The following is a 64,757-nucleotide window of genomic DNA, read 5'->3' on the forward strand; positions in this document are numbered from 1 at the left end:
TTTTGAACACTTGTTATCTCTGTGAAATCATTTGGTTTACATTTTGTGGGTTTCTTATTGTATTTGATGTCAAGCTGTTTGCCCTTTGAGTTCAAGAACAAACTTTGGCAATTTAAGCTAGATTAAAGTAAAATAAAACGTTAAATAAACCATTAAAAGTAAAAATACAAAAACTTAATGAAATTAAATACAAATTCTTATTAAATACTAATTATCTTTTCACCTTTCCAGTTCTAAACTATTTTTGGCGAAACGAAAATTAAAAGGTTTACATTCATTTATTTTACAGTATGTTTTTAGATGTTTTTCTTCAAATGGATATATTTTGCTAATTTTAGTTTTTAGTAAACCTATTTAAATGTGATGAATATATAGAATATTAAACATATTTATAATTGTCTAACTGTAACCAATGTAATTGATATTTATTTACAATTTATTTACATAAATTGATGAATTTTTATATGCAAATCTCATTTAAGTACGGCATTGAATTACTGATTAGCATGCAATTCTTTCTACCCATTTCGAACGACTACCAAACAAACCTTTTTACCATTATAACGACTATGTAGGTTAGCTTCTTATGCATACATACAGATGCATACATAAGAGGTAATACCAAAAAAAAAAAAAAAACAGAAATAAAATATTATAATCAAGAACATAAATTTCAAAGCAATTTAAAAACAAATTGAATAGTATCAAGAAATTTCGCGAATCAGACTGTTTTTTATTATATCTACAGGTTACAAAGCAAAACAAAGATCTTTCTTACAATTTTATTCTAAAAATCCAAAAAAAGGTGCTCAAAAAAATTATTAAACCTTTTGAAAACTTTTCTTGTGTTTAATATGTGTAAAGTTGTTTTAGTAATATAATTAATGTGCTCATTCGGGTAAACAATTTGTTAATAGAAGTTATTCTTGTTAAGAGTTATTATTATTCTTAATCTATATGGTTTACTTATAATGTAAAATTATTAGTAAACTTAGCTTAGTGGCTGCTAAGGTCTTATAACATATTTATATTGCGGAAAAAAGGAAAATTACAAATAAGTCTGTATATATTTACAATGTGAGATAATATATGTATATATAGTTAACTATTTAGATGAGCTCGTAAATGTTAGATGATTTTAAAAATTGAACGACTTTGGATAGGTTTTCTAAGGTTGGGTTAAATATGGCTGAGAGTGGGAAAACGAATACTAAAAAAATGGAAATATAAAAATTTGCTTATAACAACTTGGAAGAACAAAGCTAAGCTAAGGCAGCAACAATAAACCACAAGCATGCACAGTGAATGCGAAAAATTATTAAAAAAAATATTGTTTTTTTTTTATCAGCATTAGATACAAGAATCAATTTTCACATCGAATCAAGAAATTCAAATTATATGATTAGAATCAATATTATCATAAGAATTGTGGCTTAAAATAAAATAACAATAACAATGGCCTGTGAGTCATTCAAGCCAAGTTTAGAAGATAAAGAGAGCGAGGGAGAGCTTTGAACTTTTAGACTTTGATCAACGCCAACAACAAGATAGCGAACAAACTGCGAGTTGACATTTTCATTACATCAGATTACAAGGAAATGGGTATATGTACTTTAATAATTAATATGAAACGCATTGGAATAAATATTATAATCTATTATATAATATCCATCAATAAATCGGTTAAAATAGTCTAAGAAGCTTAAGAAATGTTCCATTAAAAAAATTTGCAAGAGTATTGAAACATAGGCATAGTTTATCATTGGGGCTGTACTTTCTGGTTATTGTTTTTTTTTTGCCACTGACAATATCTATTAGGAAAAGGAGGCGGGTCGAGGCGGGGCGGAGTTAACAACTTTCAATGCGTCGTTGACAGTTTCAGGTTGTCAATCGTTTTATGTTCTTTTGTCTTTCTGTCTGCCTGTTGGCATCATGTAGGTGTTAAGAGTTGTAACCTGGTTGTAAGCATTTGTAAGATTAAGCTATATGAAGTGGAGCCTCCACACCTCCGTCGACCTCTATCTACCTCCACCTCCTTTTTTTGCCATCGTTCAAATTGTCTCAAGATTAACATAAACAATAAAATTCAATGGCCTGGCAAATAATGTTGAAAAAAAGAAAATTTGTTCAAACATTACACACCTCCTGGCATAGCGAAGAAAAAAAAAGCAAAAAAATACAAAAGAAGGAAACATCAAACATCAAATTTCAATTAATGCAACATTCAGAAGGAAGCCAATACGTAGAGGGCTTAAGTGACCTCTACCAAAAAAAAAATAGGCAAACACAAAAATTGCTTGCCAATTTTATGGCAATAATAGGAAACCGAAATACTGAAAACCAACAACAAGTGTTGCGGTCAGGGCAGGTTTAAGATATTTAAAGTTATTTGGAAAAGCTACCAGAGAAAAATTTGTCTGCAATTTTAATAGTTGTTTGTAAAAAACTAAATAAACTTTAACTTGTTAAGACCCGTTATTATTCAAAGTTGCAATGACTAAGGACTAAGTATTGAACTAGAAAAAATTTTCAGCAATTTTAATAGTTCTTTGTAAAAAACAACTATGTATTTTCTAGTTTTACTTTTAGGCTAATATATGAATACATACAAATATGTATTAAAATGAATAAAGAATAATTAAAACAATTTCCATATTTATAATACCCTTTCTTTATCTTACGTTAATAAAAATTTCACTTCACACCATACATTTCATTAATTTTTGGTTGTTGAAAAATTCAGAAATATACACGTCGTTAGAGATATATGTTTATATGCAAGATTCTAAAACAACTGAGAAATACTTCAAAAAACTAATTTGATACAATAACTGATTTTTTCTAAAAATAGTATCTAACAATATATACCTTTAATTGACGTTAAAGTCTACAAATATAATTTTTTTACACACCGTTGTATCTTTTACTGATCCGAAGTGATACTTTCTGAAAAATTGTGATTAAATTTGTGATCAAATTAAGATAAATTAGGATTTTTAAATTCTAAACAAAATGACCGACAAAATACATTAAACGAAATTTAGCGTAGATCCAAAAATATTGGATTTTTAGTCCATTTTTTGTTTATTTATAAACTAGATGATATTTAAAGTTTTACAATGTCCTTACTCTATTTCAAGATAGTCCGACACTGATTTCTGAATTAAGTAGAGTATGTAGTAGAAAAATAGGTTTCAAAACATTAAGGTATATTCATTTTGACTAGAGTTTTGCATCATATAAAAGTGTGCATAAAATAAAGTAATGTATACATATTTATATATTATATTTCAAGACCTAAACTGATGTCTTAAAATTGGTTTTAAATACCTCAGATATATATATTTTGTTATTGCCATTCGAAAACATTTTCTATGTTGTAATAAAACTGATTTCGAAACTAAGAAATTTCATAAAGTTGTTTTTGAATATTGGAAGATTCTCAATACTTTACATAAGGCATATTTAAAAAACTAATTCTAAAAATATTGTAAAGTTTAATTTTATATATACATATGTAGATTGACTATAGGGAAAGGGTGTATCAGAAGTAAGGTTTGAATAGATGTTCAGTTTTTGCATTTCAGACCAAGAGGCAAAGTCTGTTAAACTGAATTTCACATTGGGCAATTAATGTTTCAATAAACGGTTTATACAACCCTGCCTCCCCCGCTCTGCAACCATTTGGCTATGGTTAGGCAAATTTGTAAGTTGCCACTGCCGCCTCATGTTGCACACATACACACACTTGGACGCTTAATGCCTAAAAAGAAGCTAGTAGAGGGGAGGAGTCGGGGTAAATGTTATTGAAATTGGCTTTTTATGTTTGGGAATGGATTGAGCGTACGGAATTAGAGGAAATGGGCAGAGAAGATCAGCACTTTGTTTTGTGTTTTTGGCTTCAGTTTACATTCAACTCTATGTTAATTGCTGGCCATTTTCAATCGTATTTATGCTCACGCCTTGCTCACGTTTTGGCCATCAAGTAAACAACATCAGCCGGGCTAGAATATCCCCTTTTGGCTAGAGTGCGTGGAAAATATGTGGAAATTGTAATTGCTAATTGCCAATTTTATGGTCAATTCTTAACACAAAATTATGCTCGAGTTCTTGAAAAGTCTGGTAAGATGACACCAAAATCAAATACAATAAACATCCAAAAGGAAGCTACACTATGAGGATTAAAAGCCATTTGGATAAACATAATAAGTATAACCTTGAAATAGAACAATTCAGGCATGGAATATTACTTGTAATTATATTAAATATTAGTCATCCATAATCGATTTTTTACTCCACTTGTTAAATTATATAATGCGATGAAAAACGTCTAATTTTAGCAGTTATTAATATGTCTTTATCGGTTCCTGCTAGAGATTGTACTGTAAATGGAACTGTAGTTCCATGTGCTACAGTTTGCCCCGAGACATGTTTTGTGAAATCTCAAAATTGTGATTTTCAATGCTGGAAAAATGGTTGTGAGTGTTTGCTGGGATACATTGTCGATGAGACACTTGTGGCATGTGTACTTCGCAAGGATTGTCCAGCGGAAACAGAACAAGTAACTAAGAGTTTCTATCAAATTAAAAAATTACCCTGGTTTCGACGTTAGGACGGAATGGTGTTTATGTCTTGACCAAAAAACAAAATGAATAAAAAATAATAATTTAATCCAGTTGAATTCAATATCAAAGATCATCGTGACATTTCCTTTCACTAGATGCCAGTTTTATGTCTCTAAAATGAAGTTCATGTTGACTTTTAATTATGCAATTTTTGGTCTCTAGTTTATCAAAATATTCAATAAATTTGAAGTCAACAAACAACTTATGATGATGAAACAATTGGACCGAGTTATTTGATCAAAAGATATGTCAAAATAGCGTGACTAATTCGGTAATGTCAAACCCGATACGCCTTAATAAGGGAATTTGTCTTTTCGAATCAATTTACATTTATTATAAATTTTAATTTACAATGCCCTTAACACTTCTTTAAGGGTATAACTAGATGATACAAACCCCCCTTCTTCATCTATGTATGTCGACGCCCATGTCACAAAACCTAAACCCATTTTAAGTGTAAAAGCATTTTTCGATTAAAATAAGATAACAAAAATATTATGACCAAAATTTTTGCGACCGAAGGCACGCCCACCATCAGCAAAGCCAACTCCAAGCCCCACCACAAGTCAATTTTGAGTATTTAATAAATATTTGCAAAATGCAAGAATTTTGTTAAATGCTTTGGTTGTTGTTGTTTGTGTTAAGTCAGCCCTGGCTTATCATTTCCAACAGCTGGTGCCTATGAAAAAGAAGGTCAAAGGTGAGAGCCACTGGCCAACTGCCCCTGCCTGTATCTCTACCTCTTATTCTCTGGCTGATCTGCACGTTTCGCTCATTTGGCTAACGTGATAATAAAGTGCAAATAATATGCCTTACACACACACACATACACAGAGACACACTCACACACAACAAGTTAGAGTTGAAAATGAAAATTTCAGCTTATGCCAAAAAGACAATTGTTGGGTCTACAACTGCAATGCCGATGCCGACGCCAACGCCGACGCCAACTCCGACCAAAAACTGTGATCACCAAGCTGTGATAGCTTCCACAAAATGTTGGCAGCCCCAGCCAAGTTTTCCGCAATCGATGCAACAACAGCAACAACATGGCATTATCTACGATGGAAATGCACCTGACGCTAGATTTCATGAGGTTTTTTCCCTGTCCTTATACCCTCAACCAAGCGAGAGTAAGTTGATTTACTCAAGAAGTTTAACTCTATAATTTATATATATTTTTAAACTAGAAACCTTAAGGTGGAGAAAAGATTTCATTGAAACAAACGTTAAGAATATCTATTCAGATATAACAGTCTGGTTTTTTAAATTTTTAATAATTGATTCTTAAAAATTTTAACAAAAAGAGTATTGTGATTTTCGTATATTTCAAATGGCATTGAAACCTAGCTTCGCTTTTTTCTTTTTACTCATTTTAGTTGGGATATTTGCACGATTTTTGTGCTTCGGTTTGGGGCGTTGGTTACCAATTTTATGGTTATATGCATTAACCCACTGAAAGCTAGCAAAAAATTCTCTACAAATATGTCGTCTAAAAATATTGAAACTATATTTTATTATTAAACGTATCAAAATTCTTAATGTTTTATTATAATTGCAACTTCGAAAATAATATACATATATTTAAAAAAATTAAACTAAATGTTTGTTTTTTTAATGTTAAACATTCTTACTTTTGTTCTGTTCTGAACCACTTGGAAAACATTTACATCAGATTGAAATAATTCTGACTGGAAATAGGATTAGCATTTCGTCGGGTTAAATATTTGCTGGTAAAATTTTAAGCGCTTTGCTGGATTCTAACGCACATAAAGTTGTGGGCAGCAATAGTAACAGCAGCGAGTCAAATCCCACTACAGTTCCAGCTTGAAACTTTAGCAAGAAATCCAACTTCAACTGCAACGCCAACTTATTTACCCTGCAGGCTCGACATTTGCAGTTGCTTTTGACTAGCTTGCTGGTTTATTTTTTTTCTTTTGTGTTTTTGTCTGCTTAGCTCGTTATACGGCAATTACTCGACAAACAATTTTTACCTTTAGCCTCAAGTTCAAATTTCAAAATCAAAATCAGGCAGAGACCCACTGCCAGCTAGCTAGCTAGCCAGCCTGCTGAAGACTGAAGGGGATTTGGGTAATTGCTTGAAGATTTCCCATGGGTAACCTGTTCCATGGCGACGACCGACTTCCAACTCAACTGTAATCACTCACTCACTCACAGGTAAAGTCTGGTCTGTCGGTTTGGTTTGGTCCACAAGGTGTTAGGGCCAAGCAAGTTTCGCATAGAGGGACACGAACTTCAAATCAAAGCCAAGTTAAGTGCTAGTTGTGGGTCTAGGAGTAGGGCCAGCAAAAAGAAAAAAACAACACTAACAAAAAAAGTGAACTCTTTTAAGCCAGATTTGCATGTGGCAAGAAAACATTTTGGAATGTGGCCAAATTATACATAAGAGCTCAAGTAGGATGAACCACTTGCTTAGCCTTGCAAGTTGCCTCCAATCCCACATCACAGGTTGCACCATCATCATCATCATCATCATTATCATGGGCATACCAGCATCGCATCATCAGAAGGCCACCGACAACTTAATTGTAATTTACCCAGATACACTAAATTCTTGCTTCCATATTAAAAGTTAATTCCTAAGCTGCTGTTTACATTTAAATTGTTTATTAAATCGATTACTAATAGGTTTTTATACCCTTGCAGAGGGTATTATAAAATTGGTCAGATGTTTGTAACGCACAGAAGGAGACGTTTCCGACCCCATAAAGTATATATATTCTTGATCAGCATGAGAAGCTAAGTCGATATAGCCATGTCCGTCTGTCCGTCTGTCCGTCGGTGCGTACGCGTTTTACTCAGCCATCTTAAGAGCTATCGGGATGAAATTTTTTTTGGGAGCTTTTTTTTACTCGGGTGAGATAAAGTATGAAAATCTTTGGGATCGGACCACTATATCATATAGCTCTAGAAGAAACATTTTTGCAAAAATTGGAGTATCCCCATGAAATATGATAGTAATAGATATATACCAATATACCAATATGATAGTAATAGATATAAAATCTCAGATCCCAAAATTTGAATCTGATCCGATAAATAGAACACAAGTTACAGTCAATATAAATCGGTTCAAACGCTGCCGGCAGCGCTGCTTGCTGCCTACTACTGCCATCATCAAATCAACAGAGCACACGCATACACACACAGACGCAACGCTACATGAACTGTATGTGTATGCGTGCCGTGCTTTGCTTAGAAAATGATGGAAGAAGAAAAACTTGTGGTAAAAAGAGAAATAATATTTTGTTTGTGTATTGATGAATTGAGTTGCAGGGAAAGAAATTTCAAAAAGGAAAAATATTATTGCCAAGTATACTGCAAGGGTATATAAACTTCGGCATAGCCGAAGTTAGCTTCTTTGATATTTAGTCTATTAGAACTAAACTAAAAGAAGTATACGCATGCTAGGACTCAAAATGAATGCTTAGATTTCGTCTTGTCACTATTTTGTATTTATAAAACGCTATATGTATACTTAAATAAATATTTGTAAAACAAAAAATTCGATTTAATTGTGGTTTCCTGTTATGATCTAAGAATAATCTTAAAATGATAAATTTGTACAATATAAAAAAAAAAAAATAGATGCGCCCTAACTAATTCGAATAAGCTGATTCTAAATATGAAATCAGTTTGGGGCCATCATCCGTCCGTCCAGATTTTGTAAAATCAGGGGATGTGGTATTGGAAAGTAGACACGCAAAAGTATACTATAGAAAGTTTCCTGCATTATCACATTTTAGAATATCCTTTTTAAGAAAAATTGCCTTTGTGTTCAAAAAAACAAACTCTTCGAATCACTATAGCACACTTTTCGGTACAAATCTAACTCATTTTAGAACCAAATCCAAAGTGTACAATATTATGCATTATAGCAAAGAAGTTGCTTTTTGATACTTTGTAAATTGCATTAAAATATATTAATTCTTTAAAATATTTAAGGTTTAGTATAATATTATGTTTTATACAATAAAAAACACAAATCCGGTCACTTTTTTTAAAAACCTAAAGTGATGGATAAAAATTTAATACAGAGTCGAGCTCACACAAAACACTTCTTCATGGACTTAAACATGTCGGCCTATGAAATTAATCCACTAACCTTTAAATTTTCAAATTCGCATTATAAGTTTAAACATTTTTTGAAATCAATTTAAAAGAATTGAAATTTCTATACGTCCGGTTTGTACAAAGCAAAGCCGGCTTTATCCCAAAGTTTGATATATAAAGCGTGCTAACAACAATTCCCACTTATATAGAGTTGGTGACCCACTTTCGTATGACCTTCTTAACCTACTTACATATGTAGTTTGTTGACCTCTTTTCTCTTTTAGCCGTGGTAATGCTCTTATCCTATATTCCGTTGTTTACTCAGCTGATTTTGGCTTCCTTTTTCACTACACACAAAAAACTCACACATTTTGTCACGCAATTTGTGTGTAGAAATTTTTGCCATAGCAACCGCTGCCATCAATCATTATATTTGTCCCAGAAATCAAACGCAAAAAGCATCCTCCGAGCCAGGCAAACAGAACGAGCCAGTTAGAGGCACTTCCGGAAGGACAAGAATTTTTCGCAATTGCCACACAATTTACACATAAAATGTGGTACAGATATAGTGAGAAAGAGAGAGAGAGAGAGATAATATGATAACAGTAAGGGAGAACCAAAAGTGTGTCAAAGGTCACATCAACAGAGTGACGGAGAAAGATGTACCGAAAGAGAGAGAAAGGGAGAAAGAGAGACAATTGAGCGCGCAGCTGCTAGTGTCATGGTTACGCATTGGTCCTCTCTTTCTCTCTCTCTCACTCTGTGTCTCTTTGCAACAGAATAATAGTCCTCTTTACTGTCTTTCGATGCTGTTCGCCTGGTCGGCGAAGGCGCCAAAATTCAACATTTTCAGTTGTGTGCGTGTGAAATCATCATCATCAGTGGTAATCACGGGAGCTGGAGCAGCAGGTGAGGTACTACCCAACAAAACAGGGAAAAACTTTTGAGTGGTGGATTCTTTTTTCCCTTAGTGAGTTGCCGGTCCCACTCACTTGAGGGCACACACACACACACACACACACACACGCACACACACAATCAAGTGGAGTAACTTTTGAAGGATAATCCCCTTTTCGTTTTTTTTTTTGCCGGCTAAATTCTGCGTGGATTTAAAATGTGTATAGATAGATATATTTTTACACATTTGTATATGCTGGCACAACAACTTATTTCACTGCGAGAGAGAAAGAGAAAAGATTGAACTCAAGTTGTATGAACATAGCGTAGATTTTACTTCTCAAATGTAATGGGCACACAGAATCACACAGAAGGTATCCGGGAGAGCTGTAAAGAGCACGTGGGTGTTTCAGAGTCCTTGTCGGATATTAGGATGAAAGAGTCCCGCTGCACACATTATCACAACGTTACGCATTTTAGGCGAACAGGCTAGCAAAGCAACGAACAGCATTACGCATACTAAAACTAGTGAATGAACCACTGAGACTTCCTACAGAATACACAGCATCCTAGTGAAGGACACAAAACAAAAAAAAAAACGAAATACGGGAAATATATATATAGGGGGTACGCACACACATGTTGTGTTCCTTCTTCCAGAGAAAGCAGAGGGACTTCTATACCCACACTCACTCACAGTATACTCACTCACCCTCTCACTCACTTACTCACTCACTCATTCAACCACCCATTTAGTTATCAATTCCCACCTTCCCCTGTTTTTCTCTTTACGGTCTTGCTCTATGTTTTACGCCACGACAGCTATCCTGACCGTGGTCTTACACGCACACACAGGGAGACAAACTTGCGGATGGTGTAGAGATGGTAACAGAGTCACAGCTTCCAAAAGAAAGTAAATCAGACAGCACGGATTTTATCTGAATATAACAAGTGCATCGACTTGTTAGTTACCCTTTATTCGTAATATGTATTTCTATAAGGTCTTTTCAAAACTTTCCAGAGAGTTCAGTAAGAAATCAACGTCAGCTGTGTTGGAGTTTGAAACCCAGAACAGAATTATAGACTGTTCTATTGGGGGATGAGGAAAAATGTAGTAGAACTAAGTATTATCTTTGCATGATTTTCGCGTTCGTCATGCAATTCGAGCATACTTTGAATTGGTTCTTATAATGAGTATGACAAATAGTGGGAGGAAACGCGAGTGCTTTTGACTTTGGTCTGAGAGAACTTTATTCACAACAGTGCGCCATAATTTTGCCCACCCTCGCACATCTCGATGAGAAGAACTTTCAGTTAAGTGAGGGCAGCATTCAGGTTGCTTCTACTGGGCACTCAGGCTTAATGTGGAGGAGCTTGAATTTTAGTGTTTGCCTCCTGCCACAAGGGAAAAACCATATCATTCCATTTAAAATTTAAGCAACTGTTCCTGCTGCTCCTGCTCCTGTTCCTGGTCGTTGACGTCATCAACATGCGTCGCTTGTTTTTGGTAGCCATCGATTTTCACACGCCTCTTGGGAAATGATAAGAATGCCAAAAGTTTCAGGCAAACATAAAAATGCGAATGTGCCGCTCGGGATGCTGGAATATGCGATACATACATAAAGCCATTTGGTTCGCAAAAAGGTAGGGCCGACTACAGTCGATCGATAGAAATTTCTATATACTATTTACAACTTTTACGCTGTGATAAGAGTGCGTTCAAGTGAGATTGAGGGAAAACAACAAAAAAAAAAAAACAAAAAAAAATAAAACAACAAATATAATAAAGCATTATTTCTTTCATAAGATTTTATTCGATTATTTACCTCTTGAACATGTCTTAAGACGGTTTGTTTGACAATTCGTTTTTGATTACACTTATTCAAAATATATATTTTTGTTTGCCTAATGAAAAAATGGCGATCTCTTTGATTTGCAATTTAAAAATGTAAAAATTTTAGTTTCACTTGCTATACCATAAAGTTGATTTACACATAATGGAAGAGCGAATTTTTTATTGGAAGCTGTCATGGCCCTACTTAAGATTACTCATTGAACTTTGACTGGACTTAACCTTAAGCAGAAATGGATTTTTTTTTATTTTAACCTTAACCAAAGTAAACGGTTCCTTGTTAGAATTTGTTTGGATAATCGGAGCTTTTTGCTTTTGTAGTTTCTTTGTTTTTCTGATAAGTTTTTCGCGTTTTTCTTGAACATTAATTTAATTTAAACGCCGTCAAATCACTGCAAAATTATTCACTGTCAGGCAAAATGCAAATTTAAGACCAAGATCTCAAAAGCGAACAGACAATAATAAAATAAAAAAAAAAGAAAAACTAAAAACGAAATATTATTACCAAATGCTTTGATTAGTTAAGACTGATAACAACCAGAAAATCGAAAACAAATCGAGAGGCAATTGGAGGCAAACATTTTGCATTGTTGTTTTGTGTCTTTGTCGATTTAAGTATTTATTGCAATTTTCAAGGCAAGTAGCTTCAGGTCCTAACTGAGAGACTTTAATTTGTTTTATTGAACGAACTAAAATGAAGTTGAAACCGATGCCGATGATAAGAATACAGTCAGAGCAAGAGACATTACTACATACTAAGCAGGTCAGGGCTGAGGTCTGAAAAATCTCTGGCCTTATGTGTATACACGTTGTATACTTAATCTGAGAGAGTTTTTTTTTCATTTGTATTTTTTGTGTCTAGTGTCGTTTTTTTTTTTTTTGGTTTTTTGCATAACAATTGAACGTATTCAACGACAAGTAGCTCGTAGAAAGTCAGATGTATTTTATACTACATAATACCTTTAGGAAGTCACTGAGGGCATTCCTCGGACATAGGACAGACAATGGCCAAGTGGATTGGATAACAAAAGATAGGGAAACCAAATAATAACAAACAAAAAAAAAGCAAGGAAGATCAGATCAACATTTTTACTCATCTTCCTTTCCCCCCTTTCTCATACCTTTTCGCAGCACTGTCTCTTCTCTAATGTAAATTACCTGCCATAATCATGCCAAAGTCGGTCGTCGTCTTCTGTTACAATAACTGCTAGAAAATTATAAACATAAAAAAAAAGAAAAACGAGAGGAATGAAAAGAGAGAAGAAAAAAATTACTTATTATTATTATTGTCGAAATGTTTTAATGACAAACTGTTGATGTCATGTCACGAACTTTTACCAGTTTGCCAGATTCTCCACCAGACTACTCAAACAAATAAAAGGCAAAAAGAGAGAGAGAGACAGGATAGACAGTTCACGAGTTTGTAACAGATATCACCAAAAGGTTCATGTTATAGTTAAGTTTTTCATCTTTTTTTTTTTTTTTGATTGTTTGCATTTGAAATGTATACGGTTTATTTTTTTTTTAAATTTTTTGAAGAAAGTGCAACTCGGTGATGATTAATGTTTGCCGACACTTGAGTCTAGATTAAAAATCACATAAGACACTTATAAGTGAGCACATCGAGGGCAAGGCGACTTTAAACTTAGAAGTGTTGTCCTAATGGTTAGAAGCCTATTTTCTGACCATTTTTAACAAATTAGTATTCGAAAACGGAAAGGATTATTACAATTCTATTACATTTTCTTCATTCTACTAGACTTTTACAAAATGTTTTCGGTCAAACGTAAGCACAAAAGAGGCATTCTGCTGGCGTAAGAATAACTTGACGTATGTTCATCTGAAATTTGAAGTCGGTGTTAGATTCAGCATGGTTGTAATTCTGTTCCTGACTATGAGTTTACAATTTGACATTTCCTTTTGAAAACAAAATGGTAAAAAAAATCCTTAAATTCTGAATGATGGCATAATCACCATGGTATAAATTTTGCTTCGATTGCGAAAATTTACGAAAATTTTGCCTCACCAAAATCGTCACAACTCCTTAAAAAATTCGAGTTTCAAAAAAAAAAAGCACATTTTAGGTTGATTTTTTAATAGTCCAATGCATAATTTAACGTAAAAAAAATGCGATAAAAATTGTCCAAATCCCTTAAGTAAAACTTAAAATTTTTAAGTATAAACTTATATTTTACTTTAAAATATGGTATTTCGATTTCATAAAATTTTAATATAATCGAGGTGGTGGGATAGGAACAAATTTGTAAATGATTTATGGAACAACTTTTAGTGATAAAAGTTTCTTATAGGCATTTTATAGGTACAAGTTTTAATGGTAAGTTTTTAACCTCCAAGTAAAGTAAATTTTCTATGTCAATTTCAAAACTAAATCGAAATGAATTCCGCACAGTTTCTGAGTGTAACGTCAATCGTTTCGCTAAGTTCGCAACACTTTTGTTTTGCCTACTATATCAGGTATAAATTTATTGTTTATTACAATATATGTGAAAAAATAACTCTGGTTTCATATTTGAATTGGTTTTTAAAATAGTTTGATCCTGGCCAAGGAATGAGAATAGGTCGATTCGATTTCTAAAGTCGTCATAACTTTCAATTCAATTCTTTAGTTGTCTGCTAAAAATAATTCTTGCCGAGTAAAATGAGTTGTAGTTCATGCAATGCTCTAGTAATTTCGAGTAACCTATTGATATCAAGTAACCTTTGTATTTATATTCAAACATTTAAATTTTTATAGGACATCAATCAAGACGTTTGCTCACACACACACATATTTAAAAAGTTGTATAACCAAGAGTTATTGTGAAACAGTAGAAGAAAAAAATTCAGACAGAAAAAAATTCAGTATTTTTAAATTTCGGCATATTAAAACCTAAATAATATTTGTTGTTTGGCCAAAAAAAAAAACGGATTCATTAATAATCACCGAATAATAATCACCTGAAGTTTTAAGAATGGAGGAATATTCACGAGAGCCATGCCCATTTCGCATTGTGGATGACTGCGGTGGAGCTTTCGCCATGGGTTGTATTGGTGGTGGAATCTTTCAGGCACTCAAGGGTTTCCGCAACGCGCCCCAAGGCATGAAACGTCGCATGATTGGCGGCATGATGTCGGTTAAGGCACGTTCCCCCTATATAGCAGGCAATTTTGCGGCCTGGGGTGGCGTCTTTAGCGTTATCGATTGTACTCTGGTGCATTTAAGGAAAAAAGAGGATCCATGGAATTCAATTATAAGCGGTGCAGCCACCGGCGGAGTGTTAGCCGCACGAAATGGCGTTGCCGCCATGGCGGGTAGTGCCATAATTGGGGGTATTCTACTCTCACTGATTGAAGGCGTTGGCATTATCTTTACACGCATTTCGGCCGAATCATTTCGTAATCCAGCACCAGTCTTTGATCCCCGATACGCTCGAACACCGGGTGCTGGTTCCGGTGATTTTATAGATGTGGATACCATGAGTTCGGCTTCAACGGGTGGCCAATATCAATAGCTGAATTCGATATATTATTTCATTAAATATACCAAATTTCGCACGATGCGATGACAAATTATTGAAATAAATTCCCTAATAACATCGTATTTAAATGCAGCAACAGGTAGCAAGCAATTCACACTTTTACATCCTTTTCACAGACATACACACACTTAGAATGAAAGAACCACAACAAACACCTGACACGCGTCTCAACCATTGGCGAATAATAATGCTTGCGTGTTTGTGTTTACCTGTTCTCACCTTGCATGCTTACCTGCCACCTCTCTCTCTCGCAGAGAGCCTGCGCCGGCGCATAGAGTCAAGTGGCATGGAGTTACTACCTTTGTCTGCACCACTCACTTGTCCACTTCAGATACAACACAGTTGACTGCCAAGTAAAGATGGGCTAATGATGATCGAGATGATGCCAGGAGTTGGGCTACTGACCAACCGCGACCACGTGTTGAAGCTGAGTGGGAAAATTTCACATCTCTAGGAGTCATAAGTATTTTCCCCTTAGGTATGGTAGGTAGTGTGGGAAATAAGGATCCAGCCCAGTTATAAAATTGACGTGGGAAAAAATGTGTTAGGGAAATTTCCTTGAATAACCATAGCCAGGAATCTGGAAAAATGCCAAAAACATATGCAACTTTGGCTCGTGTGTTTTTTTGTTTTGATATTGTATAGAGCGCCGGGTATATATGTATGTATGTACATATATGAGAATTTCCTATTTTAATATATTTTCACGCCTGGCGCTACGGGAAAATCACAGCAAAAAGAAGCATTATCATGTGTGTGTGTGTTTGTGATTGGAACCTCCTACGTAAATGGGCAAAGGTGCGAGAAGCAATACTGCGCACATACGTTTAGTACGTGCTAGTGGCACATATGTGTCCAGTGTCCTTGCCCAGCGCCATGCCGCATTTCCGATCAGTTTGTTTTTCCAAAATCCAATTTTAGTCACACACTGCTAAATACAAAAAGGTAAAGGCGCTAAAAATTTTCTTCTAAAGGCTGTTGGAAAATTGCTAACTCTCACATATTGCCGCCTCACATGTTTGTCCTGAGCCTAAGAGAAGTCGAAGGTGGAAAAATGACGAGCGGAAAGTTGTTAGCAAAAGCCAGGGCTGTTGTTTAGGCTATAAAAAGGCAGGCCGGCCCTGTGCCTAATTTAATATTCTAACCCAATTAGGTGTATGCAATTTTAAGCAGGCCAAACCGGGAATTATATAAGACTTTGTGCTTTTGGAATACTTTAGGTAACTGAAACGGAAAAAAATACCACGTGAAGTTCAAAGTTCATAGTTTCCTTTGTTGCATACTTTAGGCACAGGGTTTTATCTAAACCTTGATCTTTTATCAACGCTACAAGACTGCGCTTGTCTTTGTCAGTCAATCGTTGCATACTTTAGGGAACTTGTTAAACTGTAATTAGCTGCAGATCTTGGTAGAAATATCACATATTAGCCATTAAGGTTAAAAGTCCCTTCTCCTCAACTAAACGATCCTAAACTTTGGAACGAAACATATTACATATTTTAGTATGACAGCATGGTGATACATTCACGGTATCGATAAATTTTGGATCGTCATAAATTGTAAATCTACCCAAACTTTTTGTATTAGTCAACCAATGTCCCAATGTCGCATGTTTTAGTGGGCTTATTGCTGCATACTTTACTGAAATAACTGCCATGGACTTAACGACATGGAATAAACGACTGCGTTATAAGTAGTAAACTTTTTCCGGTTTATTGCCGTCCTTTTTCTTCAATATCATTATCAAGCTAGACTAAATCAATTTTCTTCATTCATTCATTAACCCTTTTTTGACAATTGAACATAATCGAAATTATAATATCGTGCTGAACACTTGGCACACACCCAAGGCACAATACACATAGAAAGATTAACATAAAAGCCAAACAACATCAGTAAAACGCACGTGAAGGCAAAACTAAAGTATCTAGATCAAAAGATTGGGCAAGAGCAGACCATACGTGTGGAGCTGGTGGAAGGGGTGAGAGGGATCTATTGGCACAGGGCAGAAGCTTCATTGGTCACAAAAGGTTAAATAGCACACAAAACCCATAAAATTGTACTGTCATGACGCGCAGCTGTGGACAAAACTTTTTTCCCTAAAGACGCAAAAAAAAAAGACTAAACGAATAAACGAAAGAATACTGAAATCGAGCAAACGGTGGGAAACGGAAACAATGAGACCGATTGTCGTCGTAGTCAGACCAAGATATGTATGTATGTATATATATATATATATATATATATTGAGATAGAGTAGATTGCATGCATAATTATCAAACGAGCATAATCGTAGGCATCGAGAAACACACACACAACTGTGTTTGCTTTGCCTTTAAAAATAAAAATTGAAGGGAGTGAATAAATGAGGCAAGGTGAGAGGAGGTGTCAACTATCCAATTGACAAATGAAAGTGAAACTCTTCAACCACCTGGACACACACATCGATGGAGCGCCACTGTATGCTACTCCACTACTTCATACCGATTGATCCCGCATTGTCTTTGGATGTCTTGTCAAGTTGACATGTAAATCGTTAGAACGTGTTGGATTGATTGTTCTCACTTGAAGTGATATAAAGTGATGGGGCTTTTCATTACGATTCCATCTGAGATTCGATCATTTGTCAATGGCAAATTGTATAATTTGTAATTGTAAATACTTGACGGAGATTGCCCAAAAACAAATAAAAAAAAAGGATTTCCTATGAAATCTTTATTTAGTCTTCTATAGGGGGAGTTTGTTGTATTTGATCTGGTGTTAATGTGGGCACATTATGTTTATACAACAAAAGGATTGGCAATTTCCAATGAAGGATTTTTTTTGATTCTGTAGGTTCTCACGAATTGGGTGGAGTTTTTCATTGGATTCTAGAGAACGTCATTTGTATTAATAGATAAAAAAAAAACACAAAGTGTCATCTGATTGTCAGCTTTGTTGTTTTTTGTATCATATAAATTTTCTCAGGGAATTTGCTATGAAATCCTCACTAAAATCCTTAATATGAAAAAAATAATTATATATATATATAATATTACTGATGATTAATTTATGTTACTTTTTTTGTATAGTCTACATAAGAAATTATACTTTATCCATTAAATGTTTAAGCTAAAAATCATTCAAGGGTAAAAATAAATTCAACAGCGTTGCATTATATCAATGCGTTTTGCATTTTTATTTAATTTTTTTTTTTCTTCATCGACATTTTTCTCAAGAAATTTGGTTTCTTTTCTTAAGAAATTCTGTCAATTTCAATTCTGCATTTTATCACCTGAGTATTGTAAAAGTCTACCAATCTGTAGTCCCTTCTACTCTTCTCCTTTTCTTTTGTTTGCAGACAGATTTCAAAGTAAAGACAATTTGCATTCGCTTTCAGTTTCATTTCATTATTAATGAGCAAGGCAGAGAATGATTGTATGTGTATGTAGGTTCAATAAAATTGTTATCAGAAATATATTTCTGGGCTAAGGCCAATGGATGATGAAATGATTTAAAGTGTCACATAGGACGAGATCAAAAAAAAAGTTAAAATGATGTCATTCATCTAGCATATAGTGATATGCAGATGGGAAATGTAGTATATAGAAAAAGTCATTAAACTATTGCAAAATCCATCAACCAGACCAGAGAGCAATGCACTAAAAGCTATTTCAAGGATGCAAATATCGAGAGAAAACAAAACATCCAGAAGGTACAGTCGTGTTTAGGTTTTTTTTTTCTTTTGTTTTTGACTACCTTGAACTTCCACTGACCGTTACGCCTTTTGATTGGTTTTATTTGAAATCAATAATTTATACACTAAGCACTTTTTTTTGTATATTTCGATGGTGTTGTCTTCGATTAACATATATTCTATTCTACAAAGATAATCAAATGCAATTTGTCGTATGTTTTGTCTGTTTTGTGTTCACTTCAGATGGGCTGCAGGCTGACAAAAAATAAAAATTGTGTGGATATATGCATAAGATATTTGGCGCCAATTCAAAATTCATCGAAATGCAGAAACTTTAAAAATCTAAACAGAAACTAGAATCGAAAATAAAATAAAGGTGCCACGAAGTCCGCGGAATTCCTTAAATGCGTTTCGACGTTCTATGTGAAGTGTGTTTATATATATATATATTTATATATATTTGCTGATGTTATTGTTGTTGTTGTTTTAGACAAAAGAGGGGTTCAATGTTTGACATTGACATGTGCCAAGGTTTAGTGCCGGTTTTGGGTTAACAGGAGAATCGAACGAATCGAGAATTCTCTCATGTCCACACAACATTTGCCAAATGGGCTGGCTTTTTAGCGCCATGCGGGCTCAGCAGCATGCAAAATTCACAACAATTCCAGCATCTTCCTTCTCTCCATATGCTGGACACATGTGTGTGTGCCTGTGTTTTAGAGGTGTGAGATAGACAAAGGATTGCGAGTGTGAGAAGTAAATAACAGTTATCATATATTAGCTATAGAAAGTCGAGGGAAAAATGTGTATTTATTTGATTAACAATCTCACCCATTTGGCTGAGAATTTTAACAACTTTACATTATATGGAATAAAAAAAAACTCTCCCAGGCGTGGAGAGTGAGTCCTTGCAGACTCCGTCTTTTTTAGGCTCGGTTTAAGCTTTTGCAGCAGATTTCCATTTCCTTTCCAATCAAAGAAAAACATTGTTTTAGGTTTTAAGCTCTTCGATTTAACCATACAATAAAAAGAGAATTCATCAGCTGAATTTATATTGAAGCCCTAACTGTATACCCAGATATCCTTAAGGATACTCCTTTCAAAAAATGTTTTCAAAATGTCTGTTTAGTGTGACTTATATATTAATAAACTTATGACAATGAAAATTGTACAAATTAATTATAGATATAAAAATATAGAGTATTTTATTTGTTTTACTTATGTAATTAAAATAATAAATAAATGCATTTTTATGGATAATCAATTCGTCGCTCAAATTTGCTATTAGTCTAAGACTAACACCCAGGGGATACCACGTGGAGGCCACCGATATTGGCGGGACATTTTGGTCTATGAGTCGACTTGACTGATGGCTTAGAAAATAAAGGCATCAGTCCATTCATCCCCCATACGATCGGACAGACAATTTTTAATTACGGTTTTAATACACAATTTATCTGATCTAATATAGGAAATATTCTCTATCTGCCCCAGATTTAGCTACGGTAGCATCTTGAAACCACACACAAAGTTAGCCCGCCTTTCTAACAGCATTTTTAACACCTTTTTGGGCTCGAAGCAAGAGCAAAAAGAAAAAATCAAGAAATACCAATAACAATAGAAGGACTGCAATAGACCGAGAGATAGAGGAAGGAAAAGAAAAAACTGCATTGCATTGCACCGGGCGGACAGCGGCGTTGGCGGGTTGACAATGCAATGGAAAACCAAAAAGGATCCTGGGCATCTGCAACAACCGACAGGACAAATCAGTTTTGGAAATATTGTCAAAGCATGGCAAGGAGAAGGACAGAATCGATGTGTGCAAGAGGGACAGATGCAGAAAGAACCGCCAGAACTGAGGGTGGCGCATTCCTTGGCAGCTGCTGCTGCAGCTCCTTCATTGCTCCGTCTTCGGCGACGTTTTGGCTCTTGGTTTTTGGGATTTCAGTGTTTTGGCATGCATCTGTTTATCCAACGGACATTGACTTGCATCTGCGGGCCATAAACAATGGCAAGGATCCTGATCGTCATCATCATCAGCATCATGATCATCAGCAGCGAGCATAACAATAGTGCACTATGCCGAGATTTCTTTATTCTTTTGATTATATTTGGCGGCGGCAAGCCCTGCCCCTCGTCTTGTCTCTTACCTGGCAAATCATCATTTCGCTCTTTTGTCTCCGATCCTTTTATTTGACTGTGAGTTTCAGTTTTCCTGTTGGAGCTAAACCGCAATTGTTCGCCTTGAATTTCGGACTGGCGTTTTGGCATGTGCACAGTACGGAACAGAAAAGAATTTAGGTAAATTAGAAAGAATTTCGTTATGTTCCGTTTTGATTATTATGCAGATGCAGACACATGGAAATATAGGAAAATATTACATCACATGGAGATATAGGAAAATATTACATCAAACACAGCTGTTCTTCAAGCAAATGTAGGAAGTCCAGTTCACTTTGCATGTTAAAATATGCAAGTCTAACAGATATTTGATTGAATCGTAATATCCTTAACTCAATGTACGATAAAGTTAATCAAAAATTTATCTTTGATTCTTGATTCATGTATTTAACAAATTATAGTAATTCGTTCGATGGGATAAGTATTTTTGCAGGTACTACCAATCTTTTTGCAGTCAATAGAGAATTAAAATACTCAGAATTAAATCATCTTATATATTTTGTATTCATTTAAATTAATTCAATTGTTTTCACTGCTTAAGCAATAGTTTTCAAAATCATTTCAAGCGTGCCACTGCATTAGAGTCTAACCAAATGATCAATAGAAAATTTATGATATTGAAATTGATTATCCTTTTGATACACCAGCATAATAATTTATTTATAATATGAATATTTAATACGCTTTTAGCATTAGGAATATTATTAAAGTAAATGGTGACTTCTTCTCATCGAGTTTACCACATAAAGACAAGTTTTTGTTAAGTGTTTAGTATTAAATTTATATATATTTATAAATTTTAAATTCCCGCCGAATTTTTGACTCACCTGGCGCACACCTTTTGGCAAAACCAACAAGAAATGAAGAAAGATTTTTTGTAGAGAAAGATATATCGAAAAAGAACTAGGGGGAGATAGAAAAACCAAACTGTGTATTGAACCCAAAAAAAAAAAAGATATACGATGTGTGATCTCGTTGACAATGAATGGTTTTTGGTTGATTATTATTACTACCATCAATGTCCACCCTCCTTCTATAGGACACGTTTCGTTTCGATCTTCTTTTATCAATATTGCCAACAAAAGAAAAAAGTAGAAGAAAAATCACTGCCACGGGCCGGGTGCAGACGTAGCAGGGCAACAAAACAATCGATTGCACAATCGAGGGATAAGACGAACAAACACAAGAGGAGACAAGCGAGAGAACATTGGAGTAAATGTTTTGAAAAGCCAGCAAAAGGAATTGCTTCCAGGAATCCGCTACCACCATGGATGGATATCAATGTCCTTTAGCCCGAAAGAAATCAAAAAGTTGGATCACCTGGCCATATTTGACGATTATGTGCGGGTGCTGTTGTTGTTACCTCTACCTGTGTGTGTATATGTATGTGTATATGTTCCATTGTTTTGTGCCAAAAAAAGAGAGAACACGTAGACTTCTGAATGACCTCCTCTCCCCACACTTTCTTTGGATAAATAGAGACCATGCCGACATCCCCCACAAGAAGAAGGACAAGCTCTTTTCTTTTGTATTACACTTGTGCCAGCTGCCTTGACTTTGATTCGCGCAGGTTTTTCATGAGCCTATTCATGCTTCGTTATCCTGTCAATAGCCAGGAGCATTGTGTGTCAACGTGTTGTCATCGGCATCGTCCTTGTCCTTGTCCTTCCTCTCTCTCTTCTCTGGTTTTTAAGCTGATTAGGCTACCCGAATGCGTGTGTCCTGTATGGCTTTCATTTAAACGCTGTGTTTAGCCTATTAAAAAGATGTCTTCGTCTAAATGAAGTGTGTAAATATTTTATAATTTTGTTGCGGCGATTAGAGGCTGTGTTTCACAAGAGAGAAAATAGGTCCTACGGAAGGGACCAGACAGGATTTCCCTTAAGAAGTATAAATGTTGGATTAACCATTTGAAGAAGAAGGATAAATGTTCGAGTAACCATTTGATTATTATTTTTAAAGTAACATATTTGGCATGTGTAGAAAGATTAAGCCATAAAAACGAACTAGAGTTTTAGAAAACCACATATAGACGACTAGGAAGCAATTATCAATTTTGGTTAGTTTGGTTAGTTAGTATTACATCAAGCAGTAAATAGTAAGGAGTTTTAGTTAATTTAATAAATTTTATCATAGGCAGGATGTTCAATATAGTTTGCACTTTGCCTGGAGATAACTTCCTAAATCTAGGTAAGAATACCTTATTTGATATCAAACATCATTCGGGTGCATCATACCTGGGTGCAGATGCTAGAAACAACTAAAGTTAGAAAAAGTATATTACATAAAAAGAAGGTGCAATTTTACTTCTATTCAGGTTCATTTTTAAGAATCAACTGATCAGCTGACCTAGATTTCTTACGTCTTCCCTATATATTACAATCAGTCTTCGGTTCTGTCCTCTATTTTCTATGTACCAAACAACAATACAGTTCAGTTCGGGTTGAGTTTAGATTCGTTCAGTTCAAAATTCTATACAAAACATTATTGTCAAAAATCTAACAAACAAGGTAGCACAAGGTGCAAAAATGGGATGGTCCCATTGTTTGCCAAAAAAGGGAAAAAGATCTTGTTCTTGGGATGATCATGATCATGATGATGATGAGAATGAGGATGGAAAATCATTTCTGCCGGCACCTGCAAATATCCTAAACATAACAAAAATACCTAAGAGAAATAGAAGGGGTTTTTCCCCTTCTTCCTTGCGTAGAGGGGCAAAAAGGATGAATGAATTGCAAATGATTTTTCCCCTAATGCTAATGAGCGTGGGCCAAAACCCGCAGATCAGGTACTCGAAAATCAAATTTACCTATATTGGCGACAAGTGCTTAGGTGGGTTTTTTTCTACCCGTCGATGAATGAATGGTCCCTGGGAAGGGAAAGGTTAAGCGGCGCGCTGGTTTTTATATATATTCCGGGCCATTCCATTAGCATGGATGCTGCTGCTTATGATGATTAGGTAGAGAGTACCATGGTCATGGTGCGTTAATTGTGCGGAATATCAGACGTAATAACCAAGGATGTACGTGAATTTCCCCCATAACATCGATCAGGTAGGTAGCTGGTATTGCGATCGTGAGATTTTCCGCGATATGTTGTTATTTTGGCTATGACTCGCGTAATTGGATAATCTGGGAAATTACTTTAAATCCAAATATTGTGATCCACATCCGGAGATGCCTGAAAAAAAAGGGAAATCCTCTTGTATAGGAAAAACACGAGATGGGAAAAATTGGAAATGCGGGTTTTCGTCTTGGCGAGTTCGGAGTCGTTGCTCGTCTCACACCCAGTTGGTCAGTCAGTTTTGTGTATATTGGAATTTTACATTTGGGAATTCATCTTTTTAGGTTTGGGTTTATCAAAACTTTTCGGCCGTCGACGGTTTTTTTCTCTTCTATTTCAAGCTGCATTTGGTTGTCTTTCGTCCTGGGAAATATGATTTTTCGATGTGGTTTTTTTGCTTTCGATAGTTGGGAAAATATTGATATAGAAACAAGAACTTGCAATGCCAGAAAGTCTGTTAACAGGACAAATTATAAACCTTCCGGTATGGGTTAATATTTGGTAAGTTGGAGGCGATCAGTCATGGGTTAGATATGGGTGGAATATGTGTGCTATAAGGCTCAAGATAAATATTTAAAAGACTGAAAAATTGAAAAGAGAATACAATGATACAAAAATAAGTTGGACTTTGGCTGAAAATGTTTGTACTATTTAAATACTTTTATTTGTTCTGCAGTTTTCATTTCTTATTGTAATTATTGAAATTTAGTTTATGAATTTGAAATAATGTTTTGTTTGTGATTCGGTAATGGAAAACTATAATGTTAGAAATAATAAATAAGGAGAGAGAAATAAAATGCCTTATATATAATAATTTAACCTTAAGCCTAATGAAAATAAACTTATACCATAAAATGTTTCTGATAAAAACCTTCACATCACAAATAAATGCAATTTATCCTCATATCCTTATCCTTTGTCTAGAATTTTATACTTTTGCTTTATGCTAAACTATAGTCTATCGTTGTGTCCAAAAATAAACAGCATCAAAACCAAATTTTTTGTTAGTCATTTTACAAAATATAACTTCAGATATTTATGTTTAAGCAGTATATCGTTTATAATTCGCTTTAGAGATTATACATTACATATGACTTCGCATTTCATATCCATAATCTAATCTGTCTTTCCAATACCATAGTCGCAGACGACTAACTAATTTTATTTATTAAATGTCTGTGTTACATTCAGGACATTCAGAAAAACAATCACAACAGCATTGTGGGATTATTTATTCTAAAGTTAAAGAGGAATCCGTACAATAAAAATGAGTTTCAATGATGATTTCTTTTAAAAAAAAATACACAAGCCAATTGTTTTTATAATCTCTAGAGAGATCTACAATTTCTCAGCTTAATGCAGAATTCGACAATATTCGATATTGTGGGAAATGTTTGAAAAAGTTTCAACGAAATGTGAAACGACAAGAACAATGCACTTTTGGGCCTCATAACTTTTGGTCCAAAACTGAATTGAAGTGTACCCCATAGAGTTTTGCTAGTGATACCAACTGGCTATGCATTCTTCTCGTCACTTATTTATGGATCATAGAAAAGGTGTCATTTTTAAAGCTACTCAGGTTCGAGGATCGTCTTCCTTGCCAAAGAACACCTCCATGACATAAGAGTCGGAGATGTGCTACGACTCCAAAAACCAACCCCAAATAAAAACTAAGTACGCACTCTATGAAAAATGCCAATAGTTAAAAATAGAAAACATAGTGCGTGGTAGAGAGGAAAGACCTATGGGGAAACACTTTTGACGAGTTATTACAGGAGGGATGTGTGGAAATTGAACCGAGGGAGAGAGCGAGTACAGAGAGGGAGAGGTCAACATAAGGTGCCTTAAGTTATGTTGGCAGAGTGTTTCCTATGTATGTGTGAGTGTATGCATGTTGGTTGAGGGGAGCTTGGGATCATTACCTGCTTATAGGGAGGGTAAGCGCCTGCGTTGGATGCTTAACAAAATACAGACAGAAAGTGAGAGAGAGAGGATGGCAACAAAGAGAGAGAGAGAGAGAGCGCGGGTATAAACGAGGGCAGGTAGAGCCCTTTAAACGAATGGGAAACACGCCGCGTGCAGAGCAATAAGGGTATGGGAAAATGTTTTGTGTTGGTGGTAGTGTTAGGTATACCGTACACCAGGCACACGTGCGCACCTCAGCTCACATACTTTTCCCATTCGTGTGTGTGTGTGTGTGTTTTTGTTTATGTGTGCGTGCCTGTGAAATGTAGTGAAGAAGAACCAAAAACCACCACCGAAAAAATGGTATAAAAGCGAGTGCCCTGAAACTACGACCTGTCACACACATCTCAGCGTTCGTTGAGTAAGCAACACTATCAACTCCAATATATATATACAAATATACTCGTCGTTCTTGTCGTCTCGTGCCGATCGTTTCGAATCGATCTTTAGAAAAACGGGATATTTTGAAAACCGAAAAATTAAAACAACAAAAATATACAATCATGGCTGCCAATTATAAGAGCTGCCCCCTGAAGAAACGTCCCATAGTTTTTGTCAACGAAGAGGCAGAACAAACTGAAGCCTTGGCTCTAACTAAAGGTGCCTTGGTATGTGAAAAAGTCGAGATTGCAGAGGAATTGCAGCCTCAGGATCTATCATTGAAACGTAAAGCCAACTTTGAAGAGGATTATGTGATACCCAGCAAGCGGGAATATGTATTAAATCTATCCAAAACTCCCGAGGAGATGCCATTTAGCTCGGCTTTGCTATCACCCCCCATGGATATACACTTAAGGGGCATGACAGCAGCAACTATGGGCTATACCACCAATAGCAACACCAGCACCAGCAATTCGAGCCCCAGTGATAATCCCTATCAGTCTGCCTTCGTGATGGCAGCCGGTTGCAATCCGATCTCAGCCCTATGGAGCAACTATCAGCCACATTTGAGTAGCTCAGCATTTCCATCACCAGCATCCAGCATCAGTAGTGGCAGCAGCAGCTGCAGTGGATCACCACGTTCGATCTACAACTATCAGCAATCAATGATGACACCGCCATCGAGTCCTGGCTCCGATATTTGTCTATCGGAACCCGAGGATCTCTCAGTGCGTAATGATATACCATTGCCAGCTTTATTCCACCTCTTCGATGAGGCGAGGACTAACAGCAGCAACAACAGCCACATTAGCAACTCCAGCAGCATTAAGTCCAACGGTATCACCATCAACTCCACACACTCATCATCATCATCAGCATCTCATCATAACATAGCGAAAAACTATCGCTACAAATGTGATAAGTGCCAAAAAATGTACTCAACCTCGATGGGCCTGTCGAAGCATCGGCAATTCCATTGCCCGGCAGCGGAATGCAATCAGGAGAAGAAGACACATTCGTGTGAGGAATGCGGTAAGCTCTACACCTCAATTGGAGCCCTCAAGATGCACATACGCACCCACACTCTGCCCTGTAAGTGCCCCATTTGCGGCAAGGCCTTCTCTCGACCATGGCTACTTCAAGGACACATTCGCACCCATACTGGAGAGAAGCCGTTCCAGTGCCCCGATTGTCCACGCTCATTTGCTGATCGCTCGAATTTGCGTGCTCATCAGCAGACTCATGTCGAAGTGAAAAAATATGCCTGCCAAGTTTGTCACAAATCTTTCTCAAGAATGTCACTGCTCAATAAGCACACCAGCTCCAATTGTACCATAACCATTGTGTGAATAACGTTGACGTTCTTCTCTGAGCTAATATATATCAGCCACTACTACATTCCGCAGGACAGACGACAATATCTAGAAAATCATTTGCCCCCAAAAACTCAAACCCTCCCTCCTCGCCTGTAATTATCCATAAGTCGATTCGGTTTTGGTGCTAATTTATTTGTGTAATTTTTAATATATTTTAAGAGTTCATGTATATTTCCTCTAATCATCCACACAGCATTTGACCAAATTTAAATATTCATATAATTTATAAACATTTATCCACAATGATATCGCTCTCTCAATCTCTTAACTTATTTTCTAGTACAAAAGTAATAATTAAGTTGTTGTTAAGAGTTTTGTTAGTTATAGTTCACATAAGTATTACAATAAATATATTTTTTATACAAATAAAATATTATACAAAACTATTGAAACATAATTTTAAAACCATTTACAATTGGAAGGAAAACGGGGGAGCCATCTGAACAATCTAAAGGAATACGAATTCAAAAATACTTAAGGTCCTCTAAGCTAAGTGGATTTTGTGTTTACACAATGGCTACAAATTCTTAAACAAGGTACAATGAAGTTAGTATATTGTCTAGCCAGATGAGTATTATGGACACAAAATGCAAGATAAATATTTGTAATGATCGCTTGAGATAAAATTTACGATTTCACTAGGTAGATGGATAAATTATTAAGACCTTTTCAAGGATTCCAAGTGGAATACTTCTAAATGATTTTATCAAGTTGATTAAATGCTAATAAATTATTTTATTATAGTTATTAATATATTCTATAGACTGATCATATGGATTTCACTTCTACTTCAACAATTTTAATTTTTAAACAAAACTAAACCAATATGAGATGATTTCTCAAATTCATCTTTATATTTTTAAGATTTAGTAGCCACTTTTTGGTTGCATTAAATGGTCTTAGAAACGGATAAAAAGATTGAGAGAGAAAAATGTAGTTTCAGAAACCGGAAACAATATAAACTCCTTTTCCTATGACAACTTCCTTCTCTGCCCTTCCTGCCTTCAAAAAAGAAGAGAGATCAAATTTTTCAACAAATGGGACAAAACACCTTTCGGAAACTCGGGAAAAAAAACGAAAATTGTCATTTCATTCAAAACACTTTCCATTTTCGAGGATCCGCCCCCCTTTAGCAATAATATTTCATCAAACCATATCGAATGGATTGTATTTTGCACCTTTTGTCAATGTAAATATTTAATTAGCTGCAGATGACAGAGTTGTAGAGATTTTGTATCCTGCCCCTTTATTGTGGCACAATCCTTTGCCAAACATATTTGCTGAAAGGATCCAAAACAGTGCAGGTGATAAACGTAGACGAGACGACAAGGACGACAAACGGCTGCTTATCGACGACAGGATACAAATTTGTTTAACTAACAGCAGACGGCGCTGATGATTGAGTTGAGTTTTTGTAGGTCATTGATTGGAGTTTATCTTTATCTTTCATTTCGGGATGAGTTGGTTCAGGTTTTGCTTGCGACCCTAGACTAGACAGGTACCTAAGCACTTATTATATTTACCCATAGCTCAGTCACGTAATATTTCTTAAAAAGTAAAGGACATCGATTAGTGAGATTTCTGAAACACCTTTAGGCCACAACAACCACCTACATAGGCACACTGTAACAATAAAAGACCGCATAGTTTTTAAGCAGCAAAAATGAGAGCATTTTGCAAAATGAAAAGTGGAAAAACACCTTGCTACCTTTTCTACTTTGAAAATTTCTACTTTTTTTTTTTTTTTGTTTGAAACTGAATAAAAGTCACAATACAATGTCGTCAGAAAGTCTACCCAGTGACCTAGTCTACTCACTACTCACTCTTCTCTGATCTTACCGACCCTTTGTATTCTTCATTCTTTTCAACAGAAGCGGCGGCATCTCTTTTGCCAAAGATTTCGTTTGGTTTTGCAACCACATAAAGTCAGGACTAGATTTAAATCCTTTTTGATTGACCGTAGGACAGACTCATCCCATTAGTGGAGATAACAAATTGCAATTGACAAAATGCTAAAAGCTCGCAATGAACTGAATGCACTGAATGCATCGAAAAGAGTCAACGAGATGCCAAACGATTTGCGTTTCGAATTCCAAATGCTATTGCTTTCCATACAAATCGATGGCGATAGCTGATCATGATACAAGTCTTAGCATTTGTAATTGCCGACAGCAAAACGACAAAAGGAAACTATTTACCGTGGTTTTGGTGTATATGATAAAAACAATTAATTTAATTTTATTTTAATTCAAAATAATTATCAAGTAGACTACATAGTAAATAGTTAATTAAATGAATAGGATTAATTTTAACAAATAATTTACCTCATATATGGGCCGCCTAACATGTGCTTTGAATCCCATAATTTAAAGTTTTCTAAGGTACTCGTATTAGAGAATTAAGTAAGATTTGAATTAGAGTAAAATTCGCTTTAGTGACGACAAAATATCTGCCTTTTTTATTTAGCACGTGGATGTTTATAGTTAATATATATTACAACTAAAACTAGATTGACAGAAGCTACATTTTTAGAACTTACTTTTTACAACGAGTGAGCCGCAAAAAATTCCAAATCTACTTCCAAAAGGATTCCCGTCAATTGGTCTTTTAACACTATAAAAAGGCTAGAAATTTTCTCAAAGATCTTTCATATCACTGTGGTTCCTTTGAGCGAAATTTTAAGATACCGCAGAAAACTTTGTAGCTTTTGTCACCAGGAAACACCACGGTGCACTTTGTCACTCAAGGCGGCCGAGGCAATCAGCAAGCGGCGCATGTCACACAACAAACAAACCAAAAAAAAAAAAAGAAAAAAGCTCATGCAAAACAAACATTTGGAAATCCAATACCAAGTGCTCCTCAGAGTAGCAGGCTTAACTTCTGCAGCAGCAACACTAGCCACTTAGGCAGTCACCATCTTAGTCGTCGTCGTCGTCTTTGGAGACGTCGTTGGAATCGTGGATGTTGTTGTTGCTATTTGTGCCTGTTGTTGGTACCGTCGTCGTTTAGGACGTTTGAGATTACAACCGATTACGAATTTTACTCCAAATTTGTATGCAGTTGTAATTGAAAAAGCATCAACATTAATCTTGGTTTCGATTTTCGGATTTCAGGATTTCGTAAGTGCTGCAGACAGACCAACTGAGGTAAATCTGAGATAAATAGATAGAGAGAGAGTGAGAGAGAGAGATTTGCCATGCAAGATAGCGGGTGTATGTCTATGTACCACACATATTGCTTAATCGTTTAGTGCTCAAAAAAAATAAAAAAATAGAGTAGAGCACACATGACGACTACGACGTCGACTTTGCCAAAAGACATTTAACATAAATCAAAACAAAAAGGTAAGGTAAATAAAAATAAAAAAGATAGAAAAAGAAGTAAGAAAAATCTGTTTGGGCACGACAACTGTCCATCTCCATTCCATCCTCAGTGCTGTCTCTCTCTCTCTATGCAAAATGATCGTGTGGCAACCTGTCAGCGATCAGCGACCTTAACTGTAAAACCAAGCCAAGATCTCATCCACATCCACATCCAACAGATTCTAGGCTGAGAGTTTTGAGTTACATGACCAGGCACATCATAGTAAGTATAGAAGTAGAATGAAAGAAACATCGTGGCGTTAGTTGTCGCTAAGTTTTCGAGAGACTCAACTTGATGATCACCAAGCACCAACCAATCCACCTTCTTCTCCGCAGCATTCTCCTTAAGAGTTCGTGTAGATCTTAAAGCGTTGATAAATGTTGTTACTTGTCGTTTCGCTATGTTAGAGAGACTATTTTTGTTGTTTTTGTTTTACTTGTCTATCGATGGGTGGTTATACCTCTTGACATGTCGTCGTTGTTGCCATTGCAGTTCTTCTCTGCTGTTGTTCCTGTGGTTTTCCTTCACCACGATTGCCAAAACGAAACGGTTAATTGTGGTTATGATTTCGTCTTCATACTTCTACAATGACATATCAGTCAGTCAGTAAGTCACTCTAATTAGGCTCCACTCATCCGTGGTCATCTATGTCTGTGTCTGCGTCTGCGTCTTTGTCGCTGCTTCATCACTTCCTGCTCATTGTCAAAAAAATACAATTTGAATTTCCAACTCACTTTAATAAATATTACATAAAGGTACAGTCCACTGAAGAGGTAGAAAGTAGCATCAACACTCTTCTCTCTCGATCACTGTTAAATTGTCTTTCTTCCCCCTTCCCATCCCCAATATCCGATTCAATATAATTTTGCAGGCAAATTGATTCCATTTTCTTTAGGTTGTTTTTTTTTTCTCCTTTGCTTGCATTTACTTGACACACATCGCACGCAAATCAATGCGGTAGCATTTACAAAATATTTACAACAACCAAGGGGCAAAAAAAAAACAAAACAGAAAAGTGCCCAGCGATATCCAAAAATAGCTATCCATATATATGTATATTTAGAGGCGGGGGCGAGAGCTTACCCATGGATGGCAATTGAAACAATCTACAGTTGAAAAAATGATTTATGTATGGGAGAGACGGTACTTTCTTTCGAGCTTTTCTCATAGGCCTACTTCTGATTTGAAAGTTTGCGGTCTAATGGGTAATCCATATGCTCTACACATTTGCCACAGATGAGTTGCTGCTATATATTAGTTTGCAAAAGATATATCGATAAAGCCTTAAAATTGCGAGAGAGAAAGCATGAACCAAACTACCTCACCATGTGAAGAGATGAAAGAAATTTTAGTCCAATAACATTAGGACTTTTTTAAAAACCCTTTGACTAATACATAAGTGATAACAAACTTGGGCAAGCACAAATATACAAATAATTATTGATTGAGTACCTTAATCATGATCAAAACGGAGACATATGTAGACGTTCATCACAAAATCTTAAAATATAAAATCTTGTTCTAAATAGCATACACAATCACATTTAGGTGTCGTTTTTGGGTTTTTGTATATTTTAATCAGTCTAGTATGTTCCTTAAGTTCTGAATTAATATAAACTGATTTGCAATATGATTCAACACCTAAAAAACAAACATCTTAAACTATGTCAAACACAAGTGTTCTGGGAGAAAAACTTTTTGTCCTAACCAAATTAAAAATAAATTCCGCTAATAATTATCAACTGGGTTGATACAGCGATTAAAACAAGTTTGTCACTTACATTTATCTTTAAAATGTGTCAGAACTCAAAGGAAAATAACCTATTAAATGCCAATTCCAATTCAAATTGCATTTTTTTGGTTACAATTAAAGTGTCTTGCTGGATTTTTGGTGGTTTTTTCTCTGATTGAGGAGGCAAATTTAATTTTTTCTGTTATTTTGCTACTCCCCAAAATATATTCAATTGGTATATGTAAGTTTATTCCTTTTTGCAGGCTATAACGTATTTTTTTTGTATATGAAGAAGGGCATTTATATATATGCATACATCTAACTATTTTTATTCAAATAGATCTTACTTGTTCATTCCGTGAATTGCTATGAAAATATATGCTGAATGAACAAATGTTGCAAGCGATGTGCTCGTTCACGTGTTAAACTGTAGATCACATGTGGCAAGCATTAAATTCAAATCCCGAAGATGCTTCACTAAATAACCGTTGGACCTCCCAATGGAACCCGTTGCTATGCAAATCGTACGATTGCCCATCTATGTCTATACTTCTCCATCAATTTGAGTGAGTTGATGACATCGATGACGTAGTAGCCCAGCCACACGATAAAGCTATTGAAATATTTATGAGATGAAAAGAAAGAAAGACTTTCTTCCGTTTCCGTTGAGGATTTTTTATGAGCTGCAGAAATGGACACCAAATAAAACTAACACCGTCTCTCTCCCCCTATCACTCACTCTCTTGAAATAACAAACATATCTTTAACTGAAAACGAGCAGCAATTAAATTTATCTTTTCTTGAAACAACTGTTTAGACTCGAAAAAAGGTTCGATCATCTCTACCTGTTTTGATTCCTGCTTGAAAGTGAAACCGTAAATTTTCGAAAATCAAACATCAGGTGTTGGGACGTCGGTATCTTAAGGTTATCCATTGACTACCAACCAGACTGCTAACTGCTGACTGCACTCTGATCTTTGCTCTCTGCCACTCTGTCGGCAAATGATCAAATTTTGGTCAGTTTTGTAATTAATTTACGAAAATAGATACATCTTCTCTCCTGTCGAGTGGGCAGGACACCATATGGCAATACCAAATAAAAACCGGCGATATCAGAAGGTTAACCCTCTGTTGATCCCCTTCTACTTTATCTATCTGTGTGTGTGTGTGTGTTTGTGTGTGTATGAAGTTTTTCTCCTCTTAGTTAGTGGCAATTAACACGACACGCTTCAAACTCGAGGCTGGCCGCGAGCCATTCGTGTGCTCAGTTTTTCCATCATCCAAAACAACAGTTGGTCAAAAATGTATATGGGTTTGGTTTGGTGGTTACCTTTTTTCATTTAATTTCAATTCGTTTTCAAAAATTTCTTGTAGTTTTCCCTAATGAATTCATTCGCTTCACTTTCTGGTCAGTATTGTCAGAATGGGGTTCATTATCCTGACGACGACGGCGACCCTTATGTTTCATGTTCGTTGGAAAAAAGTGAAAAAAGGATTGTGAATTCCTTTGAATTTATTGGGTGTGTCGTTTGTTTCTCTTCACTCACACTACCCCTCTCTACCAATAGCAGTTCTGACCACAATTAATCATTTGCATTTTGCCGTAAAGGTCAATGGAAAACGGAACTCAAGTTGTTGTTGTTGTATATTCTTTACTTCTGATATATATCCACCTACACTTACATCACGTATATATATATATATCTAAGATTCAGAGTAGAACTTGGCGCCAGAGTTTCGTTTCGTGTGCCAATTCAATTAAAATTCAAATTGATGCAAAACAAGTGGCGGCCAAGCCTCTTTCTCTCTCTAAACTTAAAACTCAATTGACAATGCACACACACACACACACACACACACGATTACACACAATATGACACGCCCCCTGCCAATAACGCCTACATATTGAATTGAGGGCGCTGATTTCTTTATTTTTTATTTCACCTCATAATAACTGAAATATTGCCTATGACAGTCAATATATCTGAGATAATATCATCTTAAATAAATGGTCTTTATGCAAGTAGATTTGCCCCTGGGATTATGTCTGATCTTTGATTTTTGGATTGAAAGTGTGAAAAAATAAAAGTCTTATTGAAGTTGAAGGTGAAAATATTATTGGGTTGGGTTCAACCTTATAGAATTCAGAATATTTAAGAAATGAATCAGTTTATTAAAAAATCGAAATTAAAGAATTAAAACAATTTGCAGTGAGTAATTAATTTACATATAATTACAAATTAGTTATCCATAATCTGGAAAATGTTGAATCATTTTAGTGAATTGTCTTTATTTCTAACAATTTTTTTCACATTACTAAAGTTTATAGCAATAAATTTTCTTAAAATTTAATAAATTGTTAAAATTATTTTCCATCACCCCTGACTAATATATTTGAACAAATTTTATTCTCTATAGCACAAATACACTCTAAATCAGACTTTTTTTTTTTGGTTATTTTCATTATATCCTTGCAGAGGGTATTATAAAATTCGTTAGATGTTTGTAACGCATTGTTCCGACCCCATAGAAAAAACTTAATATTATGCACGGTAGAAAAAGTTTTATGAATGCCGCTACTTGTAATCAAAGTAAAGTTAAATTTGAATAGTTACAAAAATGTTTGTATCAAGATAAATTTTCTAAAATTCTCTCAATGGCAAACTCAAATGATCTATTATCCAGAGTTTTCGTTTGTTGGCTGGACAAACTTTCGCCAAAAAAACCAAAGAAATTTCACTTGAATTTTTGCTCTCCATTTGAGTTTGATTAGTTATATGCCAACTTAAACATAATATATGTATGATCAATAGCCTTAACGTTCGGATATATGCATTCAATGGGTTTTTTTTTTGGACTCTACACAACTTGAGATCATTAATCATCTGAGGGGCAGTCTCTTAAAAGTGGGAGGAGAAAAAGGATGATTATTGGTATTGTAATTTTTAACTATTAGTAACATTTTGCGACAGGAGGAACCAAACTCTCTCATTGTGTGTTTCCCTCTCTCTCTCTCTCTCTCTCTCTCTGTGCAATTTGTGACAGGAAAAATCAATTTGAAAATGATTTTCTAAGAGCCAAAGAGTCATCTCGTAGGCGTGGACATAGCCGCCAAAAGAGGAAACGCCAATATGACACGCTCGGTGCTTTTTACTCAGTTGAGTTGAGGTTGAGAGACTTGACTTCAGAGGTCTTCGTCTTGGGCTCATGTTACAAAAAGCTTCGTGCCAGACCAAAAAAATAGCGACAACAACAACAACAAACCACATTAACCAGCTATCGACGCATTGGACGCTGACGGATGGCCGCTTTGGCCAAGTTGAGGCTCGTTTTTTACCCTACATACAAAGGGTTAATAGGTATATAATAGTCCTAAGGATGCAACCAATAGGTCTAGAAACTTAGTCAATTGATCTTAGTTAATATCATAGCATATCCCCCAAAAGCTGACTGACTAGTTGAGTTTTTCGGACAAAATAGTCATGGTCATGATCTTTTGTTGTACTCAACTGACAGGTTTATCGACAGATTATTCAAGATTATTATAAAGAGCTAAACCCCCCCTAGTAGCTTTATACACGGTATTACTAGTTCGCATTAGTAAACTTTATTTAGTATTATTATTTCTTTTTGGTTTTTCGCTCTCTAAGATAAGGCGCCGCCTTAAGACAAATGCGTCTTGTGGGTTCATCGCCATTTGGCCAAAGATTATGATGATTTTTCATAATAAATTGTGGCAAATCAGGCTCACTGGCATTATAAGGCATCATTAACAACGACAACGACAACAGCAACAACAACAACAGTAACAACAACAACAACAACAACGGCAAACACAAACAGCACGCAGCAGGCGAGGCGCAAGCCTAAACGCGTTAACAAGACTTGGCCAAGAATTCTGTGCCTTGGCCAAACAAGTGGGAAGTGAACGAAGCCAAAAGATCAAGCCACCAAAGTTGGAGGAGTTAGTGGTGGCGGTGGTGATGCTGGTGGTGCGTGGCGGCATTAAATCGTTTGATGTTTCGTTTTTCTTTTTTTTTTCTGTTGCTCTTCGTCGTCGAAGGAGCCGCCGCCTTGCATGTGCATAACAAACTATTGGAGCAGAAGAAAAAATAAAAAAAAAAAATTACCAGGGAACCCAACTCCAAGCGGGCAAAACTCCAACTCCACCTAGGCCAACGCATTGCGGCCCCCTTCTTTTTTGCCCCACCTCGCGTACACCGTTTACTTGTCAATTTGTTTTTTGGTCAACATTTTTAAATAATGAACTCATATTTGCAACATTTGCCTGGCGTTTTCTTTTCATTCACATCCTCCCCACCTTCTCCCTCTCGCCAATCATTTGTTTTTCTTTTTTTGTTATTTGTTGCACATGCGGCGCATGTCATGTTGCATTATGACTTCGGGTCGAAAGACACACAAAACGCAGAAAAAGAGAGCTAATGCCTTAGACTGCTGCACTTGCTGTAACTTAATTCCAGGAAGACTTTTGACCGACCACAATAAACTAGGAAATGTCAGTTTGTAGACAGAGTAAACCCAAGAGTGGGAAGCAGACTCTTGCCCAATGCAGTCCGGTAGCTAAGAAGTGAAATGGCATGAAGATAGTATAAGATATGGAAAAATTGCATTTAAAACAACAAAAAAAACTTTAAAAAAATAAATCATAATAGAAGTCAAAATGTCTTAAAAATTGGTTATAATTGTTTTCAAAGGAGTAAAGATTATATGTAATATGTTTTTCAAAATGCCTTCCAAACATGGTTTTATTTTTCAAAAGAAACACATGATTTGAGATTATGATGATTTGTCTAAATGGCCTAGACAATTCAACAACGAGGACCCGAGTCCCTTCTGAGCGGAAGGCCTTAGTTGCTAGCGCTTCTAAAAAAATAATATTAATAATAGGTAAATACATATTTCAAATTTATATATTTAAGCATTAAAAAAATTAAAACCTTTTAAACTTAGCATAAAAGTTTTTGCTACACTTTTTAAAGCTAACATAGAAGTTTTAAAAAGTTTTTTTGATTCTATAAAATAAGTTGATATTCGACTTAATTAGATAACGGTTTAGGTGCGAACGAACAATATAATTTGATTTTGAATATTAAAATAAAATATCCAATTCTTTAATAATATAAAGAAAATACTCCTCAAAGACCTTGCGAATAAGTGAAATGGGAAAGTCATTTTCATGTATTATCATTTTACGTTTTCTTCATTAATTGCTTCACTTTTTTTTAATTTCATTTTCATGGGCATAAAATATTTGGCCTCACCCATAAAATGATCTCCTTGCAAAGATTTACGATCACTTTCTTTGACAATTTATATTGTCAGTTTTCCCCAAAAATGCCTACGCATGATCTCACCATTGGCATCAGCATCACACTACTAGAGATGATCTTCCATGTTTTCCGTTTTCAGTTTTCAATTGCAAAATGGCAGCTGTGTGGCCTCTTTTATGCTTATTTTCCTTTTTTCCTTGCCCGATCGATACATTATGGGAGCACAAACCTTATGACATTTTTATGTTAATGCAACTCTAACTTGAATCTTCCTTTTCGAATCTTGTACAACAAACAGAGGCGGTTGCTGCGGCTGCGACGCGTCGCGGCGCCTCTGCCCAATCGCGATGACGATGACAATGATGATGATTTTTATTGCCTTCTAAATGCTGTTGCGTTGCGTTAAGTCCGCAGGCCATTAAAAATTAAAGTCGAATGGATCTATGTGCCGTATGTTTACAGATTTGTCGTTATAATTGCTTTTTAATGCCTTATCTATTGATTGCCTCTAATTTTGATCTAAGTAAGGCGCCGAGATGTCGTTTTAATTGAGCTTTGAAGGCGCACAGCTACCTATGCTAGAAAGAACTTCACAATTTCGATACCCTATAGTAAAGGGTGTAAAGAGTTTGTTAAAGTTGATAATAATATAATTTTAGAATGGTATTTAGGTAAAAGTATTAGTATTAAAAGCATTCGAAAGACACCTGGTAGGCCCAAATGGTTATTGGGTTATGGGTAACCCCTAAAAGTATGCTAAAGTTGACATGTATACAAGTAGGAAATAATTTGGTTGATTTAAAAGCTACGTTGATAGCTAAGTTGATGTTCTAAACTATTATATAAATTTAAATATACCAAGAGTATTCAACGGCCTTGAAGTTAATAATAATCTCTTATATGGGTCTTTAAATCTAAGATATCAACACAGAAGTTTTCAATAGACAAAATATCTTCTACTTTATTTTTCGTATAGTTTTGTCTTACCAAAATCAAAGTTAAAGTTTAGTTTTTAATTAATACAGGGTACTTTGATGTCTTAGCATTCGTCTAAAGTTTCCTACTGATATTCCATTGCCAGGTCTTATCAAAACAAACCGATCATCTTCGTTTATCGATTGTCCGTTTACTGGGTGTGTGGGAAACCATTTCCATTTATTGAGGGATAGGTAATGGGAGTTAAATATGTGAAGAGGATCACACACAAACAGATGTTTATGCTAATGTAAAATCTCTAAACTCTTCTATCAAACCTCCCTCTTTTTTTGTTCCTCTCTTCTACATAGACACATAAATCAAGTCTTCGAGTAAAGAAAAAAAAAAACTTTAAACAAAATTCAATCCGCTTAAATTGCTTAATTAGCACTCGATGACTATGTTCATTCTGGCCTTCTTTTTTCTCTTGGTTGGAAGGTGGTCGGGGGGGCTGTTAAATTTTCAGGCTCAGTCATTCATATTAATTTCAATTACACACCAGCTACAATGCAATTATGCGTTGGCTGCAATATGAGGTAAGGAACGAACTCTCATGTCATGTAAAGCGAACAAAATCTGGCAATTTATGTGATCAGCATTTGCGATTTCAATCAGCAGCAGCAAAAGAAAAAAAAACCAACCAACAACAAAAAATTACTCAACACCTAAGGAATGACAAGGGGAAGGTGGCCGGGGAATGGGAATGGTGAAGAGGAGGAGGAGAAGGCCAGCAGCCAGGGGGCTCTTACGTCTAAGCCCGTTTCAAATTTCTTGTCTGGCCACTTTGGGCCAAACTGCAAACGGCACAGCAAACTTTAATTAAAGAACACCATAAAAGTGTCGCCCGTGTGATCGTAATTATGAATTTAATCTCAATTAAAGCGTTTATCTTGATTTTTCCATGTGGCCGGGTCGGGTCTCTTGGTCTCCTCTGGTCCCAGTGGTCTCTGTGGTCTCAATGGCAATTTGTTTGGCCAGTGAATTTATTTGCATTATCCTGAGAGCACGTTCCTTCACCTCCACCTCTCTGGCGCCTCAAATTGGTTTCTTTTTTTTTTCTATATTTGCTTGGACATGTGCAAACACCTTTTTTCGGTTCGGTTTGCATTTAAAACCGATAAACATTTTATGTGTTCGTTTTTCTTTCTTATTTATCAATTGGTCAAATGTAGTTTTTACTTTATTTTCTATCTTTATCTGCGGCTTAAGCGAGTTTTGTTGATGTTGTTATGGATATCAATTTGTCTCGAATCGATTAACTCGTGTGGTCAATGAAATCATTACACAGCGACTTGCCAACTTGAACCTGAAAATCTTTTAGCTTCAATACTAAAGAATGGGATATGCTAAATTTTCAGGATTATATATATATATATAAAGATTATATAATCGAATTTTAGTTACCCATCACATAGTATATAGTCTAAGATTTCCCGATCTACCATATTAACGATATATCGCCACTTCAGTAATTGAATTTAATTAGAATACTTTCTTCTATTTTTCGAACTTTTTCTTTGATCTAATAATATTTCATAGGAATCAGAAAAAAACCTTTCAAATTCAAGCGAGTTCTCTCACAGTAGCTTTTATGTAAATTTGCAAGAAGTTATCTTCTAGATAACGATATTTTTATTAGAACCAAGACAAAATGATTGACAAAACATAGTAGTTATATAGAAACCCCATCCGATATAGTTTATTAGATATGTATGGACATATGCCCTTAGATATAAGATTAATGCAAAAATTTGAGTTGAATACTCGAATATAATAATGATTTATTTTCCTCTCTTATGCATCATATCTACATATGTATATATATTTCAAAAATCTCTATTTTGCTTAATTTGACATGGAACAAAATAATTGTACACTATCAATAAAGATAAAGGTCCTTAAAGTTAGAGAGTTCAATGTGCCTGGTTATTGCAATATGATTTTAAAAATAGAAGATATACATACAGCTGTCCCAAAAACCAACCCTTCAAAATGAGATTTACTTCCGAAATGTATTTCCTAGACTCCTACAAAAACAGGTGTGAAAGGGGACTCTCTCTCTGTCTCTTTTTCTATGTCTTTCTCTTTTGCTCTTTCACTATTTCTACGTTAAGCCATCTCAAATCACATACGCGTGTCCAACTTGTGCCTTCATTTTGCTCGTTAGTCAAAAATAGCTGGGCGGCACGACATCAACAGAAACAACAACAACAACAACACGACAAAGTAACAGCAACTCAAGTGACACCTTTTGCCTACATCCATCCACCAGGCGAAGCCAAGCCAACCAGCCAAACGGACCATCAAGCCCAATGCATCTGCGCAATTACTGACTCTGAACTGAGAGAGCTCTGGGAGCCCAAGTATCAGATTTCTTTAGAAGAAGGAGAAGAAGTAGGCGCAGGCGGCAGGCATCAGGCACCACCAGCAGAAAAATGCACACACACACACACACACTCACACACGCACAAAACAGACACGAGGCGAACTCCTTTCTTTTATGCGCCACTGACAAACGGCACATTGCACATGTCCATGTCCATGTCCAGGACGAGAACGAGGACGAGGACGCAGGCCACACAATCACAATCACAATCAGTCACCCCCATCAGAAAGGCAGCCAGCCAACAATAACTGAACTAAAGAAACTGTAGAAACAAAAGGCGTGCGTACAGATTTAGAGATGAGATCGTGACTCATCAATAATAAAGACAATTATTGATTTAGAGTTATCGAAAAATGTGCCACGATAAATATACCTGAATTTTTAAAATTAGAATTCTATGTTAAAAAGAGATATAAATTTTGTTTTAAATGTCTTGAATACTTTAAATTTTTCATATTTATCTTCACCAACACCGGACTGGAAAAGTTGGTGTCTAGACTCTAGAGAATGGAATCCTTAACATGATGATGATTCAGTCACGCTGTCATCTCTAAAGCACCTTTTTCTTGATATTGTGCGGGTGTTTTTCGCCTTGGCCTCGGCCTCTGCCTTGGTATTGATTTCATGTTGACGCTGCAATATTTTTCTTAATGAAAACAAACAAAAGAAGAGGTTGGAGAGGATGGAGGATGCTGCCAGCGGGCAATCCAGCTGTCCCAAAACAAAAAGACAGCACACAAAGTGCGTGTTATTAATATTATTGGCCCACAGGCTGCTGGGTATTGGATGCTTCTTGACTTCGTCCAGAATGGCCCACACACAAACAGACACACATACTCACACGTCGCAACGTAGGAAGAATGAAGAGATGGCAGATAATTGTGCCAAGCAGGTCGTGCCAAATTCCACACAATCACACACTTTGCCGAATGGTGATCATAAAAGCAGAAGGAGGAAGGAGTAACTGACTGGGGCGGAGGCCAATTTAAAACCAATTTAAAGTTTAATGAATTCATAAAGAAATCAACTCCATGGCGCTGTTACTGCTGCTGCTGCTGTCCGGCACTTTCAAAACATAATCTACCGACACATTCTCTTGGAGGGCGACTGACTTGGCGTGCCAAATCTCATAATCAGTCAATAACTTTTGCCGCCTTGGCTAGTCGCATGGCAGCACGTGGCTGCTCTCTGTTTGGTCGGTCTACACAAGAGGAACTCGACCTGGAGTTGAAGCTGCTGCACTTCAAAGTATTTTATGGGGCAATCGAAGTGAAATCAATGGCATTGCCACATTGCCTTCTTGAGCTGCATGCCATTAACACGAAAGTCGCCACAGCATTGCGAAATCACTTTGAGGCCATCATCATCATCGTCGTTTTCATCGTTGTCAAGGAAGTAAGAGCGAGGGAGACCCAACCCAAAATCATCTACATCTCTCCAGCAGGACAGTCCTCTTCATCCTCATCCTCATCCAACCGTCTTTGATTCGTTAAACAAATTTTTTTGTTTATTATTGAACAGATTTCCCAAAAGCATGACAGTTATTAATTGCAAATATCGCTTAATTCATCGCTTAAAAACGACAACACATTGGCATAGTGAGAGAAGAGACAATCCTCTACTACATCCATATCCACCTCCACCTCCACCTCCATCATCCATCTCCTCCTGCATCTTTGGCATTCGAAACAACCTGTAATCACGACACGATTCAAGCGCTGAACACATTCAATATGTAGGTAAAATTATGGCCAACTTGGCTTTGATTTCGCTAAGGATTGGCCAAGATTGTTGGTGTTCGAATTGGAAATGGAATTGGTAGTGGAATTGAAGGAATCGGGGAATGTTGGCTCAAGAGTTGGTCGTGTAATTTACATGGTTGCATTCCATTGGCACTGATCATCAGTTAATTTGTTTCTTTATAGCAGAAATCTCAACTGGACAACAAAAAGTGAATGGGACACATTTGTTATCCAAGCAGTTGTGTTTTTGTTGTGTTAAATTGTAAAAAGGAGAAAAAATGGATTGAAGGATAGAATTGAAAGGTATTGCGTAACACAATATAAAAATGGGATAAAGGCCATTTAATATTTCAAAAGAATGCTTGAAAAGGTGCTTATACTGATAGCTGGATAAGTCCTCAACTTACACTGTGGCGCCAAAAATATAAAACAAGTAATTGCCCATTGCCGAGTAGTGTCATGTGAGTGTTGTAAAACTATCTAATGGTTAAATTGTTACAGTGCTGTTTAATTTTATGAATAAATGATGACACTGGCGATGTTGTATAGCTCTCAAAATAAATTGTAGCAGATTGAGTTAGTTAATAATTATAATAGAAATACGTTTGAAATATGTTAATTATTGAAAAAACTAATTTAATATTTATGGTAGTATTGCAAAAGTATTCTGATTAACAATAAAAAAGTAAAGTAGTGTTAGAAAAGCAGAAAAGAAACATTAGTTTTTGTTAAATATTATACAAATATTACAGTAAAATCTTCGTTTTATTTTCATTATTTAGAATGTAAGACTAAGGCACACTAATTTGCCTAAAATGTTGACAAATATTAATCCTAAAAATCGTCAAAATATTGACCATTACAAAAGTTTAATTAAATCGTTTAGATTATAAGTTAACGTACCATTTACAAATTCACTTTTAACAATTTGTTTCAATTCTTGCATATTGACAAATATTAATTGAAGGAATCACAAACCAATTACATTTTCCTCCTAGACTGTCACAAACAATTTACCTCGTTTGAAGCAGGCAAACTGCATAATCAAAGTCATTAGTGAAAGGTTTTAGGGCACTTGATCGATCGAACGATCCCGTGATCTGGCAGTCCAATGATCCTTTGTTTGTTAAGCTCCTAATAAATGCATTTAATGAATAACAGAAACAAGTCAAATATTTTCACAACAAAACTGCCGAAAATACACAAAGAAAAAAAAAATAGAGATTGATTGTGTGAGGCAAAATGCCTCTACCTCAATTGCCAATTGGCAAATTTGAACGTTGTCGATGCAACGGTGGCAACTGCTGCAAAGTTTCATTTTCTCCCCGTGTCTCCTACAATCATTGATCGTGATGGCCCCGTTTTATTGATGGATTAAGGGCGATTACGCTATAGACAAGACAACGGACAACAGCAAAAAAAACTAAAAAAAAAAATAAACCTAAAAAAGAGTAGCCAAAAGGGCCAACAATTTGTGATTTTTTGTTTGTCCAAATATCTCCTGAAGATCTCGCGATGCAGAATAGTTGCGCAATCGATAATCATGGAGGGAGAATTGAGCTGTCATGTCAGGCGGCAGTTAATCAATGCAAAAAACGAGACAAACAAAAAAAAAGAAACATAATCAAATTAAACCGCCAGAAGAGAAGATAAAGTCAGGACGAGAAAGAAGAAGGAAAAAATTCCTAATTTTAAATAAAACTATATCGACTCAGAGATACCCTAAACTGAACCCTAAACCCTATTACAAAGCTAATCCTATGTTTTCTTTTAAATAATTCGCTGAGAAAGCAAATAAAAAATGTAACCCCTAAAAAAATGGTTCAATCCTCCTAGTATACCCTTTAAAGTGTATACAAAAACCAAGGGGATTTCTCGCCGATCTAGGCCAGAGACAAACAAAGTTCGTTGAAGTTTGATTGTCTAACAATCTTGTCTTCGCTTTAGGGCGGCAAATTGTTGCTGGAATCTGTCTGGTTCCTGACTCTGACTCTGCCTCCGACTGTAACTCTGACTCTGACTCAGTTCAAACAAGTTTCCCTTGCGGGAGTTATGAAATAATGCATTATAATTTAGCTTTGCCAATTGGCCAGGTTGAGGAGGTAGATGAGATGCACCTTGTGTTTGTTTGCCGCTCACTAGATAATTGTGGGAACTAACCAGCGGGTTTACATTTTGCTTACTTTAAGTAGGCTAAGGTTCGTTATGGCATTTTCTTTCCTCAACCCTTGCGTACCCTCTACCCCCACACCACTATTTATGTTTTTTTTTTTGTTTTTTTTTTTTTGCTTTTTCTCCTCTTTCGTTTGATAAATTGTATAAGTGACCAAGTGACTTCATTGAAAGGAATCTCTCCCTTGCTGTGAGAGTGTGATTAATACACACTTGCCACACACAAAAAAAAAAGGATGCGCCCTACAAAACCAGTTATCCCCATTAATTGGCGCCCCCCACACACACCTGAGCTCCATTGGGTCTACCTTATTTTAAATCGCAATCTTTGGGTTCATTAGCCCAATGCTCGCGCCTTTTTGCTCTGCTAATCAATTGTCGCCAGTATAAAGGTCGACTTTTTGGCCAGAATCGTCTTGAAGTTGTTGTGCGTCTGCCTTGCTATCAGCGCTTGATTTTGAGTTCATGAATTTTAACAGAGTAACCGAAATAACATGACTGCCAAATACTCTCTTATATTAATTGAAATTATCTAATTAATGACATTTTACTATCCACTAGCTAACATCTTTCGCTTAATTTCTTACTGCACTAGTTATATAACAGCAGCCAAAAGCTTAACCTAATATCCCCTTTGATAAACTTATTTAATTCTTCTGGAAGTTTCATATAACATTTAAACATATTCTCACCTAGTCGGTGGCTCAGTGGAGACCTACTAAATCTACAATTCTGTTGTTCTCGAGTTCGAACCCCGACGTAGGTCGAGTTTCCCCCTGATGAAGCAATACTAAAAAGTAGTTCCGTCGGGGATAAAGGAAACGATTGTGGATAACGAATAATTTTTTTTTCAACATTTTTTCCAAAGTTTTCAAGCAAACTAAAAAAGCAAACTACATCAAAACTAAATGAAATAAAAAGTTCATTTCATTTAGTTGGGTTTTTCTTTTTTGGTCAACTAAATGTGACACTGAGGCTACTGTTCGTAATGGTGTTGGCATTAAAATGGATTACATATTGAAGCAAAATAAAAAAATTAAACAAAAAGTTGCCCAAGTCTGGGTCTGGACTGCAATTGAGTTGAGTTGAGTTAAGTTGAGTTGAGCTGAGCTTTCGCCTGGCCCACTCCTGTATCTGAATATGGGATGTGGCACCTGTGGCAGCAACTGGTTTAAATGCAACTACAACAACAGAAAAAGAGGAAAGATATATAAAATAAAGGTGTTCCTTGTTGCTGAGTCGTCTCTGTCTCAAACCGATATGCTGCTGCATGTTTTGCGGGGTTGAGGACTGAAGATGAGGTTTGAGGAAGGGGGGAAGTTTTAGTACAAAGCGGCATTTATTCACGGCATTTCGATTTCAATTACGATACAAATTGTCATTAAATGTTTTTGGGAAAGTTGTTTTTTTCTCTTTTTTTCAGTCTAGTCCATATGATCGAGTAGCAGAGAGAAATAGAATACAAGTAGCTAAATGTTAACTAGTTGGTTAGGCTGACTGACTGACTCGCTGGCTAAACTTGTGTCACATTTGATTGACTTTCTGGCTGGGTCTCGTTGATTACGTTCCGTTCCGTTCCGTTTTGCATACATATCATATAAGAAAAAAGCACAATTATAACAATTTTGTGACCACACCTTTAAAAACTCAACTCGTATCTGGCTTGTTTGACTTACTGTGCTCTTGCCTTTATGATTTTCTTACTCATAAATAAAACATTTTTTAATTTACCATAATTTTCGAAGCAAATCAAGAAATTACACACACACACACACCCAACCCACAAAATGTAAGAAGCAAAAAAAAAAAGGAGAGCAATTCTACCACTTGGGTCACCGTTATGGCTCAGCGATCATCTTCCCTCCAACCGATCGGTATACCACCTTAAGTCAACATATTGAACGAACACCGGACATCGCCTTAAAAAAAAAAAAAAACTCAAATTTGTATTTGGCTTGCGCTGTCAACGTTGTTGTTTTCGGCGACCTCCCTACACTCACCCGTCCCCGTAGTGTTCCCTGGGTTTTGTTTGTGTTTGCCTTGTTCAGTGTTTCGAAAGATGACAGCGGCGACGCATGCGGCGATCGGGTGCGTTATTGAAGCGAAACAAGTGTTTAGTCACCCAAACAGAGAATCGAGCCGAGTCAGTCGTCGTATTGTGGGGCAGGTAAAATGGGTGCTGCTCCTTCTTCTACCTCTTCATGTTCCTTCACATCATCATCATCATCATCTTCACAGTGAGGCGGAGTGCATGGTATGGGCTGGAAGGAGTTGAGCACACCCCAAAGCTGTCACAGGTTTTGCCTTATTTGGTTAGGCTTCATTGAAGGTGCACCTTTGTTACGCTCAATGAGCGATATATGTATGTATGTATAGGCATTTAACTTCTTGTTGAATGCAACAAAAGCCCATGGTCTTAAGTTCTTAGAGGGTCTCTCTCTGGGTCTGGTCTTAAAGCTAACATGCCGTTAAATTAGAGACATAATTAATGTTCCACAATGAGTTTCCGGTGTAGAAAACAGAGTGAAGTAAGTTTCTTGCCAAATTATTTCACAAAAATGTTGTATCAATTGAAAATCTGATTTTGATTCTAGATTCTATTTTTTTTTCTCACGTTCTGGTAGCAATTAAAAATGCACAAAAGCCAAATACACAATAATCGATAGCATTTAGTCGAAAAAGAACAAAACAAAACTAAACTAAAACGTGCATTTAATTCGAGACCTGGTAGCCAGATTATAGAAAATTATATTTTAAATCAAATAACAGAAAAATAAGTTAAACCACCCACTCGAAGGACGTGGCCAGTTGCTGGCGGCGCCAACGGCCAAATAATAATGATCTCTCTTAGCTCAAGTCAAAAGACAAAACTAAAAAAGACCGTTAAAACAAAAAAAAAAAACTAAAACAATGCCAACTCAAGCCGATCAAAGCGACAGTCGCTGTGGCACCTAACCCGGAGGGCAACTTCAACTATAAATGAAATTGAATTGGTGGCCACACAATTATAATTTAACTTGGTTTTATTTAAACAGATTCGACTTAGATAGCAAGTTTATTTTTGGGGGGAAATACTTATTGATTTGACGACGACGACAACAAAGACGATGACGATGACGCAACAGAGTCTACACTACGAAAAGAAAAAACAATGGCCAAGCACGTGCAGACCTTGTCAGACAATAAGAGAAAAATATTAAACACTTTAAGTAAGTGACATCGACTTTGCAGTACCCACTGCAAATCGCAAGGAAGAAAAGAAAGTGATCATCAGAATTTCTTATGAAATACAATATAGTTAGCGTATTCCGATCGTCACTTTCTTTTCTTCAATACAATATGAAAAGTTTACCCTTTAATTAATAAGTTTCCAAGGAGTGCACTGCTTGTAGTTTGGAATACTTTTTACTTAAGTAACATAATCGGAACTACATTCTGGTAAACAATGTTTAGTTCATTTGTAGTTTCGTAACAAACATTTATAGTCCATATCTTCGATACGGATACTTACTCATCTGAGTAAATAGGCAGAAATTGCTTCGATATTCAAGGTATTCAAGGTTTTTCTATTCCCCATAATCAATATACTTTTTGCTGTTACAATTACAGGGTGTAATTGTATATAAACCAAAGTAAAACTGGATTTAGGTAATTTTCCAAAGCGCTTTTCATACTTATCTCTCTCAACTCGTTGGCAGCATCTTTTGCATTACTATTATTATTATTATTATTATGATTTTTGTGGTCATTCACAGACTGTCTGACTATATTTTTGCATCTGCTGCGGTAACTGGCGGCCTGATGTCAAAGTTCAATCAAATGAATGGCACCCACAACATTTAATGTTTTTGATGGTTTTATTAGCCAATTGCCCCTCTCTACGGTTTCCTCTTCAATCCAATGGAGCAACACCCCTCTCCGATTCTCTGCGATCCTACGTGACTCATTAGTCCATTGTTAAGATGAAGTTGTTTAAACATTTTTTTTTTTTTTGGCCAGCTGCAATTTCATTCACATTGATTACAGATATTTTACAGCAAAAACTTTTTGATTTTTTTTGTTGTTTTATTATATTAATTTATTTAGTTAGTTGTGGTGTCTGCAATTTGCAACTCTAAATATAAATTTTGTATAAAAAACTACAAACAACAAAAAATAAAAAGGTGAATAAAAAGTTCAAGGTTTTTGGTATTTAAAAAGTAGCTTACAGCAGAAAAATCAACAAGAAAATTGATTGGATCGAAGATAATGGATGATCAATTGACAAGGTTAAAACTACTCCTGGGGGCCCAATAAAAGTTTATTTGTTTTGTACAAATTCATACAAATGTTTCGAAAGTAAGATATTTTATGCATTTGTTTGGTTTTTTTTTTACTAAATTGTGCAGACAGCAATTAAGTGTGGTAATTTTACAAACAAACTTTTGAGGTCATCGAATATTCAAGGATTTAAAATAAGTCAATTGAAGCAATTTATAAATGAAAATAAATTTTATTAAAAACCAAAGTCCTTTCCTAGAATTCATCAGTCAAGCATTTCTTCAAACAATTAAATCTGATGCCGTGTTTTAATAATATTGTTGTTATTAAAGTATAGGATATAGTTGTAAACTATCAACCTAACTATATTTTACAAGCACTGGCAACTAAGGCCTTCGGCTTAGACGAAAACTACATCCATGCACTAGCCTGGGATTCGAAACCGGATCCTCGTTGTTCAGTTGACTAAATGACTGGGCCACTTAGACAACTCATCTACCGAGGACTGCGTTTTAATAATAATTCAGTAAATTTATGAGGAACAGAAATACTTTTTTAGAATGCCACTTCACATATTCAATGTTAGTCTAGTCTTGATTAATAATAAACTTTTTATTTATTTAATAAAATTCACAATAAATAAACTTTAGTAATAGACATATGTATATGGAAAATATTATATTATCCCCGACAAAACAACCTTTTTAGCATTGCTTCATCGGGGCAAAACCACACCTACGTAGGGCTTTGAACTCAAGAACAACAGTTTTATAGATAAACATAACATAGATGTACATATATGGAGTCTGATTAAGATAAGATTGAGAATAACATTGTTCTCATATGAACTACAGATTAACTTAGGCCAAGTATAACCATACATGTATATGTTTTTGTCTTATTCGAATTTAGATATGTATTTGAATTTTCCATTTTGAATTCTGTAAATTTGTCATTTTTGTTTATTAGTGCCATAAAAAATGATGTAAACATCTGTTGTTAACTCATTTATAAAAACACAATGAACTCGAAGCACTCTACCCTCAACTGAACCCCCACCACCACCAGCCACCCCTTTAACAACAAAGCACTCCAATGCATTGCACTGCCCTGCATTCCACTTCACTCAGTCAACGTGTTAAACGTCAATAAAGTTGCTAAAAATCAACAAAATTAGAACCCGCTTGCTGCCAAATGGGTGGCGAGACGAAATTAAACCCTTTGTTTCCTCTTGTCTAGGCAATTAACTGTATGGCTAAGGGCTAGAGCAAGGGCCAAGGGGCTGGGGCAAGGGGGTAATTATGTCCACGAGTTGAAAAATGGTACCAAAGGGGTTGATTGGTTAGTTTGGTTTATTTGGAAAGGGCGCCAGCCAAAGCAAACAGAATTAACTAGTCGAAATGCAATTGGGTTAGTGGTAGGAGAATGATATAATGAGACCTGAATATAATGTAATGGCCCCATCTCATCCTCCTCCTCCACCATTCTCAAACTACCACAAAATGTCCCCAAAACTGAGGTATATTGTGTTGAATCCACCGAATCGTGTGAAAAATCAGCTTTAAAGGATGCCGCCAGCAACGGTAGAGGATGAAGCAAAGGAGGAGGTAAAGTAGACACACGTGGCATAGCCTAGAGTCATACTAAATCATCGGCAAAGGCTGCTTATGATTACATTTTTGAGAAAGGGAACTAGGTAAAGATCAATTTATCTATATATAAGCATAAGATATGTATGGCATAGGCAGGCAGCTGAATTCTATATATAGCTTGGCCCTTGCCTCAAGTTCTATGTCTTGCTTTGTTTTCGTTTTGTATTTTTTGTTGGTTTCTTTTTTTTTTTTAATTAGAAACATTTGAAAGCTATTGTCATTTCCCAGTCCCCCCCTGAAACACTTGTTAGAAGCAATCATTAGATGTTCCCGGGGATTTCTGAAATGGAACCAGAGAACTCAAAACTGAAATCTTAAGACAAGGCTCACTAGCAACAAATGAGCCTGTCAGTGGTTGGGGGCATTAAGAACACACAGAGCGGAAGTGATGCAAAAGAAAGGGATACCCTTTCCAAAACGAAATTTACCGCAATGCTTTCAAAATAATCGAGGCCATCTAAGAAAAAACATCTTTGTATACTTAGTCATCCATATACAGTCATTATATTGAAACAAGGTATACGTTTTTAATATGTTAAAAATTAGTAAACTTCAAAGCAAATCCAAGTACATTGATTTGTTAAAAATCGTCTTTGGCAAAGATTACATTTAATTTGTACTTTTTTATTTTTTGTAACCATGTAACCAAAGAAGTTTCAGCTTCAATTTCATACTTTTCAATCTTTCATTAGAAATGTTTAATTTTTGTCAATTCACTTAACACTTTTTAAACTTTTTCTATTTGATCCGTTGAAATTTGATTTAAAATATTTACATATTTTTCGGATAAAACTTTGAATTTGATAAACTATATTCTGATTTACCTTTTGCCATCTGCCATTCATCAAAATGTTGAATGAAAGCCATAAACCGAATACCAAAGTTCAAGCACATTAAACTTGTTCACCTATCCCCCACATTGCTTTGAATTTAAGAATCAACTATATATATATATTTATATGTATTTACAAAATCAATCCCTAAGAATGTTCTTACATGTCTCCAAAGACCCCCAACCCAAAAACCAAATATTATGTTATCTTTCTCAGATGTTTTGTTAGCTGCAAACAGACAAACCGATCGATCCAATGAGCATGATGATGTGTTCGATCTGCCTCCCCGCATAATCGCAATGAATATTTTCTTCTCGTAGGGTCTTAGCCAGGCGGCGGCAGTCGGTGCAGATAATAAAACAATAAAAACAAACTTTTACGATTTACGTAAAGGCTATAAAACTTGCCCCAAAACAATTCGTCAAGAGCAGCAAAAGAAGGTGATATAAAAATCAAAGTCTCAGTGAAACGCATTTTGGAATGGAATCAATTTAATCGCATTTAATGCGATTGACGAAGACGACGAAATGATGACGACATCATCCAAAAGATTATAAAAATTTCAATAATTTTAAACCATTGAAAAAAAGTTCATTGAAAGATATTTTCTTAGTTTGAAACTTTTTATACCCTAAGAAATTTAAAATTATCAGCTATATTTTTTGTAATGAAAATATAAGTAAAGCTTAAACCATTTATTCGATAAGGAACTGCCAACAACACTTACAAAGTCAACAAACCTTTAAACAAAGTTTATTAATTTTATAACAAGGAAAGTTTATCTTTTAGATTTGTTGAAATGTTATTCTAAAAAACTATTGTGGTAAAATAATCTTGAACTCTACACAATAATTATGTACGTAATATGTAGAATATTTTTTTTTCTATGTTTCGAAATTAATTAAATATAGGTATATATAAGTATAAAATACCTTGGACCTTAAATTCTGATTTCATGAGATTCTTATAGCACGTTAGCGAAAAATTGGATGTGTTACTTTATACGGTTGAGCTTGTAGTTTTATTGAGATAATGTACAATCAATTTTGTGGGCGTATCTCTAACGGTGTTTTTTTATGTAATAAATTTTTATAGAAAGCCCCAAAATTTGGACCTGGCAAAAAAAAAAAGACACATTTTGAAATATTTTAAAAAACAAAACAAAACTTTTCACTCACATTATATAAAAATCGTATGAAATCAGAATTTAAGGTCAATAAATTTATGCCACATGACGTAAATATTTTTAAAGAAGACCCAATTGTGGATACACCTATCGAATCAAAGCCGCGCTCAGTTGAAAAAAATCAAGTTAAATTGTCAACATTGATGCCTACTAGGCATAGAATAGTGCTGACCAAAACTAATACACCCTTTGTAACGTCACTTTGAGGGATTGATAGATCCGTTGAGTGAGAAAGGTAGTGGAAGGGATCGAGTTAAGTGCGCTGGGGAATTGATTTAACCGTATGGATTTTTCGTATGCTACAACACCTTGCCGCCGCTTCCCCCACTAATTAGTTGTATAGTATATTTCATTCCATCTTCGGTCTTTGTCTCAAAGATATTTATGCCTCATTTGGTGTCACTTGGCACATAAAAGTTCTCCCTCAACTTGCAGCTGTGTGTGATAAAAACAAAAGGGGCGACCAAGCCACGACAGAAAAGACAAGACAAAATTAGAGACGAAAAGAGGCAGACGATTAACTGCCTGCATTAAGATGATTCTTAGGCTGATTAATACATAGAATTAGCCAGAACTTTGAAAATGTATTCAAAGCAAAAATGATCTATGCTAATATGAAAATTAGTATTGGGTGGAGTCACTTCAATTCATTTTATACTTTAAGCGAAATGCTGCAAAAAGCTAAAATGGAAAATGAAAAACCTCTAGAAACAGAAAAGAGAGCTTCATGTCTGCCCATTTGCCTGATCGCCTCAATGTATCACGATGGATTTATAGTTTAGTATGCACGATCAATCAAAAATCGTGAAATGCAAGCACAGAGTAAAGAAAGAGTAAGCGAGAGCAAGCAAAACAGACAGAGAGGTAGGCAAATTTAGAGAAGAACTTCCAAAAACAAAAAACTTGAAAATTTAAACGTCTCCTGCGTCTAACAGTAAATGAATATAATGAAAAAGTCCACCCTTGTTAGAGATGACAGCGTGATTCACGAGTTGCAAAATTTAAGCAAATTTTAATGTTTGGCTAGAAACTATAAAATATTATAAGAAATTTAAATGCAAGTTTTCCAAAAAAGATTCGCTGGCAATTTGTAGGATTTTAATTGAATTAACAAGCGAATTTTTGCATAAAACGGCAAGGAGACTTTATATACTACTTATTTCTGTACAATCTTTATTTTTTTTTGGTTTTCTTTCAAAATAAATCAAATGTCACAGATGAAAGGCAAATGCTCTGGTAAAGTTGTCCAAAACATTTTGTTAACTATCATGCCCCAAATATTGATTCGTGCTTTTGTTTGTTTTTTTCATAGTACATCTCTAGACTTTAAGTCAAGTCTCTGCAGTGATTCTTCAACTCTGTCGGGGCATATTAAAAGAAAGTCTTTTCAGACGACGAAGCGTTGCCAATAAGAATTATTACACCTGATTGGAATCTGCTGCCTCAGCAGCAGCTGCTGCTGCCACAAATGTAGACCCAAAGACTTAACCATGGCCACAGCAGCAACTTGAACTTGACCATAAACTCGAACTCTTGTGGGTGGGTCTTGGATCTCAGCTAGAACTTCTCTTTTTTGTTGTTTGGCTGGCCAAGCGAAGAGGCACCAGCAGCAACTATGCAATCTCAGTTTTTAGACTGTGTAGTGGGAGGACTCGAGGAGAAGTCTCTCAGGCTGCATTTATTAACATTTTGACTTTGTGACCAATATACCGAATAGTAGGATTTTCTTCCCCATCTCCTGACTGCTTCAACTCAAAACTATATAGCCTGGTAGGCGTACTTAATCGATCGCTTGTTGATAGGCAAATTGGCAACAGCAATAACAACTACGTACCACAGGAATAGCAACGTCTCAGCACAAAAGGAAACCTGTTTTATGCCTTTTTTTTTGTTGCTGTGAACAAAATTCGTGATGAGTAAAGACTTTGCTTTAGTTCTTTTTAGCCCAATGTCCCGTCATCGTCCAACTCTGACTGTGTGATCTTTATCTTGGCCGCTAGAAAAAGGCTTTTTTTGTAGGGCTTCAACGACTTGAAGTCATTTACATTTGGCGAAATGGTCGGACGGTCGGTCTTCTGGTATAACATCGACATCTGACAGTTTTTCCAGAGCATTGCAAAGTGATCGTTAAATCACGAATATTTAATTGTCTTCATCACCTGAGGGTGCTTGAAATTAGTTTGGGCTTGCATTTCTTCGTGGCAGTTAGAAAATGGTCTCAACTTTCCAAGTTTAACAAGTCTAAATGGTATTTTATCTTCCATTTTGTTTTAAGGGACATTAGCCACAAATTGCATGCATAGATTTGGACTTAAATGAGGCAAATTTAAGGCATTTTGGTGTTAATTTTATAGCTTGCAGATTGACAAATCAAAGTGTTCAAAGGTCAAGGTACACCAAAAGATAAGACCACCAACAAAAATTAAGTGTGAAAGTATTAAGTTCAAATTGTAACATATCTCCATTCTTAAAAAAGAAAGTTATGTGCATCACCTTTAGAGAAATGTTATTTAAATAGCAACAATATTTTTCTGAATAAGCCTAAAAATAAATACATTTCTCTATGATCTTTCCTCTACTCGCATTAAGCATATCTTTCAGCTTATAACATTTTTATACTATACACTCATCGGAAATGGCATAATAAAACCCACGAAATGTATGTATCAGTCAGAAGGGAGATTTTCCGAATCCATAAAGTATACATATTCTTGATCAGCATCAACAGCCGAGTCGATCTAACCAAGCATGAAGAACTACATTTTAAGAAGTATAAAGGTAGAGTCACCAAATTCAGTATGTAGAATTCGATAAAAACCGATTGAAAAAAAGTGCTGTAATGATCCTTTTTCATCCTTAGAATCGGTTGAGAAGAGTTTCAGGGCTAGGTTCGGGACAACAAATTTTTACCAATACTTTGATTTTCACAGGTATTTTAGCTGGATAGAAGGTTTCTCGTGGGGTGTGACGAGTCCCAGCGAATCCTGAGTCTCACACTCAGGGTCCCTCGACGACTATGCTTGTTGACGATGGATCGTTTCTCCTTGATATGCATGTGTGTTCTTACTTTCGGGCTAAAGGATATCTTCTACGCCCCCTGGTAATATGCAGGATATAAGTCTGCGGCCTCCAACTTTCATAGTTCTTATACAAAGCATATTAAAGAAGTTTTCTATACGTACAACATTTGGTTTTAGAAACATAATTTTGTGCATGGAATAGCGAAGTCGAAATTAAAAATACGTTTATTTGGTGCATGGTATATTAAATTTGTTTTTACATAAAATTCCAGTCATCACAATAATATAGGTAAAATTTATAAGGAAATATTATAACAAACTGTACTTTGATCATAAGAGAATTCAACAAAAGCTCATTGATCTTACCCCCACATGACCACATGCTTTTCGACTAACCCCTCTCTGTGCATCCTGCTCTCTTGCTCTTTCATTTATCTCTCACGAAGGTCTCATTCTTTCAGGCACACCCACATTCATCACATGACCATACACACTTCTATGCGCGTGTCCCTGGTCAACCCACAAGAATAAAAGAGATGGAAACGATACGGACGCGTGTCAGCGTACAACAAGTCAAACCGGAAAGGCAGACGATCCCTAAGAGTCGGTTGAGCGGACCACAGGACCTGCATAAAAGCGACTATGGCGACTACAATAACAAGTCGTAAAATGGAAGGTGGAACGTGCAAAGTGGAAACCGGGAAGTGTGGGTCACGTGTCACATATTAAGAATTGAACGCTGCTCACAAAACGTATGTCAAATGTCCTAACCATCCAAAAAAGAGAGAAAAATAAAAAAGGGCGAGGGTGTTCACCTAACCATGACCCAAGTGCAACCCCAACACCAACCCTCTCATACTCAATTCACCTCCTCATTCTCTGCAACTCCCGTTTTCATTGACTTTGACTTTTGTCTGACTGTTTTCGGTGGCCGGCCAGCAGCAATTACCCAATGTTTGAAATATGTGTATTTGGGTTCAAGGTTCGGGGTGTTCGCAATGCTCAGGGTTCTACTGGGGTGACGTCAAGTAAATAATATCATCAACGTTTGTCGCTCATTAATGGATGTCTGTCTATATACACATACAACTCGAGTAGTCCGTCCACCCCCCTCTTCTATGGTAGATCGTGCAGAACTTCATGTTGCTATTTAATTTGGCTTAATTTAATTTTAGCTGGTAGCCCTTCACAAGGAATCGAGCTCAATTGTTTGATTTTGACAATTTGTGGGAATCTTTGTTAATGTACAAATATGGCAAATGTCAACAGAATCTCCATCGACCATCCCCTAATCACTAAAACTTGTCCTATTTGAGCATGTGCAATGATGCATGGCTGGCAAAGACCTTTCTCACTCATCATTGATGCGTAGAGCTTTCTAAATATATGAAATAATAATTGATAACTGTTTAGTCACTGTGTGATTTTTGTGTTTTTTGTTTTCAATCTAAAAATTTATCCCAAGCACCTTATTGAGCGTGAGAAACAAAAAGAGGATTGTTCTAGTGGAACCTTTTACCAAAAATATGAAATCGATTCGGAAGAAGGTGCGATAATAACATAATTTTTTACAACATATTAACATGGGAACGGAAGACAAATCATAAGCAATAGTTTAGTTCAAAATAGTTCCCATGTTTCTACAAAATAAATAATAACTTAATTGCTGAAATTGAAAGAAAAAACAAAATGTATACCAACAAATTTGTTTCAACAATTGAAAAAGTCAGTTTTTCTAAATGCAGGTCAATGTTTTGCATGAATGGTAAAAATTTGGAAAGAACAATATGAAATGGACTATTTTTTTAAGGGCAAATGAAATTTGGAATGTAAACAAAATTAAGTTGAATGAAAGAAATTTTGGTAATTGAAAAAGGGACTTACACAGATGGATAGGACAAAATGGCTGACGCGAAGGAATTTGTAATTGGAATGAGCAGTAAGGCTGGAAAAGGAAGATATGAAGGAACGAGAAATCGATCAACACAAAAAAGGAGAAGAAACATTTTTCTTACTTAAAACGCAATTCATAAATTAACTTAATTTTATTGTAATTAGTTGTTTAAAATTATTTTAGCGCCATCAAACAATTTAAAGATTCAATTTAATTTAAGCTTCACCTATTTTAGAGATCATAATATTATTAAATCATAACTTTTAATATAACTATATAATTATTACAATTATATACACAAGTACAAATTCTTTTATGGACGAAATTCCAACTCATCTACGTCCACCACGTACTTACAGATAAACCACAAGTTCAACATCGTTTCGAGTTTAGGTTTTTTTTGCTTGTCAATTTGTTGGCCACAAGACGAACAAACAATTACATGAAAATTGCCAACGATTGATGGCCAAAGTGAAAAGCAATGCCGTGACTCCAACTTCGACTTCAATTCCAGCTTCAACTTCAACTTTGAGTCAGATTCAGAGTCATGGCCTGACAGTTGAATCACCTTCAATTTTTAATGGAGACAAGTGTCAGGTAATTTATGCACAAATCAAGGAGACGGGAAGAGAAGAAAACAACTCAAACAAGCACAGAAATTGATGCGCAAGTTAAACAAATTAAAATCGATTGTCGAAGAGAAGAACCAGACCTGAGGATAAGATTTCCAACATCAGGGTCAGCAGCTGTCCCCCTTTGTATGTATGCGTCGTCCCACTGGGGTCAATGTGAATTGTATGAATTGTGTGAAAATGGTCGGGCCACTAGAAGAGAAAAGATCTCCTTTTTGTTCGAGTTGTAACCGATCTTGGCACTTCATTATTCACGCGCGTGCTTCAATTTTAAGGCTTAAGGCATCTACTACATCGCTTACATTTGACTCTGACTGGGTATAGCTATATCTGTGGCTTTTGCTTTTGGGCCGTGTGCCTGCCTTGGCGGAAATGTCAATAGCAAATCACTTAATTTGTATGGCAATTTTCTTAGCAATAGATGGCAATAAGAAAAGAAACGTGCAAACTGTTTTTCAGGAAAATTGTGGTTAGACCTCACGATGTGAAATAATGTAACAAACATTATAGCTATTGGTTAAAAAACACAACAGAAGAAAACAGAAGAGAGAGCTTTAAGTGAGACCCATGGTAGCCAAAGACTGATTCATTTCAAGAAGAATCTAAGATCATTATTTAATGAGATTTACATGGACAGTAATTGGGTGTATAGAAATATTTTGGATGTTCGAATATTCAATTGAAGAATAGAAAGTAGGTATAGTTTTCTCAAAATTTTAATAATTTCCTTAGAATTTATAATCAAAATCATGATAAAATTTTTTTTAAACATTTCGTTTTTTTTTTCGTAAATAACCAAAAATTTGATTTCAAAATTAATGTCTATATTCTCAATGTGCCATGGCGTTTCAATACCAATTGGGCACGCTCGGCCGGCAATCGGTTAGATCGAACATAAGCGAGTACTTAGATGTGCCCACGCCACGGCACTCGTTGCTATCAGGACGGTTCAAGCAGAGTTTTGCCTATCTAACACTCAGGACTCGAATGCCCGGCATAATGCAACAGATCATTCAACATCTGGTGAACAATAGAGTGTATTTGGAAGAGGAATATGGCAGGGAAGTGCTTAAAGATATAAACTCGATAGTGGATGCCTTGGAACGATTAAAAATGGAACTGAATCGCGATCGTCAATTTCAGCTATTTCGTGGTAATGAACCAGATAAGGCAGAATGGAATGCTTTTATATCGGAGCTACCAAAATTAAAAAGAACATATTTTCGGGCTTGTTGGTTACATGCCGAATGCTATATATATCGAAGAATATATTCATTTTTTGAGAATAGCAAACTTTTGAATGGTTATGATTATTTTGCCGATCTGAAGCGTGAAGATCTAGAGATAAGTGAAAGAGCAATGAATGCCTTGACTTTAGCCACACGAGGATTACCCAAAAATTATGAAGCCTTTAGTAAATTGATGCGTATCAATTTGTGGAGTAATCACTATGAGATACAATTAAATGCATTTGTCTTCTCACAAGATGAGAATCGTTCGAAAAACCATCATGAGAACGAGACGACGATTGATGTATTAGCTCAGGTGGCAGATTTGGATCGAAATTTATTGATAGATGATTCAATTTTAATATGGAATTGTCTAATAAAATCCAAAGCCCTATGTAAAGATGATGTCATAGTGGATCTGATTTGTGATAATGGTGGATTTGAGTTCTTTACGGATATGTTACTTATGGAATATCTAATAGACAATGGCCTGGCCACAAAAGTTCGTTTGCATGTTAAGGCCATACCCTGGTACATTTCAGATCTTACTCGAAACGATGTGGAATGGACAATTAACTTTTTAATAAACCATCCCTCCGAAATGTTATCAAATCTAGGTCGCAAATGGCATAAGCTAATGAAAGATAGAAAAATTCTCGTTGCGCCTGAATCATATTTTTGGACTGGACCTCAATCGTATTTCGTAATGGTCGATTCTAATTTGGAGCTATATAAACTATTGAGCACCGCCAAATTATGCATATTTAAGGGTGATCTTAACTATCGTAAGCTATTGGGCGATTACATTTGGGATTCAACGGAAGAGTTCATCACATGTCTGCGTGGCTTTCGGCCAGCCAATATTTGTGCCATGCGAACTGTAAAATGTGAAGTGGTCTGTGGATTGCCCGAAGGTAAAGCCGATCAGTTATTGAAAACCGATCCACAATGGATGATATCGAGTGCCTATGGTCTAATTCAATATACAGATGCCTTAAAATGTGGTTGTGGCTTAATCGGAGGAACGTCTACCGAATGCTCTATTCATTCTATTGGTCGGAACTCTCACTGCGTTATGCGTTTGCATAAAAATAAAGGTACCTGAACGACTTAGCCCCTTTGGCTAGGCTATGCCCAATCAAGAAGCTAGGTATTTCTTTCTTTCTATTTTTCTTTCCACCCACTGACTTGACGGTTTTTTTTCCCCCAAACACTTTTCTGATGCTGCTGCAGTTAAGGCGGCGGCGATGATTTTCCAATGTCTTAATTTGCATTTTGCTAGCGGCATAGAAAACTCTGCAATAAATGGTATGATATTTGTCAGCTTATCAAACGACGCCCACCGCGCACACTTTTTTCTGATGCCTCTTGGGACAAGTGCCTGAGCTCGACCATTATAACCACAATCAGCACCACCTGCATTTCTATTAACCGCACTGAGAGAGGCCAGTTAGTTGACTAATGCTGTTGATTTTATTGATGGGGCGCACATGCTTGGTCATTTGTCAGATGCAAATTGAAAAAATGGAAAGTTTCATCAAATAATATGCTGGGGCCAGAAGCTGTTGATGTAAAGATTTAGAGAGTTGCTAGCATTTAATTAATATACCTCCATATACATACTTCCCGCCAGAAGACGGTAATCCTGCTGCGTTGAGAATCTATGATTTTTCTTATAAAAACCATTTTTGTTTCTAAATCTTACAACAAATCATCAACTTGTTTTGGTTTTACTTATTTTCTTATTTAAAATAAAAAAGAATTAAAATTTGAGAATTCACATAAAAATGTAATTGTTTTTTATCTTATGGTAGCTGATTTTTGATGTTTTCTTTTGTTAATGGATACATTTTTTTACCTACAAATAAGTTTATATATTATTTTACATATTTTCATTAAAAAAGATTTGAATTATCAAAATTAAAATGTTTTGCCTGTGTGTAAACATTTTCTTGCTATAGTGTATGTATATAGAATACTTCTGCTATCTCTTTAGCTATAACAATTACTCTTTGAAGCAAAAACAAATAAAATATGACAACCAAGAATTTTCACACATGTGAAATCAATAACTTTAGCACAAAATACTTAAAAATTAATGTGGGTTCTAAAACTCTATATTTTAGTGCAATGAGCTTAAACGGTGACAATCTATGTAAGATTTTACTGCAATATGCAAAATAAAAGTTCTATTTAAAAAGAAAATGGATTGATACATGCGATTTTTGCTTCCATAAAATTCCACTTGGCATTCTAATATTTGCTACCAATGTCTAGCAACATACCAAATTTGATCAAAGTCGGTCCAAAAAAGTTATGCGTACAAACGATTTTCATTAGGTTCATTAGGCCATAAGGGCTGAGTTGTATTTATACATTTGTTACAACTTCTTTTTTTAATAATATTTATTTAAAAGAAATGTGTGACCACTATAAAGTGGTAGCAAAGGATTTTTTCCAATTCCGTTTGAAACTTTTGTAGGATAGAAAAAGAGCAACTTGTGGTTTGCTGGCGAATTCCGATGATCGTGTTGACGATTAAGTACAGTTTAACAATAAATTAAAGCAAAGCCTGGAATTTCACTTTCCCACACAAGCAAGCAAGAAACGAAAATCCACCCCAAATAGCAGTCAGGATCTATTGCGCAGCTGCAGGATAATGGACAGTGGCAACAGCTTCCACTTGGTGGAAGGGTGTGGGGTGTACCGAATTCGTTGGCCTTGAATGCAAAAGCCGGCAAACCGGCAATCCGCCATCCGGCTACCAGGTTATTATCATCATCATCATCGTCATTATGATCATCGTCCGCCTCTTCAACAACTATGTTGCTGGTGCTTTTGTCTGATTTGTTGAGGGGTTGAAACGACAACAAGTTTTTCTCATCCATTTTGTTATTTGCCACTTTTGATTTTTCAACCACCCAAAAAGGTTGAAGGTTTGTGCGCAGGTATGCGTTAGGTTACCAGCAGCTGGCATTTTGTAGTCTCTTTTGGATAATTCCACAGAAGCTTTTGGATATAAGCAAGGTGTTCACAATCAAAGGCAAATGAGTCACTGAGTAATGCAATAATCTAGTATAGTAGTTGGAAAGTTAAGTAGACGAAATTCAAATATTTGCTCAATTGAATGTTGCGTTTCCAATCAGAGTGATTCATGGGGGTAAAGACATGACATGGGCCCTAGTAACAAACCCGATTTTTTCTGATTTGCTGACTATTCAATACGAATCTATAAATACATATGAGTATATCAACAAACGAATATCACTATTTTTTATAAATATATATGCTGTAAGCAGAAAACATGGACAAATCAAATGAAAATTAACACTAGCTGATGTTTAAAGAAAAAAAAAAAACAATTTTATTTCAGCGAAAAAAAAAGGTAACATTTCCTTTAAAGATAAAATTTTGTTTCTTTTTTCTGAAATAAAAATGTTTTTTTTTGTTCTTTAAAGATTAATGTATTCATTTATTTTAGATATAGTTTAGATTTGGTTGCAGTTGAAAGATTAAGTGAGCATTCAATTGCTTTTGCATGAGCATACATTTTTTTTGCACTTTTTTTTTTATTTTTTTTCCTGAATGCACAACATCTCAAGAATAGTCTGTTAAAATTTTAAATCGATCCGAGTAAAACTTCTGAAGTTATGGTCAGTTGAACGCAGGTCGGCCGACGTTTTATATTAGATTTTTGGGTGTCCAAAACTTTTAAACGCTGAACAGTTGCAGTTTACAACATTACAAAACTCGGTTTTTTGGGCGAAAATCTGGGTTTTTAACTTTCAAGTTCCTTTAAAAATCTAAAAAAAATAAAATAAAAAAATAAAAACTTAAGATCGTTACTTGGGAAATTTTGTTCTTTAACTAATGCAATTTGATTTTTTCGAGGTCCTGCCGGAGATTGCCATATCTCAATATTTTATTGCATTTTCCTTCACAATTATTTTCGATAATTTGTTTAATATTCGTTGAACTCTGTATTTGCCGATTTTTTCCAAAAATTGTATGCTGTTAGGGTAACCAAGGTTACTAATTGGTAATTAAGGTTGTTCTCATCCTTATCTTGTGGTATCTTTATTTCGGAGTTCGACACATTTTTATTGTTTTTAAAAGCTTAACAACAATTGTAATTAAATATTCTACAAGTTTTGATATTGTACCAATCTTTTTAGAGATGTTAATTTAAATCTGACTAAGAAATTTCCTTGTTTTCCCCCTCAGAGAGTAGACATTGGTAATATTCCAGCTCCCAAATTGGCCATGGATAAGTTTTGTGGTCGAATTAATGAAAATTAATATTTATTTGATAAGAGGAATGCTTTACGATCCAAAAACCTTTTATGTCTATCTATTATAATGTAGCACTCAAATCATTGAGCATACACTGCTGCCCTAACCCGATAAGCGAATAACACTTTTTTAGTTCTTAAGAATCCCAAATTAGGAAGCAACGTAGGAAAATTTGTGTTCAGTTAGTATGTTGCGTCTGTTGCAGTCAAGTTGAGGTGAACTCGTGTGCTGGTTATGACAACAATGGCCATGCGACTAAATCTTAATTACTTCAAAATGAATTTAACTTATTTAACTAATTTAATTTAAAATTAATTTTAGTTTAAAATATTTCTTGGAATTACAACTTGTTTAGTTACATGTTATTGATCTCTAAATTATACACTATTATATATTATATTATCATATAAGGTCAAGTTTTATTAAACGTTCAGTATTTTCGAATAATTAAAAGGCACGCTAGTCCTT

At 35.6% G+C, this 64,757-nt stretch overlaps 3 protein-coding genes across 3 annotated transcripts; all 3 read left to right on the plus strand.

The window, feature by feature from the left end:
* Positions 1–14,325: 14,325 nt before the first annotated feature.
* On the plus strand, positions 14,326–15,049 carry LOC6643631 (mitochondrial import inner membrane translocase subunit Tim17-B). The gene has a single exon (XM_002066325.4). It carries the CDS (start codon positions 14,421–14,423, stop codon positions 14,958–14,960), a length of 540 nt encoding a protein of 179 aa, XP_002066361.1. The 5' UTR covers positions 14,326–14,420; the 3' UTR covers positions 14,961–15,049.
* Positions 15,050–26,347: 11,298 nt separating this feature from the next.
* On the plus strand, positions 26,348–27,862 carry LOC6643632 (protein snail). Its single transcript, XM_002066326.2, has one exon. The coding sequence runs from the start codon at positions 26,376–26,378 to the stop codon at positions 27,600–27,602; it is 1,227 nt and encodes a 408-aa protein (XP_002066362.1). The 5' UTR covers positions 26,348–26,375; the 3' UTR covers positions 27,603–27,862.
* Positions 27,863–59,535: 31,673 nt separating this feature from the next.
* Positions 59,536–61,714, plus strand: LOC6643633 (damage-control phosphatase ARMT1). Its single transcript, XM_002066327.4, has 2 exons — positions 59,536–61,146; positions 61,230–61,714. The coding sequence occupies exon 1, from the start codon at positions 59,608–59,610 to the stop codon at positions 61,099–61,101; it is 1,494 nt and encodes a 497-aa protein (XP_002066363.3). The 5' UTR covers positions 59,536–59,607; the 3' UTR covers positions 61,102–61,146; positions 61,230–61,714.
* Positions 61,715–64,757: the final 3,043 nt, after the last annotated feature.

The sequence above is a fragment of the Drosophila willistoni genome, assembly GCF_018902025.1.
Source record: "Drosophila willistoni isolate 14030-0811.24 chromosome 2R unlocalized genomic scaffold, UCI_dwil_1.1 Seg200, whole genome shotgun sequence".
In the NCBI taxonomy this organism is placed as follows: Eukaryota; Metazoa; Arthropoda; class Insecta; order Diptera; family Drosophilidae; genus Drosophila; species Drosophila willistoni.

Excerpts from the sequence above, each read along its gene's own strand:
- LOC6643632 (XM_002066326.2), top strand. The coding sequence starts at position 26,376 with ATGGCTGCCAATTATAAGAGCTGCCCCCTGAAGAAACGTCCCATAGTT.
- LOC6643633 (XM_002066327.4), top strand. The coding sequence starts at position 59,608 with ATGGCGTTTCAATACCAATTGGGCACGCTCGGCCGGCAATCGGTTAGA.
- LOC6643631 (XM_002066325.4), top strand. The coding sequence starts at position 14,421 with ATGGAGGAATATTCACGAGAGCCATGCCCATTTCGCATTGTGGATGAC.